At 44.1% G+C, this 72,089-nt stretch overlaps 2 protein-coding genes across 2 annotated transcripts in view; one reads left to right on the forward strand and one right to left on the reverse strand.

Annotated features, from left to right (window-relative positions):
• The first annotated feature begins 13,370 nt into the window (after window positions 1-13,370).
• On the forward strand, window positions 13,371-53,453 carry slc6a6b (solute carrier family 6 member 6b). Its single transcript, XM_055869845.1, has 14 exons — window positions 13,371-13,579; window positions 25,480-25,709; window positions 27,386-27,520; window positions 30,379-30,613; window positions 32,185-32,317; window positions 33,120-33,254; window positions 33,674-33,777; window positions 33,941-34,065; window positions 36,512-36,624; window positions 39,902-40,039; window positions 44,315-44,417; window positions 44,818-44,918; window positions 47,324-47,494; window positions 48,242-53,453. The coding sequence occupies exons 2-14, from the start codon at window positions 25,481-25,483 to the stop codon at window positions 48,398-48,400; spliced, it is 1,881 nt and encodes a 626-aa protein (XP_055725820.1). The 5' UTR covers window positions 13,371-13,579; window position 25,480; the 3' UTR covers window positions 48,401-53,453.
• A 12,581-nt stretch (window positions 53,454-66,034) lies between these two features.
• The window catches only part of grip2b (glutamate receptor interacting protein 2b), a gene marked incomplete at its 5' end in the record, with an annotated part of 71,129 nt that continues 65,074 nt past the window's right edge, over window positions 66,035-72,089 (reverse strand). The window contains one exon of the mRNA XM_055869846.1: window positions 66,035-67,705. Coding sequence (XP_055725821.1) covers window positions 67,481-67,705 — 225 coding nt within the window. The remainder of the gene's footprint in view (window positions 67,706-72,089) is intronic.

Consider the following 72,089-nt stretch of genomic DNA (forward strand, 5'->3'; position numbering starts at 1 on the left):
GATATACGCTGCACCGGCTAGACAGAACAGCACACTCCAGTAAGACGGGAGGGGGGTTCTGTGTATATTTGTAAACAACAGCTGGTACACAAAATCTAAGGAAGTCTCTAGATTTTGCTCGCCTGAAGTAGGGTATCTCATGATAAGCTGTAAACCACACTATTTGCCAAGAGAGGTTTCATAAAACAGTTTTGTGTCTGTTTATTTACCACCACAAATGGATACTGGCACTAAGACCGCACTCAGTCAGCTGTAAAAGGAAATAAGCAAACAGGAAACCGCTCACCCAGAGGCGGCGCTCCTAGTGGCTGGGGACTTTAATGCAGGGAAACTTAAATCAGGTTTACCTCATTTCTATCAGCATGTTAAATGCCCAACCAGAGGGAAAAAATATAGATCACCTTTACTCCACACACAGAGACGTGTACAAAGCTCTCCCTTGCCCACCATTTGGCACATTTGACCATTATTCTATCCTCCTGATTCCTGCTAACAAGCTAAAATTAAAGCAGGATGCACCAGTGGTCAGATGAAGCAGATGCTAAACTACAGGACTGCTTTGCTATCACAGACTGTAATATGTTCCGGGATTCTTCCGATGGCATTGAGGAGTACACCACATCAGTCACTGGCTTTATCAATAAGTGCATCGAGGACGTCGTCCCCACAGTGACTGTACATACATACCCCAACCAGAAGCCATGGATTACAGGCAACATTCGCCCTGAGCAAAAGGGTAGAGCTGCTTTCAAGGTGCGTGACTCTAACCTGGTAGCTTATAAGCAATCCTGCTATGCCCTCCGACGAACCATCAAACAGGCAAAGCTCCACTACAGGACTAAGATTGAATCGTATTACACCGGCTCCGACGCTCGTCGGATGTGGCAGGGCCTGTAAACTATTACAGACTACAAAAGGAAGCACAGCCGAAAGCTTCCCAGTGACACAAGCCTACCAGACAAGCTAAATCACTTCTATGCTCGCTTCGAGGCAAGCACCACTGAGGCATGCATGAGAGCATCAGCTGTTCTGGGCGACTGTGTGATCACACTATCCGTAGCCGACGTGAGTAAGACCATTAAACAGGTCAACATTCACAAGGCCGCCCGGCCAGACGGATTACTAGGACGTTTGCTCCGGGCATGTGCTGACCAAGTGGCAGGTGACTCACTGACATTTTCAACATGTCCCTGATTGAGTCTGTAATACCAACATACTTCAAGCAGACCACCATAGTCCCTGTGCCCAAGAACACTAACCTGCCTAAATGACTACAGACCCGTAGCACTCATGTCCGTAGCCATGAAGTGCTTTGAAAGGCTGGTAATGGCTCACATTAAGACCATTATCCCAGAAACTCGAGACCCACTCCAATTTGCATACCGCTCAAACAGATCCACAGATGATGTAATCTCTATTGCACTCCACACTGCCCTTTCACACCTAGACAAAAGGAACACCTCCCTGAGAATGCTATTCATTGACTACAGCTCAGCGTTCAACACCTTAGTGCCCTCAAAGCTCATCACTAAGCTAAGGATCCTGGGACTAAACACCTCCCTCTGTAACTGGATCCTGGACTTTCTGACGTGCCGCCCCCAGGTAGTGAGGGTAGGGAGCAACACATCTGCCACGCTGATCCTCAACACTGGAGCCCCTCAGGGGTGAGTGCTCAGTCCCCTCCTGTACTCCCTGTTCACCCACAACTGCATGGCCAGGCACGACTCCAACAACATCATTAAGTTTGCAGACGACACAACAGTGGTAGGCCTGATCACCGACAACTACAGGAAAAGGACTACAGGAAAAGGTGGACTGAGCACGCCCCCATTCTCATTGACGGGGAGCTTCAAGTTCCTTGGTGTCCACATCACCAACAAACTAGAATGGTCCAAACACACCAAGACAGTCGTGAAGAGGGCACAACAAAACATATTCCCCCTCAGGAGACTGAGAAGATTTGGCATGGGTCCTCAGATCCATGCCACAACAAATACCTAGGTGTCTGGCTAGACTGTAAACTCTCCTTCCAGACTCATATTAAGCATCTCCAATCCAAAATTAAATCTAGAATCGGCTTCCTATTTCGCAACAAAGCCTCCTTCACTCACGCTGCCAAACATACCTTGTAATACTCACTATCCTACCGATCCTCGACTTCAGCAATGTAATTTACAAAATAGCCTCCAACACTCTACTAAGCAAACTGGATGCAGTCTATCACAGTGCCATCCGTTTTGTCACCAAAGCCCTATATACTACCCACCACCATATACTACCCACATTTGTGGCCTGCTGGAGGTCATTTTGCAGGGCTCTGGCAGTGTTCCTCATTGCACAAAGGTGGAGGTAGCGGTCCTGCTGCTGGGTTGTTGCCCTCCTACGGCCTCCTCCACGTCTCCTGATGTACTGGCCTGTCTCCTGGTAGCACCTCCATGCTCTGGACACTACGCTGACAGACACAGCAAACCTTCTTGCCACAGCTCGCATTGATGTGCCATCCTGGATGAGCTGCACTACCTGAGCCACTTGTGTGGGTTGTAGACTCCGTCTCATGCTACCACTAGAGTGAAAGCACCGCCAGCATTCAAAAGTGACCAAAACATCAGCCAGGAAGCATAGGAACTGAGAAGTGGTCTGTGGTCACCACCTGCAGAATCACTCCTTTATTGGGGGTGTCTTGCTAATTGCCTATAATTTCCACCTTTTGTCTATTCCATTTGCACAAAAGCATGTGAAATGTATTGTCAATCAGTGTTGCTTCCTAAGTGGACAGTTTGATTTCACAGAAGTGTGATTGACTTGGAGTTACATTGTGTTGTTTAAGTGTTCCCTTTATTTTTTTGAGCAGTGTATTTACCTGTTCCGAAAGGCCCCAGAGTCTGCAACACCACAAAGCATGGGGTACCACCAAGCAAGCGGCACCATGAAGACCAAGGAGCTCTCCAAACAGGTCAGGGACAAAGTTGTGGAGAAGTACAGATCAGGGTTGGGTTATAAAAAATTATCAGAAACTTTGAACATCCCACGGAGCACCATTAAATCCATTATTAAAAAATGGAAAGAATATGGCACCACAACAAACCTGCCAAGAGATGGCCGCCCACCAAAACTCACGGACCAGGCAAGGAGGGCATTAATCAGAGAGGCAACAAAGAAGAGACCAAAAATAACCCTGAATGAGCTGCAAACCTCCACAGCGGAGATTGGAGTATTTTTTTCCCATAGGACCACTTTAAGCCATACACTACACAGAGCTGGGCTTTACAGAAGAGTGGCAAGAAAAAAGCCATTGCTTAAAGAAAAAAATAAGCAACCTCTCATCACGCCGAGAACACCATCCCCACAGTGAAGCATGGTGGTGGCAGCATCATGCTGTGGGAATGTTTTTCATCGGCAAGGACTGGGAAACTAGGCACAATTGAAGGAATGATGGTTGGCGCTAAATACAGGGAACTTCTTGAGGGAAACCTGTTTCAGTTTTCTAGAGATTTGAGACTAGGACAGAGATTCACCTTCCAGCAGGACAATGGCCCTAAGGATACTCCTAAAACAACACACAAGTGGTTTAAGGGGAAACATTTAAATGTCTTGGAATGGCCTAGTCAAAGCCCAGACCTCAATCCAATTGGAAATCTGTGGTATGACTTAAAGATTTCTGTACACCAGCGGAAACCTTCCAACTTGAAGGAGCTGAAGCAGTTTTGCCTTGAAGAATGGGCAAAAATCCCAGTGGCTAGATGTGCCAAGCTTATAGAGACATACCCCAAGAGACTTGCAGCTGTAATTGCTGCAAAAGGTGGGTCTACAAAGTATTGACTCGGGGGGGGGGGGGGGGGGGGGGGGGGGGGTGAATAGTTATGCACGCTCAAGTTTTCTGTTTTATTGTGTTATTTATTGTTTGTTTCACCCCCAAAAATATTTTCTATCTTCAAAGTGGTAGGCATGTTATGTAAATCAAATGATACAAACCCCCCAAAATCACAAAATCCAAGGGGGTGAATACTTTCACAAGCCACTGTATAGCTACTGTTATTTTAACTGTCATTTTACTTTTTATTTGTATTTCTTTACTTATCTATTGTTTGCCTAATACCTATTTTTTACTTAAAAATTGCACTGTTGGTTAGGGCTTGTACGTAAACATTTCACTGTAAGGTCTACTACACCTGTTGTATTTGGCGCACGTGACAAATAAACCCTAACCCTAACCCTTTGATTTGATTATAATCCTTTCTGCTCTGAGAACATGTTTGACTAAGTAAAACACCCATGAGACTACTGCTCACCAGAGCTCAATGAGCCCTATATAAGGAATAGGGTGCCATTTGGGATGCTTCCCAAGACTACATTTATAAATATGAGCACTCATATGATTTCACTTTTTGTCATCAAAAGTGTCCAGCAAGAACACAGTGGTTAGGGTGTGACAATGACAGGGCAGTTTTATGGTATGTTTAATGTTGTTACACAGTAGCAGTGGTCAGTGGGGTTAAAAGTTTAAACAACTCTCTCACGAGAAACAATAAAAACTTAAAGATGTGTTCCAGGAATGACACGCTATGTTATACTGAAGTGTGCATTATATGTTCGAGGTCCAGTCCTTTATTTGAAAAACAGGAAAACAGCAGCTCCAGCCACAAGCTTGGTTTGTTACATAACTGAGAGCTGTGGCTGGAGAAAAGTAAGCACTCTCAAATTCATATGAAACGCAAGGATTGCCAGTGGGGAGTGTTTAAAGATAGTCAACAACTTGTGACCAGACAGCCACAGTGTTGGGGCAGTGATCTGTTCCCTGCATCATTTGGTTTGATGCTAAATTGTCTGGAGTCAAAAACATCAACTACATCATGAAGTCATAAATTGCAAACAAATCCTGTCCTCTCCCTGGCACTACTGTTGGGGATTAAAGTCTTACGTAACCATATAAACAGATATAAAATGGATGCAAATTATCTGTCTGGAGTTTAGGAATTGAGATCCAGCGTCGCCGCTGACAGAGAGAGTAATGTGAATCATCGTTAATAGATACTAATTCTTAAAGGCCAAATCTATGTTGTTTACAGCCATTTCTGGGTAAAACTATACCTTTATAATCTAATGGACGGTCAGTCCTTGATCCATAGCTCCATTTAGGAATTTATAACAAACAGGGTTGCCGTTTCTTTTCTCTTTTTGTGAATAAGGAGTGGGCCTTTTAAGATAATAATTATTTTCTCCATCTCCACCTTTCAAACAGCCAGCAATCCATTGGCCTTATAACTCAATAACTTCGCAGTCTAGAGTGACTCCCAATGTGCTCATGAAGTGCTGTAATACTGCAATACCCAAGCCTACAGCCATATGCCCTGGTCTAGGTGTACAAAAGTGAATCTGATTTTAGTTTCTGCATTAGAGAGGGAACAAGCTATGACTTCTCACGTGATTTGATCAGTCTTTTTTTTTTTTTTGTCTTTCTCGATTACTGTACTGTACAGATGTATGATCTTAATTTGACCACCCTGTTGCAGGAGAACTTTCCTGAAATGCAGTACCTTTAAAACGTGTAGTGTGTTTGATGTTTAAAAATGGTTCTGAAGTTTGTAATTTCCACTTTGAAATGTCAGACATAATTTCCCCTTTACGAAACATGTATCAACCCTTTCAAAAATTAGCACACAAAAAAACTGGCTCAATTTAAGATTATACATCTGTATGCACTGACACAATCATGAAACGAGTAGCAAAAGAAAGATGTGTGAAATCAAGGAAGTTGTTGGTTGGTCTACACGGACATTATTGTTCTATTACACTGAACAAAAATAGAAACACAACATGCAACAATTTCATATAAGGAAATCAGTCAATTGAAATAAAGTCATTAGGCCCTAATCTATGGAATTCACATTACTGGGAATACAGATATGCATATGTTGGTCACAGATACCTTTAAAAAAAAGTTAGGGGCGTGGATCAGAAAACCAGTCAGTATCTGGTGTGACCACCATTTGCCTCATTCAGCGCGACACATCTCCTTCACATAGAGTTGATCAGGCTGTTGATCGTGACCTGTGGAATGTTGTCCCACACTATTGGGGGGGGAACTAGAACACGCTGTGGTACACGTCGATCCAGAGCATCCCAAACATGCTCAATGGGTGAACTGTCTGGTGAGCATGCAGGCCCTGGAAGACCTGGGTCATTTACAGCTTCCAGGAATTGTGTTCAGATCCTTGCGACTTGGGCCATTATCATGCTGAAACATGAGGTGATGGTGTTGGATTAATGGATTGACAATGGGCCTCAGAATCTCGTCACGGTATCTCTGTGCATTCAAGTTGCCATCAATAAAATGCATTTGTGTTCATTGTCCGTAGCTTATACTTGCTCATACCATAACCCCACCATGGGGCACTCTGTTCACAACGTTGACATCAGAAAACCACTCAACATTGGAGGTGGCTTATGTTAGAGAAATTAACATTAAATCCTCTGGCAACAGCTCTGGTGGACATTCCTGCAGTCAGCATGCCAATTGCACGCTCCTTCAAAAGTTGAGACATCTGTGGTATTGTGTTGTGTGACAAAATGGCACATTTTGGAGAGCCCTTTTATTATCCACAGATGTCTCAGCTGTCAGGTGGATGGATTATCTTGGCAAAGGAGAAATGCTCACTAACAGGGATGTAAACACATTTGTACAAAACATTGTTGAGAAATAAGCTTTTTGTGTGTATGAAAAATGTCTGGGATCTTTTATTTCAGCTCATGAAACATGGGACCAACACTTTACATGTTTCATTTATATTTTGGTTCAGTGTATATGGGGGAAAAGGCTGGACTTTACAAGCAATCCCAAATTATGTTTAATGCACTCAAGATATAGAAGAGTTATTCTATAAGGTAAGTGCATACTCTTATGGTGATTGCTACGGTAATAACATGCATTGGAGCAAAGCCCAATTGTATTTCTATACTTGTGATTGTTTGTTTGTATATACCATTCCCTTCATTTGAACCAATGCTTTTGTAGAACAACGTGACAAGGCCACCAATCAGAGGGCTTGGGGATACATTGTATCTAAAGAGATTCACAAGGCAAATTGTCCATAGATTCAAATCAATATTCAAATATCTTTTTGCCAGCTCTCACCAGCAAGCACACCTATTTTCCATACAGGCAACATCAGACATGCTCATTTGAATGATAAGCCAACAGAACAAACGATAGAGAACTGCAGGTAAAATTCACAAACTGCTCCACATAAACAGAAACAAACTCAGAATTTCAACGTTTCATTCTACCATTCTACTCTGTCGCTAGTGACTAGCTAAGGCCCTGAGTTTTTCTTTGTCTGGTTATGTGGTTAGGCCAGAAAAAAAACTCCTGGCCCAACAGATGATTTAGGCCTATAGAGCCATTTTACATACACATCAGCCATTGCCCGAGGTCCTTTCCCTGGAGAATAACTATAGTCCATCCCCATCAGTACTCCCAGCTGTTGAAGGAACAAAATCAGTCTACTTCCCTAAAGGCCGAAACATGACATAACAATGCTGCCTCGTCAATATGAAGATTAGGACCGCCATTAGAATCCATTAGAACTGATGCTGCCTCGTCAATATGAAGATTAGGACCGCCATTAGAATCCATTAGAACTGATGCTGCCTCGTCAATATGAAGATTAGGACCGCCATTAGAATCCATTAGAACTGGGACCGTGATCATGTTTTGCAAATCCAAGGTAAACCCACCATAACACCTCCTCAGGAATAAAGTGATTGCCAGTGATTGCCTTTATATACTTTAGCTATGGCAATGGTCATTCTAGAACTATTTACTTCTAGAATGTTCTACAGAACCCACCACACACCCACCTCGTACAAGTACCAGCATGTTGGTTCTATAATGAGGTTAAATCTAACGATGCAACAGTCACCTACAGGCCATGTGGTTTCAGCTGTGACAACCCATCATATCTTTATCTTTATCTCCAGCTAGCAGGTGGCAGGTGGTGGTGGTGGTGGTCTCTCATGTGATTATTCAACTTGAGAAATTTCGAATTAAAAACAAGTATCTTTTCTACACCGATTGGCTTCATGTAATTTGGAAATGCTTCTCAAGAAATTTCTAGAAAATAACAGAGTATCTAACTACTCCGATAGGGCTTCATATTATTTGTAAATTTAGTTTCAGTTGTGTTACAACGTTAACTTCAATGACACGTCTACCAGTTGTTTTGAAGAGATAAAAGCATCCGTTTTTGGCATAGAGTTTTTTGGCATAGAGTTTACAAATGTGCCATTTGTAAACTTCACGTTTGTTGATGAGTCATGATCTATGTGTAAGGTCGTGTGATCCATACTTTCACCAAATAAAAATGCAGAAAAACAAGTGGTTTCTATCCATCCATAAGCTTGATTGACAGAACAAGTCAGTGTTTCTGTAGAACGCCCCTCCTCTAACTGGACACACACATTGGCTCATATTATAGCTATGGTTGCGATAATATATTGTTCAGAATCTGATACAGTTATCTGACAGCATACTTATCATTCAACATGACCTTAAAATAACTTGAAAAGTGTACGTATTCTGTATAAATAAAATTAAATTAAATTTCTGTAACGGCGGTCCTCCTCCTCTTCAACCGAAAAGGAGGAGTAGTGAGGGAACCAAAATGCAGCGGAGTTTGAAGACATATTTATTAAAGAAAAAACACGAACTTGACTAAACTAACAAAACAACAAACGGTGTAGACAGATCTGGACGACGGACTCACATAACACACGAGAAGCACGAACAGGGAAAAAAGCCTACACATAAAAATGACGATAAACTAAACAAACCGAACAGTCCCGTATGGTGCGACAAACACAGACACAGGAGACAACCACCCACAACGAACACTGTGAGACAACCTACCTAAATATGACTCTTAATTAGAGGAACGCCAAACACCTGCCTCTAATTAAGAGCCATACCAGGCAACCCATAAACCAACATAGAAACAGAAAACATAGAATGCCCACCCAAACTCACGTCCTGACCACTAACACATACAACAAACTAACAGAAATAGGTCAGGAACGTGACAATTGTATTTGTCACATGCTTCCTAAACAACAGGTGTAGACTAACAGTGAAATGCTTACGGGCCCTTCTCAAAAATGCAGAGGGAAAAAAAGATACAAAATTATAACATGAGGAATAAATACACAGTAAGTAATGATAGCTGGACTATATACACGGGGTACCAATACCAAGTTGATGTGTAGGGGTACGAGGTATTGAGATAGATATGTACATATACTGTAAGTAGGGGTAAAGTGACTAGGCAACAGGATAGATAATGAACAGTAGTAACAGCGTGCCTGACGAGTCAAAAGATGTTCTGTAAAAAGGGTCAATGAAGAAAGCTATTTGGTTAACTATTTAGCATTCTTATGGCTTGGAGGTAGAAGTTGTTCAGGGTCCTGTTGGTTCCAGACTTGGTGCATGGGTACCACTTGCCGTGCGGTAGCAGAGAGAACAGTCTATGACTTGGTTGGCTAGAGTCTTTGACAATTGTTAGGGCCTTCCTCTGACACCACCTGGTATAGTGGTCCTGGATGGCAGGGAGCTCGGCCCAAGTGATGTACTGGGCCGTACTCACTACCTTCTGTAGCGCCTTCCGGTTGGATGCCAAGCAGTTTCCATACCAGGCGGGGATGCAACCAGTCAAGATGCTCTCAATGGTGCAGCAGTATAACTTTTTGAGGATCCGAAGGCCCATGCCAAATCTTTTCAGCCTCCTGAAGGGAGAGAGGCGTTGTTGTGCCTTCTTCACGACTGTGTTGGTGTGTGTGGACTATGATAATTCCTTAGTGATGTGGACACAGATGAACGTGAAGCTTTTGACCCACTCCACTACAGCTCTGCCGATGTCGATGGGGGCGTGCTTGGCCCTCCGTTTCCTGTAGTCCACAATCAGCTCCTTTGTCTCGCTGACATTGAGAGGTTGTTGTCCTGGAAACCACACTGCCAGGTCTCTGACCTCCTCCCCATAGGCTGTCTCATCGTTGTTGGTGAACAGGCCTACCACTGTCGTGTCGTCATAATGATGGTGTTGGAGTCATGTGCGGCCATGCAGTCGTGGGTGAACAAAGAGTACAGGAGGGGACTAAGCACGCATCCCTTAGGGGCTCCTTTTTTGAGGGTCAGTGTGGCGGATGGGTTGTTGTCTACCCTCACCGCCTGGGGCGGCCCGTCACGAGGTCCAGGATCCAATTACTTAATTTTTTTATTTATTCCATTTATTTAACTCAGTTGCCTAGATAAATAAATTGGGCATATGGCCCAATTACAGAGGGAGGTGTTCCATGTTCAGGGTCCTGAGTTTAGTGATGAGTTGGAGGATACTATGGTGTTGAATGCTGAGTGTAGTCAATGAACAGCATTCTCACATTGATGTTCCTCTTATCCGGGTGGGAGAGGGCAGTGTGGAGTGCAATAGAGATTGTGTCATCTGAGGATCTGAGCATCTGTTGGGGCAGTATGCGAATTGGAATGGGTCCAGGCTGTCTGGGATGATGGTATTGATGTGAGCCATAACCAGCCTTTCAAAGCATTTCATGGCTACAGATGTGAGTGCTACGGGGCGATTTTTATTTAGACAGGTTACCTTGGCATTCTTAGACACAGGGACAATGGTGGTCTACTTGAAACATGTAGCTCAGTTGGTAGAGTATGGCACTTGCAATGCCAGGGTGGTGGGTTCGATTCCCATTGGTGACCAGTACGAAAATGTATGCACTCACTACTGTAAGTTGCTCTGGATAAGAGTGTCTGCTAAATTAAAAATGTAAATGTATTACAGACTGGGTCAGGGAGAGGTTGAAAATGTTAGTGAAGACACTCTGAGTACGTGTCTTGGTAATCAGTCTGGCCCCGCGGCTTTGTGAATATTAACCTGTTCAAAAGTCTTATTCACATCGGCTACAGCGAGTGAGATTAGACGTCGTCCGGAACAGCTGGTGTTCTCATGCATGGTTCAGTCTTCCTTGCCTCGTTTAGCTCGTCTGGCAGGCTAGTGTCTCTGGGCAGCTCAAGGCTGGGTTTCCAGTCTGTGCTAGCAAAACAGTCCTGTAGCTTAGCATCCACTTCACTTCACTTCAGTATTGAGCAGGTCACTTGTACTTCCTCTTTGAGATTTTGCTTGTAAGCAGGAATCAGGAGGATTGAGTTATGGTCAGATTTGCCAAAACCTTGTATGCATTTCTGTGTGTGCCGTAAAGGTGGTCAAGAGTTTTATCTCCTCCAGTTGCATAGGTGACATGCTGTTAAGAATTTGGTAAATAGGATTTCAGTTTCCCTGCATTAAAATCCCCGGCCACTAGGACCGCAGCCTCTGGATATGCACTTTCTTGTTTCCTTATGGCCCTATACAGCTCGTTGAGGGCGGTCTTAGTCTGAGCATTGGTTTGTGGTGATAAATACACGGCTATGAAAGTATAGATGAAAATGATTTTGGTAAATAGTTTAGACTGCAGCTAATGATGAGGTATTTTTACTCAAACTTGAGACCTCCTTAATATTAGAGATCACACACCAGCTGTTGTTCCCTCAGTGAGATGTATGTTATCCATGTTCTTGTTCAGCCACGACTCTGAAAAATACAATATCACAGTTCTTCAGGTGATAGGATAGTCTCAAACGAAGCTCGTCCAGTTTGTTCTCTAGTGACTGTATGTTTGTCAATAGAACATAGGGTAGAGGTGGTTTATTTGCTTGCCAATGTAGTCTCGTCAGGATGCCGGCTAATCTGCCTCTCTTGCCCCGTCGCTTCCCCTTTCGAGTCCCGGGCATTAGGGTCTGGTCTGGAGTAAGCAGAACGTCCAGGACTGCCTACTCGTTGAAGTAGAAATTGCCATCGAAATCAAGGTTATTTATCACTGTTCTGATGTCCAGAAGCGTTTTTTGGTCATAGAAAATGACGGCGGAGACATTATGTACAAAATAAAGTTAAGATCAGCATTAAAAACAAATACACACAAAATGACAGAATTCGTCAGGAGCCCGTAAAACATCCTCTATCCATTGCCGCTCCATCCCTTCCCTTCACCTCACACACACATTTGATGCCTCATATAGTCACCTACATATAGGCACCTAGTTAAATTAAAAGTTAAATAAAAAAAATATAGACCTGCTGAAGATATAGTTCTTGACCATATAAAGTTCTGGCACTGTCCTTATCTAACAGCATACAAGATAATTCACAATGACCTTAAAAGAACTATCACATCCTGTATTACTCCCCTCCCCAACTCACACATTCTGATGCCTCATATGACTAGTTCCAGTACAGTACACACTGTTTATACCATTCTGAGACTGTTATCTCACAACATACAGTTAATTCTGCGGCCTCAAAAGAACTACGGAAATGTAATCTTGTTTTTAGTTTTAGTTTTTTTTTTATCTACAAAGAGATTTGAGTGTAGGCCAAGACAATGTCCCTGTTAAACCCTACACAAAGATCTACTCCTACTCTATAGTTACAGTTAGTCCATTTAGCAGACACTCTTTTACCTAGAGGGACTGTTCTTCCGCTTCTCTTCTTCTGTTGAAATGTTGGCTGAAGCACACTCCTCGTGTTCTACCTTGTTTCATACGTTTACACCGTGACAACATATGTGTAGTGGCTGGTTATTGAAATACAGCAGTTCCCTAGGGCCTATAACTCATTATTTCAGACGAATACAGTAGAGCATCCTGTGGAGTCCCAATAATAAAATGTCTAACTACTGAGTTTTGTTCAAGACGCTTGGTACGAATTGGCAGAGGAGAGCATAAGCCATGTTGTGTAGCCTATAAAATCGTGTTATAAATCATGTTAGGTTTATAACAAATAGCATTCCAGCCACTTTACTGCCACTTCACAAACGGACTACTTATGATTGGGCTGTCCTTATACGTAACTTACTCATAACACACTTTGCACGTTGAATGCATAGGCTGGTGTCTTTTCCAAAACACATTAGATGTTGATGTTGGTAATTGCAAGTAGGCTTTACTGTAAACAGCTATGCTTATGTCAACATATTATGCTACATGTCAATGTGTGAATCATGGCTGACAGTGCAGAATTATCTTAGAATGGAAAGTGTTTGTTTAAAAAATGCATAACAAGTATAAATGCAGAGAAAAAAAAGTTTATGAATTTAACTATACTTGAGTGGCAATTCTATTTGTTTTCAGGCACGCATGGCATGGTAGGCTATGTGTTGTTTCTGTGTGCTTTCCGTTGCCTCCGACCTCTTGGGCTCTCTCCGTGCGCGCGTGCGTACAGGCCAACGTGATGCTGCTGCGCGGAACAAGCGCCGAGCTGATTCTAGTGAAACCTGCCTCTTTAAGAAGACGCTCTCCTGTTGCACTGGGAGGTTGGCCGGTGTTTTTCCACACATGGTCACCCATTTTAAGAGACAAAGGTCAGAAAGAAAAGCTTATAAATAACATTTACCGCCGTAAGTCTCACTATTCAACACGCCGTCCACCGTACTACACTGAAGGGACTGATCAATTCTAAAGGAATAAAATAAATTCAAGCCAATACAGGTAGGCAAAGGAATCATCATCATCACCTAGGTTACAGCTATATGAGCTAGGCTATATGCAAATGATTCGAGTTCATATACTATTAGATTAATTATAGTATTTTATTTCCGATAGTGAATTTTATAATTTCTGTGTCACAATATGTTGTTCAATCTCATTTATGGCGTTTAATGCTGAAAAAGTAGCATTTGAGCATGAATCATTATTGCATGTTCATATAAAAAATATTATCTTACGTTATTGAAAACAGAACGTTCAGAACACATTTCCGCTTAAAGGTTGAGTCTTGTTATTTAGACCTCATGCAAATATCCTCGCATGAGAGAACGGATAAAGCCTACATTATCCTCGCATGAGAGAAGGGATGAAGTCTACATTATCCTCGCATGAGAGAAGGGATGAAGCCTACATTTTCCTCAAACTCAATCAAATTATACGCAAATGATATCTATATTATTTTGTGACAACCCTAGGCTACAGTGAATAACTTCATAGGTTTACACTTACACATTAATTCAATTTAAGGTTATTCCACTTGTAATGTGTTTTTTTTTTGGGGGGGGGGGGGGGGGGGGGGCTCTGAATTATTTCATTTTCTGCCACCACCGGGCGGTTAATGTCTGACTAACGGAACAGAGAGCAGGGAGGGAAACAGCTACTAAGTGTACGGTGCATGGTTGGCTCGCTCATGTTACATTTCATACATCAACTCTCTCACATCCTCCTTGAGGCTCCGCTACAAATGCTGCCTATTGTTTCCTCAGTCATATAGTAGGCTAGACGAAGCTGAAAATATTTTGAATAGGCGACACGTTGTGGTGATTGTCGCTCATTTTACAATAGTTTCATAGACATTCAACTCTACATTATCCTCGTGTAGTTTATTTTATGTGCGCAATTTATTGTTCTATTTTGTCATTGGCTAAAGTAGACCAGATTCTGTCATCATATAGCCTTGCCTACATTTCGATCCGTTCTGATGAATAGCATCTCCGAAAGACGAGCTGATCTTCAAGGCTGGCAGGGGACATAAATAATTGAGGTTGTGTGTGGGTGAACATAAAGAACAGTGTCTGCGGTCGTGTAGCCAGCCTGCAAATGGCTGGCATAATCCTTCAATCGATAGTGGGTGTCCATTGTGTGATCAAACGATTATGCCATAGATGGGTTATGGGTTGGCATGGTGTAACGGTGTAACAACGCCTGCTATTGTATGTCTGATGATGATTCAGAGTCTACCTCAGACAGTCACTTGGGTTTATAGGTTAAACAGCTTCGTTTTCTGGCTTTGCCATACAATCCTTTTACCACGAGAGACGGGGCTACTTTCTATTTCATTTCCTACATTCATTTCTGGCGTTCTCAGTATGCTCAGTATGCTCAGAAACGTAACTGAAGACACACCTCCATGAGTCTTAAATCCGTGTTTAGCCTACCAGCAATGTGTTACATTGCAGCCTATGATGAAAAAAAAACGATATTCCGTTAAATGCCGCCCGTGTCACCGAGCTTGTGCGTAGCTGGGAATGAGAGAAAAATCGGTAAATCGACGATTCCCAGTACCCAGTATAGCCTAATGCATAGGGTACAGGTAATCACTAGGCTACATTTAACCACTAGGCTACAGGTAATCACTAGGCTACAGGTAATCACTAGGCTACATTTAATCACTAGGCTACAGAAGCTACATTTGCATCTCTCTTTAACTTTGGTAAAAAATGGTTGAATATAGCGGGGTCAGTGAAGGCTACTTCTTCTTTCTATGGCTATAATTGGAACAGTTGTAGAACAAAGACAATTAATTATGTTGATTATGCCGGAGCTTGGAGGTTGAACGTGTGCCCTTGAGGAAGGAATGTAGCAGCGCGCAATATAAAGGGCGTTTGAAACGGATAGATAAGACCACATCCATACCTGATGATTGTAATAAAAATTGGAGTGAAACAATGTTGCCAATTTGTTTCCTTTGCTTTGACTTGGGTAATAATGTTACCATATCACATGTGCAAAAGCAAATATATCTTCGCTGCAGTTTACCTTATGTCCACTTTCCTGGCAGAAATAACGTTTTCTCGTGGTGAATGTGGTCTTTGAATATCTAGAATTGGTTTTAATGAATCAATAAGTCTTTGCTTACTTTGTTATTGAGTTTTGAGGTGGTTGTGGGTATTTCCAAAATGGTTGACATTATCAATAAAGTCTAATGAGGTTGAACAATTTCTAGGCTACTGTAATGATGATCCAGATGAAGCTGAGCTCTGTATGAATACTTATGAAATCCTCCTCTCCCCCCCCCCCCCCTCCTTTTTAAAGCAGCCGAGTCACTTGTCAACACACATAGATTGGTGAAACTAAGGGTTCCACTACTAACGTTCATCCACCCGGCTAAGATAACGCCGTTTACCCAGGGTGCCTTGAAGCTCTGTAAATCATTATTTCACCTCATAGTTACTTTGTGTAAATATCTATCTCGCTCGCTCACTCTTTCCCTCCTCGCCACCCTCTCTCTCTTCCTCCCTATCTCCCCCCTCTCTCTCTTCCTCCCGATCTCTCCACCCTCTCTCTCTTCCTCCCTATCTCCCCCCTCTCTCTCTTCCTCCCTATCTCCCCACCCTCTCTCTCTTCCTCCCTATCTCCCCCCCCTCTCTCTTACCCCCCTCTCTCTCTCTTCCTCCCTCCCCCCCCCCCTCTCTCTCTTCCTCCCTATCCCCGCCTCTCTCTCTGTCTAATTGAGGAGCTCAGCTGAGCATGGGAGCCAGGGGCCTTGTTGAAATACTTTGAAAGCATCCTTCCATCCTTCCTTTCTTCTCCTTGAATTAATCACAGAGATTTGAAAGCTCTAATAGAGATCATAGCAGGTTAACATGGACTCAGGGGAGGAATGGACATCTCAATGTGAGGGCCCGATGGAGATGCCCATGGTCTTAAAGTAGGGCCATTATGTAAGGTCCCTGAGACTGACTCTCTTTCTCTCTGTTCCTGCTCTCAATTCAATTCAAAAGGGCTTTATTGGCATGGGAAGTAGATAATAAATAATACAAAATTAACAATAAACATTACGCTCACAAAAGTTTTGAAGGAATAGAGACATTTCAAATATCATATTATGGCTATGTACAGTGTTACAACGATGTGAAAATAGTTCAAGTACAAAAGGGAAAATAAATCAACATAAATATGTCTTGCTTTCTCTGACTCCAGACCTGAAGTTTCAGTTGCCATGGAAGGCCTGGTTTCAAATAGTATTTGAAATAATTTCTGATACTTTACCTAGCGCTTGATTGAGTCTGGCTGGCACAATGCAATCAATACAGTTGTGACACAACTGCCAAACTCTGCCTCTCTGGCCACCAGGCAGGCTAAAGCCAACGCTGACTGATTTTAAATACTACTTGAACCCAGGTCTGCTGCAAGGCCCTGGCCCCGGACCACAGAATGTTACATGATGCATTTCAATAGCATGACAAAGTCCTCTGTGGTTTACAGTTAGAGAGGAGTGCATGCAATGTAGGTCCCATCCCCCCAACCCAAGACAATAATAACTAGAGCAGAGAGAGAGAGAGTGTCAGAGAGAGAGAGAGTGTCAGAGTCAGAGAGAGAGACAGTGTCAGAGAGAGAGAGAGAGTGTCAGAGTCAGAGAGAGAGTCAGCGAGAGAGTCAGAGAGAGTGAGGCAGAGATCAAAGAGAGAGGGAGAAAGTGCTCTGACTCAACTGTGTTTTTAGCAGTGTTCATATCTGGTGCTAACATGCACCCTTTGTCTTGATCTTTGTTACATTCTGATTAAGCCCACATTTTTTGACATTTGTAGACGAATAAAAGACACATTGTGATCTGAATGTGATGTTTCTGACCATGTCCTCCGGTAGTCAGACACGTATCGTGTCTGGATATCAATCAAGCGTAAACAGATGGAAACTCACATGTTATGGCAAGGTGTAAATAAGGATTTTGATATTAGAAATTGCACACACACACACACACACACACACACACACACACACACACACACACACACACACACACACACACACACACACACACACACACACACACACACACACACACACACACACACACACACACACATTCAACAGTTGTGTTTGAGTGTGAGCATTCCTTTCTATTTCCAACCTCTGAATCAGCTGTACAAGAAGGGAACTGCTTATGCAAACATGTGTGACTATTGTGTCTGTGTGTGTCGTTGTGGGCTGTGTTACGTCTAGTCGATGAGACCAGGCTGGTCTGTGTGTGGTGTTGTGGGCTGTGTTACGTCTAGTCGATGAGACCAGGCTGGTCTGTGTGTGGTGCTGTGGGCTGTGTTACGTCTAGTCGATGAGACCAGGCTGGTCTGTGTTTGGTGTTGTGGACTGTGTTACGTCTAGTCGATGAGGCCAGGCTGGTCTGTGTGTGGTGCTGTGGGCTATGTTACATCTAGTTGATGAGGCCAGGCTGGTCTGTGTTTGGTGCTGTGGGTTATGTTACGTCTAGTGTATGAGACCAGGCTGGTCTGTGTGTGGTGCTGTGGGCTATGTTACGTCTAGTGTATGAGACCAGGCTGGTCTGTGTGTGGCGCTGTGGGCTATGTTACGTCTAGTGTATGAGACCAGGCTGGTCTGTGTGTGGTGCTGTGGGCTATGTTACGTCTAGCCGATGAGACCAGGCTGGTCTGTGTGTGGTGCTGTGGGGCTATGTTACGTCTAGTCGATGAGACCAGTCTGGTCTGTGTGTGGTGCTGTGGGCTATGTTACGTCTAGTCGATGAGACCAGGCTGGTCTGTGTGTGGTGCTGTGGGCTATGTTACGTCTAGTCGATGAGACCAGGCTGGTCTGTGTTTGGTACTGTGGGCTATAGAGATAGAGAATACATTGGATACAGTGGAGCAAGTGCCTATTGTGCTGGGATAATACACGGTACCGGTGCCACTTAATGAGCCAATTCACTATTTACCAAGCCATTGGGTATGATGATTTGGGATTTTACCGAATTCAGATACAAACCTGCAAATAGGAAGCCAATCACAGCCTCTCTTTTGGTTTTTGAACTGAGATTCTATTAGTGTACTATTTCAGGAAATGGAAGTTTACAGTTATTTAAGTTTACTTTTAACGGAAAGGCGTTGACGTGCTGAATTAGACCCCAAGTACCTTGCTGTACCAATGGTGATGCACAGAGGTGTGGATCGCTGCCCAGGCCCGGTAAGGTTCTTGTCGAGTTCCATCAGTCTTTGCCTTGACTTACCAGTGTTCTTGATACATGTAAAGTGGATGATTCCAGGAAGGTGCACACACACGCACGCACGCACACACACACACACACACACACACACACACACACACACACACACACACACACACACACACACACACACACACACACACACACACACACACACACACACACACACATACACACATACACACATACACACATACACACATACACACAAACACATGCAGACACAGCCCACACCTCTCCTTTCTGGGTAGTGAGTGGAAATTTACAGCATCCCAGCCACAGCCTCACAGTCACAACCTTACAGTAACAGCCTCACAGTAACAGCCTCACAGTCACAGCCTCACAGTCGGTTGTGTCATCTTCGACTTGGGAGCGCTGTCCAATCTGCACATTGCGTTTAATTGTCTAAGGCTGCATTCCAATAGGAACACTATTCCATACTAAAGAAGCTGGCCAGGTCACGGTGACAGGCGAAACACTAATACAACTAAAGAAGCTGGCCAGGTCACGGTGACAGGTGAAACACTAATACAACTAATGAAGCTGGCCAGGGTCGCGGTGACAGGTGAAACACTAATACAAGTAAAGAAGCTGGCCAGGGTCACGGTGACAGGTGATATACTAATACAAATAAAGAAGCTGGCCAGGGTCACGGTGACAGGTGAAACACTAATACAACTAATGAAGCTGGCCAGGGTCGCGGTGACAGGTGAAACACTAATACAAGTAAAGAAGCTGGCCAGGGTCACGGTGACAGGTGAAACACAAATAAAAAAGCACATAACCTGGTTCAAGCATTCATGACATCACACGGAAGAAGGCACAGTGATGCTGAAACGTTGGTGTTTTACCCAATAAATTATTTGGTTTTGGTCGTTTTTTTCTATATACAGTTACAACAGTTGTTAAACAGTATATGTTGGTACATGTGTAACTTTACACACGATGTAGTTATTTGATATTTGAGAATAAAAAGTAGAATAGATATTTGGTTATTTTCTTTGACATTATTGATTTAGTTCAAATGTCTTTGTTAGTGTTAGGAATGTCTTGGTTTGGTCTGCCTCTCTACCTGTTATGTGGCTGTTTGAAGGTTAACAAAGTGGAGGTACTTACTCCATTTTTTAAATATCCTTGTAAAGCTTTATCGACAGATGTCTCTCAACGGCTATTTAGAGTGTGGAGAGAAGGTGGAGAAAGAAAGAGACAGACAGAGAGAGTGATGGAGAGGGAGAGAGAGTGGTTGATGTCTAGGGTCCGCTCACCAACCAAGCATTCACAAAATGGGAGAAAGACCTAATTGAAACTCTTCATGCAGAATTCTGCAAAAACATCCTCGGTGTACAACGTAAAACACCAAATAATGCATGCAGAGCAGAATTAGGCCGATACCCGCTAGTTATCAAAATCCAGAAAAGAGCCGTTAAATTCTACAACCACCTAAAAGGAAGCGATTCCCAAACCGTCCATAACAAAGCCATTACCTACAGAGAGATAAACCTGGAGAAGAGTCCCCTAAGCAAGCTGGTCCTGGAGCTCTGTTCACAAACACACAGAGACCCCACAGAGCCCCAGGACAACAGCACAATTAGACCCAACCAAATCATCAGAAAACAAAAAGATAATTACTTGACACATTGGAAAGAATTAACCAAAAACAAAGCAACCTAGAATGCTTGTTGGCCCTAAACAGAGAGTACACAGTGGCAGAATACCTGACCACTGTGACTGACCTAAAATTAAGGAAAGCTTTGACTATGTACAGACTCACTGAGCATAGCCTTGCTATTGAGAAAGGCCGCCGTAGGCAGACCTGGCCCTCAAGGCTATGTGCACACTGCCCACAAAATGAGGTGGAAACTGAGCTACTGTACAGTTTAAATACTGTGTAGCCTACTGTACAGTTTAAATACTGTGTAGACTACTGTACAGTTTAAATACTGTGTAGACTACTGTACAGTTTAAATACTGTGTAGACTACTGTACAGTTTAAATACTGTGTAGCCTACTGTACAGTTTAAATACTGTGTAGCCTAATGTACAGTTTAAATACTGTGTAGCCTAATGTACAGTTTAAATACTGTGTAGGCTACTGTACAGTTTAAATACTGTGTAGCCTACTGTACAGTTTAAATACTGTGTAGCCTGTACAGTGTGTACAGTGTAAATACTGTGTATGTTTCCTTTTGGACGGAGATTCAATATCTGTTTACATTTCAACATACACTAGTCCTATTAGGAAGTACATAGAGGACACAGAGAGAGTAGAGAGAGACATTGACAAATGGAAAGTGCTTTAGAGAGCATGGTTCAGGGCTGAGGGCTCAGGGTATCAAGTGTACACCACTGTGGATCGAGTGTTACATCTTGGCTTTTCACCTCTGTGAGTCTTCCAGGACTCATAACCCTCGGCTCGTAATGGCCACAGTAGTATTTGTGATGTGTGTAAAGTTTACTTTTGACTTGGCTGGCCTAACCAGTTGTACATAGTGACAGAGCAATTTTATGATTTTTGAAACATTTCTATTTTAACAGACAGATCAAATTAGGAACAAATTCTTACTTACAATGACTGTCTAGCAAGAGGCAAGAGGCAATACAGTTCAATTCTGATGTGCTAAATATCACGGAGGCTTATATGATATCATACATACTTCAATGCTTTATTAAACAAACCATTTCCCATCATATTTATTTTGTGAATTACAAAAAACATTAGTAAAGTACTATAGACATGGGATAATTGATTGATGCATCTACTGTAAGTTCAGTTACTCTATACCAGGGTTGGAAAATGAGAACAGGATATCCAAGCCATCAATTATATGCCCCTCTAGGAATATGTGTTGACATGACTGTATGAAATGTGTATGTGAATTATAGCCATGGGGTTTGACAGGTTAAATTTACACCCGCACCACGCACGCACGCACGCACACACACACACACACACACACACACACACACACACACACACACACACACACACACACACACACACACACACACACACACACACACACACACACACACACACACACACACACACACACACACACACACACACACATAGGGTTGCCGTTGATAATGTTTGACCCTGGCCATGATCCCACTCTCCCAGGGTGTCTCGGGGGAGTTGGGATATGCAGGAAGTCAATTTCCAATTAACACGTGTACGTGTGTTATAGGACAAATATAAGCATGCACCAAATTATTTTACCACACATACACACAGAAATGATGGGTTAATCAATAATTGATAATTGACTAGATATATATTTACACCCACCCACACCTGCTTCATACACACCTTCCTCTGCCTCATCCACACTTTCCTCTGCCTCCATCACAACTTCCTCTGCCTCATCCACACTTTCCTCTGCCTCATACACCCACACCTTCCTCTGCCTCATCCACACCTCCCTCTGCCTCATCCACACCTTCTTCTGCCTAATCCACACCTCCCTCTGCCTCATACACACCTCCCTCTGCCTAATCCACACCTCCCTCTGCCTCATCCACACTTTCCTCTGCCTCATCCACACCTCCCTCTGCCTCATACACACCTCCCTCTGCCTCATACACACCTCCCTCTGCCTCATCCACAAATTCCTCTGCCTCATCCACACCTTCCTCTGCCTCATACACACCTCCCTTTGCCTCATCCTCACCTCCCTCTGCCTCATCCACACCTTCCTCTGCCTCATTCACACCTTCCTCTGCCTCATACACACCTCCCTCTGCCTCATCCACACTTTCCTCTGCCTCCATCACACCTTCCTCTGCCTCATCCACACTTTCCTCTGCCTCACACACCCACACCTTCCTCTGACTCATCCACACCTTTCTCATCCACACCTCCCTCTGCCTCATCCACCCCTCCCTCTGCCTCGTACACACCTTCCTCTGCCTCATACAGACCTTCCTCTGCATCATACACAGCTTCCTCTGCCTCATCCACACCTCCCTCTGCCTCATCCACACCCCCCTCTGCCTCATCCACACCTTCCTCTGCCTCATCCACACCTTCCTCTGCCTCATACACACCTCCCTCTGCCTCATACACACCTCCCTCTGCCTCATCCACACCTTCCTCTGCCTCATCCACACCTCCCTCTGCCTCATCCACACCTTCCTCTGCCTAATCCACACCTTACTCTGCCTCATACACACCTTCCTCTGCCTCATACACACCTTCCTCTGCCTCATACACACCTCCCTCTGCCTCATCCACACCTTCCTCTGCCTCATCCACACCTTCCTCTGCCTCATACACACCTGACTCATTGACACATTCCTCTGCCTCATACACTCCTTCCTCTGCCTCATACACACCTTCCTCTGCCTAATCCACACCTTCCTCTGCCTCATACACACCTTCCTCTGCCTCTTACACACCTTCCTCTGCCTCATACACACCTTCCTCTGCCTCATACACACCTTCCTCTGCCTCATACACACCTCCCTCTGCCTCATCCACAAATTCCTCTGCCTCATCCACACCTTCCTCTGCCTCATACACACCTCCCTCTGCCTCATCCACACCTCCCTCTGCCTCATCCACACCTTCCTCTGCCTCATTCACACCTTCCTCTGCCTCATACACACCTCCCTCTGCCTCATCCACACTTTCCTCTGCCTCCATCACACGTTCCTCTGCCTCATCCACACTTTCCTCTGCCTCACACACCCACACCTTCCTCTGACTCATCCACACCTTTCTCATCCACACCTCCCTCTGCCTCATCCACCCCTCCCTCTGCCTCGTACACACCTTCCTCTGCCTCATACAGACCTTCCTCTGCATCATACACAGCTCCCTCTGCCTCATCCACACCTTCCTCTGCCTCATCCACACCTTCCTCTGCCTAATCCACACCTTCCTCTGCCTCATACACACCTTCCTCTGCCTCATACACACCTTCCTCTGCCTCATACACACCTTCCTCTGCCTCATACACACCTCCCTCTGCCTCATCCACACCTTCCTCTGCCTCGTCCACACCTTCCTCTGCCTCATACACACCTGACTCATTGACACATTCCTCTGCCTCATACACTCCTTCCTCTGCCTCATACACACCTTCCTCTGCCTAATCCACACCTTCCTCTGCCTCATACACACCTTCCTCTGCCTCTTACACACCTTCCTCTGCCTCATACACACCTTCCTCTGCCTCATACACACCTTCCTCTGCCTCATACACACCTCCCTCTGCCTCATCCACACCTTCCTCTGCCTCATCCACACCTTCCTCTGCCTCATACACACCTCCCTCTGCCTCATCCACACCTCCCTCTGCCTCATCCACACCTTCCTCTGCCTCATTCACACCTTCCTCTGCCTCATACACACTTCCCTCTGCCTCATCCACACTTTCCTCTACCTCCATCACACCTTCCTCTGCCTCATCCACACTTTCCTCTGCCTCACACACCCACACCTTCCTCTGACTCATCCACACCTTTCTCATCCACACCTCCCTCTGCCTCATCCACCCCTCCCTCTGCCTCGTACACACCTTCCTCTGCCTCATACAGACCTTCCTCTGCATCATCCACACCTCCCTCTGCCTCATCCACACCCCCTCTGCCTCATACACACCTCCCTCTGCCTCATCCACACCTTCCTCTGCCTCATCCACACCTCCCTCTGCCTCATCCACACCTTCCTCTGCCTAATCCACACCTTCCTCTGCCTCATACACACCTTCCTCTGCCTCATACACACCTTCCTCTGCCTCATACACACCTCCCTCTGCCTCATTCACACCTTCCTCTGCCTCGTCCACACCTCCCTCTGCCTCATACACACCTGACTCATTGACACATTCCTCTGCCTCATACACTCCTTCCTCTGCCTCATACACACCTTCCTCTGCCTAATCCACACCTTCCTCTGCCTCATACACACCTTCTTCTGCCTCTTACACACCTTCCTCTGCCTCATACACACCTTCCTCTGCCTCATACACACCTTCCTCTGCCTCATACACACCTCCCTCTGCCTCATCCACACCTTCCTCTGCCTCATACACACCTCCCTCTGCCTCATACACACCTTTCTCTGTCTCATCCACACCTTCCTCTGCCTAATCCACACCTTCCTCTGCCTCATACACACCTTCCTCTGCCTCATACACACCTTCCTCTGCCTCATACACACCTTCCTCTGCCTCATCCACACCTTCCTCTGCCTCATACACACCTTTCACTGCCTCTTCCACACCTGACTCATCCATACCTTCCTCTGCCTCATACACACCTCCCTCTGCCTCAGAGAGTTTCTCATTGGACAAGTTGAGTTAGTCCCTCCTTTTATCAGTCTGTTTTCTTCTGTTTGGTGCCTAATGAATAAGACCCTCATGTCCGTGACTGTGTGAAGAATTTGTTCAGGCATCTATTAGGTCAGTCATTTATACAGGTGGACCCCCGTTCACCATGAAGTGTGGTGGTTTTTTTGTGTGTTTAAAAAAAGTATTGCAGCGAATTTGGAGGGGGAATAAACCCAGGAACCCATAAATCCAATTGACGAGGATGCAAAGGAGTTGTGTTAAGGTCATTACGATATCAACTCACCTCAGATGAACTCTATCTAATCATTTATTTCCCCCATTCCTTCTCTCTCTCCCTCCCTCCTTCTCTCTCTCCCTCCCTCCCGCAGCATGGCTCAGAAAGAGAAGCTCCAGTGTCTGAAGGACTTCCATAAGGACACGCTGAAGCCTTCCCCAGGGAAAAGCCCGGGCACCCGGCCCGAGGACGAGGCAGAGGGGAAGCCCGTCCAGAGGGAGAAGTGGAACTCCAAGCTTGACTTTATCCTGTCCGTCGCTGGCGGCTTCGTGGGTTTGGGGAACGTCTGGCGTTTCCCATACCTCTGCTATAAGAATGGCGGAGGTGAGTTTCTGTCTCCTATACAGCTACTGACTAGGACATGAAGGGTGAAAGGGAAGGAAGCCATTACAACTCTGTATTCTAAGATGTTCGGGGTCAATGACGCTATTTCACTGTGACATATTCATGTAAACAGAAGATGCAGAGTGCTGTGTTCAATGGGGTTATTAATTCAAGTCATGAGAGTGGGTTAGTACAGGTCAACAGCTAGCACCCAGCTAGCACATAACGTTCTGAGAACCATATGTTTCTTAGAGTTTGGTGAGAGCGTGGTTCTATGGTTATTTTGCATTCAACCTTCCCCCATCTTTCTGGGAATGGTGCAGGATAGTTGCTTGGCTTTGGAACATTCTCAGATCATTTGGAACTTGACAAAAAAAAAAAAAAACTTGGTATTTCATTACTTTAACAGAATGTTCCTAAAAGTTCAAACATGTTTAGATTTAATAAAACATTTTGGTAATGTTCTAGGAACATTCTCCAACTGGTTTGACATTGGGAATGTTCTCACATAGTTCCAAGAACGTTAAGAAACAACGTTCTTCTGTGGGAATTTCAGACCTTCAGCATAACATTTCTACATGTTTCCTCATGATTCTATATAAAGTCATGTTCTCAGTACATTACGAAAACTTTCCATGAAAAAAACACAAGAAAACATTAACAACATTCTAAGAATGTTATTTAAAAACATATATATTCCGTTCTTAGCGGCAACAAAACACTCTCTATCCTCTATCTTGTTAAGTGTGTTCAGCTGTGATGGCCACGCCCAGTAATTGGCCACACCTGATCTTATTGAGTGCTTGTTTCCTTTGAAATGGGGTCTGATCGAATAGAGATAAATGAACAGCTTTGTATGAGTAAAAAAAGCATCCTAGAGCCATCCAACAGAAGATCATAGGTTCGAATCTCACTGATGCCGTGCCACAATAAAAAAATATGTGTGTTTCCATGATAAAAAATACATGTGTTTCCATGATTAAAAATACATGTGTTTCCATGATTTAAAAAATACATGTGTTTGCATGTGTCCTATCTGTGCTTGTAGTTAAAAACAGTTAACATTAGCTAGCAGTGTTATTAAAAGTCTTATTCAAACATTCAGTGAAAGTTTTAAGGAAGTTATTCAAAAACCTTAAAATAACCTATAATTTCCTTCCTCAGAACGTATAATAAAACCTCCCAGGAAAACTTTCAGGGAACCATAGTAAAATGTTCCCGGAACTTCCCTGCAAGCTAAAAATGTACATTCCCAGAACAGGCGAAATGTTCACTTCCTTTCTCAGAACATAAAAAAAAGTTCAGTTTTACCGGTCAGGAAACGTAAGGCTTCGTTCCCAGAACCAATGGGAAACCAAAAACGTACGTTCCCACAACTTCAAAGGAATCAAATGTGCTAGCTGGGCAGTCTCTCTGCATGCAACCATGGTTCCTTTACAGCTGCTATCTAAGTCTAGAACATGAAGGTTTTACAGCTTAAAGCCATTCCAATTGACTAACCATGCCATGGTTGACTTACTTGACTAACAAATGAATGTCCTCCATCTCACTCCCTTCTAACATTACTGACGTAAAATGATTTACCGTAGTTACTCTCTTGATTCACGGTTTTGACCACATTTGTTTTTCTTGAACCTGACCACATTTGTTTATATATTCGTCTTCTCCTCCTCCAGGTGCATTTCTCATCCCGTACTTCATCTTCCTCTTCGGCGGAGGTCTACCTGTGTTTTTCCTGGAGGTGGCCCTCGGACAGTACACCTCCGAGGGTGGAATCACCTGCTGGGAAAAACTTTGCCCCATCTTTACTGGTGAGTACATTTTTTGTTATTATTTAAGGTTTCCCTCACAATATAAGTTTCTACCCTCAAGGTTATTTCCTAGTTAAATAAATATTAAATCAATAAAACCTTTATTTATACAGGTCAGCTAATGAAAAAACAGAATCTTATTTGCAATGACGACCTGGCAAGAGTAGCTAGAAGAGAGGGACGTGCTTGGTCAAATCGGGTCAATGACCTTCAGCCGAAATCAAATAAATAGTAAATAATTGATGCACAGATCAATCATCTTATTCATACCAGCCCAGGCCAGGAAAGATACCACACATTTCATTACACTGGCTCTGCCCCGCCCACACAGACTCCATGGTAGTCCAACCAAAAACTAGCCTTATTTTGATACTGCCTGGTTGCTAGGCGCCCTATACTGCAGTTGCATCCTGTTCCCTTTGGACTCCCCTCCTCTCCTAACTGCCAACTAACTGCATATCACTGCCAGCTGATATGCCCTGGCTTCATTAGACATTACACACTCTGTACTGAGAGTTGAGGGAAACTGAAAGTGCACTTTGCTCATGCCACTCAAACAATGTGCTTTGTCTTACTACCCAGCTATCTTCTGATATTTTCTTAGGGAATGTCGCCCCCCCCCCCCCCCCCCCCCCACACACACACAGACACACTGAGCCCTTGAGACTCAGCCGTGCCGTGTACATAGTGTGTTGAATTAGAGGTTGCTATGGCACCAGCGCTGGAAAACATCAGAGAGATGCCTATCAATGAGGTCTGACCCAAGTAGGAGAGAGACAAACAGACATCTTATAAACAGAAAAGAAGACAGCGCTAGTAAGCTGTGTATGTATCAGTCTAGATGGCACGCTATAGGCTGACATGCTCTGTCTGTAGACATAGGCTGAGTCTTAATGGCACCCTATAGGCTGAGTCTTAATGGCACCCTATAGGCTGAGTCTTAATGGCACCCTATAGGCTGAGTCTTAATGGCACCCTATAGGCTGAGTCTTAATGGCACCCTATAGGCTGAGTCTTAATGGCACCCTATAGGCTGAGTCTTAATGGCACCCTATAGGCTGAGTCTTAATGGCACCCTATAGGCTGAGTCTTAATGGCACCCTATAGGCTGAGTCTTAATGGCACCCTATAGGCTGAGTCTTAATGGCACCCTATAGGCTGAGTCTTAATGGCACCCTATTCTCTACATAGTGCACTACTCGACCAGGGCCTGTAGGGTAGTGCACTACTTGACCAGGGCCCTATGGGAATAGAGGAACTGTTTGGGACGCAGACAGGCACTCACCTCCAGTCAAACCAAACCAGGCCAAGCCTCACTCTAACTCTCTCTATTTGTATAATACATTCAGATAAGATGAGACTGGTTGTCAGAAAAACAAGCTGTTACTTTTCAGCCCTGGTGGCTGCCTGCCTGAATGGATTGGTGGGGGCGGCCCAGTTTCATTTTCATTAAAGGGAAGTGACAGAGGCTGACAGTGGGAGAAGAGGAGGGAGGGAGGCAGGGAGAGACAGTTGGAGGAGGGAGGGTAAGTAACAGTGGGACGAGGGAGACAGGGAGAGACAGTTGGAGGGAGGGGAAGTAACAGAGGGTGACAATGGGGGGAGGGAGGGAGGCAGGGAGAGATAGTTGGAGAGAGGGGAATTAACAGATGGTGACAATGGGACGAGGGAGGGAGGGAGGCAGGGAGAGACAGTTGGAGGGAGGGGAAGTAACAGATGGTGACGAGGGAGGGAGGGAGGCAGGGAGAGACAGTTGGAGAAGGAATGAGGAAGTAACAGAGGGTGACAATGGGACGAGGGAGGGAGGGAGGCAGGGAGAGACAGTTGGAGAAGGAATGAGGAAGTAACAGAGGGTGACAATGGGACGAGGGAGGGAGGCAGGGAGAGACAGTTGGAGAAGGAATGAGGAAGTAACAGAGGGTGACAATGGGACGAGGGAGGGAGGCAGGGAGAGACAGTTGGAGAAGGAATGAGGAAGTAACAGAGGGTGACAATGGGACGAGGGAGGGAGGCAGGGAGAGACAGTTGGAGAAGGAATGAGGAAGTAACAGAGGGTGACAATGGGACGAGGGAGGGAGGGAGGGAGGGGAAGTAACAGAGGGTGACAATGGGACGAGGGAGGGAGGCAGGGAGAGGATGGAGGGAGAGATAAAGGGAGGGAGGGATGGAGAGACAGTTGGAGGGAGGGGAAGTAACAGAGGGTGACAATGGGGGGAGGGAGGGAGGCAGGGAGAGACAGTTGGAGAAGGAATGAGGAAGTAACAGAGGGTTGACAATGGGACGAGGGAGGGAGGGAGGCAGGGAGAGACAGTTGGAGAAGGAATGAGGAAGTAACAGAGGGTGACAATGGGACGAGGGAGGGAGGCAGGGAGAGACAGTTGGAGAAGGAATGAGGAAGTAACAGAGGGTGACAATGGGACGAGGGTGGGAGGGAGGGAGGGAGGGGAAGTAACAGAGGGTGACAGTGGGACGAGGGAGGGAGGCAGGGAGAGGATGGAGGGAGAGATAAAGGGAGGGAGGGATGGAGGGAGACATAGTGAGGGAGGGAGAGGATGGAGGGTAGAACAGAGGAGTGGAGGGAAGGGGGAGGTGGAGGAGAGGAGAGGAGATTTTCATGTCCTACAGCCAAACGATTACAACAGCATTCAAAACAAACACATGTTCACATGTTCACGCAATATTAAGCTGATCCACCCCCCAAAAAAAATAAAAAAAATAAAAAAAATAAACACATGTTCATTGAAAAATATAGCTACATTGGATTCCTTTATATCAAATCTCCCTTTGTAAGTGTTTTTGTACAGTATATATTTGTCTCTGGCATGCAAGATTAACATTTATGTGACCTTTCCCCCTAGGTATCGGCTATGCTTCGATTGTGATCGTGTCACTCCTGAACATCTACTACATAGTGATCCTGGCCTGGGGTTTGTACTACCTGTTCCAGTGCTTCCAGCCGGAGCTGCCCTGGGCCAAGTGTAAGAACTCCTGGAACACAGACCGCTGTGTGGAGGACACCGTACGTAAGAACAAGACCCTGATGCTGGCCGCTAACATCACCAACTTCACCTCGCCCGTCACCGAGTTCTGGGAGTGAGTACAGTAACTTTTCAAATGTATTTAACTTTTATCGACTGTATACAAGTGACATATATTCATTTGACCCAGTTTAACCACAGCAGGAACATATTCCTGTAGCAACAAGAAATGTGAATAATTATGTGGATTATAATTAATGGACATATATTGTAAGGGGGTTAATACATTTTTTTGTTAGGGCAAATCAAGTCTTACATTTTAAAGTGGAAATTACAAACTTTAGAAGCCTTTTTTTAAACCTTGAATACACTACAAGTTTGCATTTTCTGCTGTGCAGGACGATTCTTGCAACAACAGAATTGTCCAATTAAGATACGGCATCTGTACAGGATAGTCTCAATGAGTTCTGGGAGTTAGGACAGCACTGGAATATAGTATAATAATATATAATCATTATTAATATTATTTATCAACCAATCCCATACTATAGTTCGGCGCGGCTATAGTATGGGATTGGTTGAAGCTAAATTCAGTTTAAATTCAGATATCCCCCTAGAGTCGCGTCAATCTAAGTTACAGAAAGAAACCCTTATCTAAAAATGTTGGTTTAAACTAGAGATATCTGTTGTTTTTTTTGTATCGGGTGCATTTCAATCCATTCGTACTTCTGCATCTGCAGTGAAAGGTGACAGAAAATCTGTCTTCTTACGTAAACGTCTGAACGGTTTGACCTATAAACTATTATGCTCTACGACCCCCCACAAGCGTCACAGGACTCGTCTGAAGGTAACCGGTACTGGTTTTAAAAAAACAAACGCAAGTATGAAGGTAGTTTTGTGACTACACCCAAAAAAAGGGTTAAATATGTGTAAAAAAAGATATATATGTTATTTAAAAAAAAAGAAGGTATAATTTTAATAATTTGGAGTGTTTTTATATCTCCTAGATTAAGGACAGACACTCAAAACCTTGTTTCTTAGGATTTTCTTTTTTTAATGTTCTTTTTGCCATTTATGAATGTGTTATTCAATGCATTTCTATGGGCTTTAGTAGTAAATGCCAAAATCTATATTTTATCATACATTTTTTTTTATACCTGAGGGGGTCCTAAAATTCAAAATCAAATAGCTAAATGATCCATAGTATGACCACCTTAAAACAATTAGTATGAACCCCCCCCCACCCCCCCACCCCCCACCCCCATCACAACCGGCTGTGATTGGGAGTCCCATAGGGCCTAGGGCCTAGCATCGTCCGGGTTAGGGGAGGGTTTGGCCGCTTTTGTTTTTCTTGGCTCATTGCGTTCTAGCAACTCCTTGTGGTGAGCCGGGCACCTGCAGGCTGACCACTGTCGTCAGGTGAATGGTGTTTCCTCTGACACTTTGGTCCGGCTGGCTTCCTGGTTAAGCGGGCATTTGTTAAGAAGCGCAGTTTGGCGGGTCATGTTTCAGAGGACGCATGACTCGACCATCGCCTCCCGAGCCCATTGGGGAGAGACAATAGACAAGATAGAAAAAGGGGGTAGAAATCACTACTTGAACTGACCTGGTAAAACTCTGGGCCCCAGTTATAGGACAACTGACCCTCTCTTTCCCCAACATGACTCTTTGTCTTCTCTCCAACAGACGTAACGTCCTTAGCATCTCCAGTGGCATCGATGAAATCGGGGAGGTCAAGTGGGACCTTGCTCTGTGTCTGCTGGGAGTCTGGGTCATCTGTTTCTTCTGCATCTGGAAGGGAGTCAAATCCACTGGGAAGGTGAGCTTAGCTAGGAAGTACTTTATATTTTCCATATATAAATAGATTTAATGTAATGGACATTTTCTGTCAGACCACGTACCATTTGGCGTTTACGCAAACACACCCTGAAGAAGGGACTTAAGCCAAATTGTTGGTCAAATATATCCACAACAAGGAGAAATGAAAGTGAAACAAATGTTAATTTGTACACCAAAAGGCCAACATTGTATTTACGATAATTGAATGGGGTGAGAATGTCCTTTCTAGAGATTCTAATTCTATGGATTCCCCTCTGCCACTGCCTGCACGGATTCATACATCTTAATGAGACACACCTCAAAGTGCAACGATGCCATGTTGAACAGGCTACTACTATATGACAGACTATCGGGAAATAAATCAAGAGCAGTGTTCCAGAGTGCAATTAAATCTCTGCGTAACGAGTGTAAACAAGAGCCAGACCAGGCACAGCAACACCCCCGGGACCAGTCAGGGAGCTGGATCGATCCCAGAAACCTTGTTTAATTGAGCCAATTGATTGGTTTAGCCTGATTTATGTTTCCTTGTCCCTCTAAGCTATAAATCATTCGGTATCTGCAGTCTTCGCTTCCTGGAAAGGGAAGCTTGGTGTCAGCCTTCACAAAACAAAAGGAAAGAGAGGATTGGATTCTGATACAAGATAGGGTTACGATTCTGACAGACAACTGAGAATGTGTCAAATCTGTCTCTTTAGACAAAGAAATGTATGTGGATGAGATCGACACTATCGATGTGTAAATCTGCTGATACATCGACGGTTTTGTCCTCTGTTTTCCTACAGGTTGTGTACGTCACTGCTACCTTCCCCTTCGTCATGCTGATCATTCTGTTGATCCGCGGCGTCACTCTGCCAGGAGCATCTGAAGGAATCAAGTTCTACCTGTATCCAGACCTGCAACGTCTCAAAGACCCTGAGGTAGAACCACCACCCGTCCTGTCTTGGAACTTTTTTAATCTATTCATTAAGCAACTGTGACTGGGATTCAAACAAACCACACAGAATCCTGGCCTAAATCTTGAATTTCGAATCCTTTGAGTTTAATATTTTATCTTATCTTTAGAATAAAATATTGAAATCGCCATAATGAACAGAATGGGGAATAAAGGACATCCTTGTCTTACGCCCCAAGATAATGTTAATGTGGTGTAGTTGGCTGTAAAGCAAATTTTCATTAGTAGTCCTTGGGTAAACGTGATTGTTCTGGGATAAGGAAAAATGTGTAGACAAATCAAAATATTGCCCAATGTAATAACACACCAAATAGTCTAAATACTACTCATTGTTTCCCAATGCTTGTGTCTCAGCCTTCATGTCTTCTCCCCTCCTACCTCCAGGTTTGGATCGATGCAGGCACTCAGATCTTCTTCTCCTATGCCATCTGTCTGGGAGCTATGACGTCACTGGGGAGCTACAACAAATACAAATACAACTGCTATAGGTGAGCGTCCACGCCGGGGGGGTGGGAGGGGGGAGGGAGGTGATGGTGGTGGTGGGACCTAATCCAGTGGTTAAAGAAAAATGGGTAGAAAAAAAAGAAAAAAAGTGGGGAACTTAGGTTCCTTTTGTGTTCATTAACAACCTCCATGACATGTGTGATATAGGGACTGTTTGCTGCTGGGAGGCCTCAACAGCGGTACCAGTTTTGTGTCTGGCTTCGCAATATTTTCCGTCCTGGGCTTCATGGCACAAGAGCAAGGGGTGGACATTGCCGATGTGGCAGAGTCAGGTACGAGGTGGTCAAAGTGGCAGTGATGGTGGGCGCTGCTACTTAAAATAAACAAACAATAAACAACAGCCAAAACAACAGTGTTGCTGGTTCTATCCAACAGAAAAAAAGACAAAATCCGAAAGACACTAGATAAAGTTAAATGTAAAGAATGAAATGGATTTATTTTCATGAAAGACGGCATCGAAATATGGAAGTTTCGGGCAATCAAACACTGCTTGACAGAAAATTAAAAAAAACTACCAAGTTACAGTATAAAAAAACTGCTTACTGTGGTAAAACCTTTCAGTGCACCTCTATAACATGGATGTCGCATATTTGGATCTGGTTGGATTCTTCAAGCAATCGAGTATCAAGGAACATGCTGGTGGAAAGAAAGGGTTACTGTTAACTTGGATCTTATCCAGAACACTAGGGAGCGAAGAGTCAAGCCATGCATGAGAGATCCCATCATGACCTTTTCTTCTCACGATCAACCAGTAGATTTAAGAGTCCTGCTCCAGCCTGTTCCAACAGATACTGTATCTACTGTATGAGAGTGAAGTATATAATGTCAGTAATCCAGGACATCTTGTGCCAAGTTAAAATAAACAAGTATGACTTAAGTCTCACTTATGACACTTACCTCTGGGCTGTTTTAGATGGGTCTAGCATATGTATCCGTCTTTTACAATGTGATCAGTTCAATGGTTGATGCCCATGGCGGATTCTATTTGTTCCGTAAGTTTTTAATTATAAGCATGTTTCTAACTATTGCACTTGTTATGTCATTCTCCTTCTACTGCTGTGTATACTACAAGGAGGCATCAATGTGGTGATGTTTTTAGGTGATTTTTCTGTAATTGAGAAAAAACACCCTTAATTTCTACTTTTATTATAGCAGATATACTATACTGTACATTCTGATATGAAAGATGGGTCTTTTGATGGTATTAACTGAGATCCTGCATCACTGGCTCCCTCTTGCAGTGTGTAGTCAGTCTGCTCTAGCCTTGATATCTCTATCCCTATCCTTCTGAGGAGACTGTGCAGGGTGTTCCTGCCGGAATACAGAGATACAGTGAATGCATGAGAAATGATGACTGTAGAAAATAAATAATTTAAATACTGAGCTATCTCAGTAATCTATCTCAGTATCTCAGCTGTCTGAGCGATCTCTTTCTCTGAGAAATTGTATTAGTATAAAATTATATCATTTCCCCCATATTTTTGTATATAAAATATAGCTCAGTATTTGACATTTTTATTTTATTCAGTCATTATTGCTCATCTTTATCAAGGGTGTCAATAATTTCAGACCCCACTGTATATATTACATCATATGATGAAACAAATTTAGTTGATAAGTATACTGATCTAGATGAATGCTATTTACTGTAAGCAGTTTAATAGAATAAGACATTCAATGAGTTTCGACGGGAGAGTTTTGGTACAAAGTACTGTAGATGGTCTGTGATACCATGTTCTAATTTACACCTTGTGCTGTAAGCAGTGAAATAAGGTGCAATGGTGCACTGAGAAAGAGACAACTTGGTCTTTGCCTTAAACTGCAGCAACTTGATTCTGAGGAGAGAGGTTTTATTTTTGGGGTAGAAATGCAGAGTAGATCCAGATGTGCGCCCACGCTGAGGATGATACATGTGTGCTGAAGGCGACGGCATTACCTGCTAGACCAGCCTCAAGCACGACAGAGGATTGTATTTTATTATTATTATTGACGTTTCAAAGCCAGCTCACTAGGCAGTCTGCTAGCTAGTCATGTCGTGTTTGGTTGGATGCCTTGTCATATATTTCACAGCTAAACCAACTTTATGCTATGTGTTTGCTGTTTTTCCTGTTTTGTTTTTTAACTTCTGTTGTAACAGGTTATCCCATTGTTATAACGCCACGTTATCGAGACGTTGCTATAGTTACAATCGAGAAGAGGCGACGTATGTTGCCTCTGATCCTGTCGTTGTTATTATATACTATATATTCTACTATATACTATACTAGTTATGTTCTATACTAGCCTATATATTATACTATATACTATACTAGATATGTTATATACTAGCCTATATATTCTTCTAGTTTAGTATAGTTCTTATATACACATATTGATAGGAGATTAACATTTTGAGCTGTTCTGTTGTAAGGCTACGTTGACCTTCTTTGATAGTTCTTGTCATAACATGAATACCTAGTCTTACCAGGAACCATAAGTTAAAAGGGCATTGCCAATGCATTACACTTACATGGCCTACAATATACGATCGTAAGGATAAGACGAGATGAGATAGATCTACACTTTGAGGATTTTGTATTTCCTATTAACATTAGTTTGGTTTGTGCTATATTTGGACGCACCAAGATGGCATCAGACCAGATCAAACAATAGAACCCTGGTTTCTAATTGTGTTTTCTCCACTTCCCCATCCCCCTCTCTCTTCTTGTTCCTCTCTAGGTCCTGGCTTGGCCTTCATTGCCTATCCTAAAGCTGTGTCTATGATGCCGCTGCCAACCTTTTGGGCTATCCTCTTCTTCATCATGCTTCTGCTACTGGGTCTCGACAGTCAGGTCAGTAGTCTACTCCGTATCAATTGAGAATCAAGTATCTGAATCTGAGACAGTCAGGTCAGTATATTCAGTATGAATTGAGAATCAAGTATCTAAATCTGAGTCTGAATCTGAGACAGTCAGGTCAGTATATTCAGTATGAATTGAGAATCAAGTATCTGAGTCTGAATCTGAGACAGTCAGGTCAGTATATTCAGTATGAATTGAGAATCAAGTATCTGAGTCTGAATCTGAGACAGTCAGGTCAGTATATTCAGTATTAATTGAGAATCAAGTATCTGAGTCTGAATCTGAGACAGTCAGGTCAGTATATTCAGTATGAATTGAGAATCAAGTATCTGAGTCTGAATCTGAGACAGTCAGGTCAGTATATTCAGTATGAATTGAGAATCAAGTATCTGAGTCTTAATCTGAGACAGTCAGGTCAGTATATTCAGTATGAATTGAGAATCAAGTATCTGAGTCTGAATCTGAGACAGTCAGGTCAGTATATTCAGTATGAATTGAGAATCAAGTATCTGAGTCTGAATCTGAGACAGTCAGGTCAGTATATTCAGTATGAATTGAGAATCAAGTATCTGAGTCTGAATCTGAGAGAGTCAGGTCAGTATATTCAGTATGAATTGAGAATCAAGTATCTGAGTCTGAATCTGAGACAGTCAGGTCAGTATATTCAGTATGAATTGAGAATCAAGTATCTGAATCTGACTCTGATTCTGAAACAGTCAGTAGTATACTCATTATGAATCAAGGATCTGACTCTGAATTTGATAAAGTCACGTCAGTTGCACCTTCAGCGGGGACGTAAGGAAGCCGGAAGCGTACGGGTTTATGGGAAAAGCTTAGAGGAAGAGGAGAAGCCTGAAAACCGGATGTTTCTGGTTTCTGACGACCCCGTTCAGGCGTTTCTTGTACGACTGCTACGTTAGGATAGGTCAGTAGTATCGCCATTATGAATAAAGAATCTGGATCTGAGAAAGTCAGGTCAGGTGGTAAGGAGGTTCATTGATATCAGTCATATGAGCACTAAGATGATGAAATTATACACATTTCATTGTCTTGTTAATGGAAGTTGGTTGTTTTATTATGAGACAGTAAGTCGGTTTATTGATATGAGTGATACGATTGCTGAGATGGTGAAAAATATACACTTTGTAGGGTAAGTGTACAGGGAAGTTGTAAGCATGTTAAGAGACAGAGGTGGTTCTGTTCCAATTTTCAATATCCAATGGCATTAGAACGTGGCCACGGTCATTATATTACTATAGGGAAGTTGTAACTTAACAAGTTCCTGAATGTCACATGGTCAGCTTTATTAACCTGCATGGGGAAATTCATGGTCACATGGCCAGGAAAAACTTGTGGCCCATATACATGTGATCAGGAGGAAAAACTCCTGCCCCCATACACATGTGATCAATACAGGCCTAAACAGGACTAAACAGTCAGTCAATAAAAACTATCAATCCACAGAGGCAAGCCACGACACGGACACATCACCCCAGGTTCTAATGCTGGATGTTAACTGCTTATGAAAAAACAACTACATGTTGACCTAGTCAGTCAGTTTATTATTTTTTTTACCATTATTTAACTAGGCAAGTCAGTTAAGAACAAATTCTTATTTACAATGACAGCCTGGGAACAGTGGGTTAACTGCCTTGTTCAGGGGCAGAGCGACAGATTTGTACCTTGTCAGCTCAGGGATTCAATCTTGCAACCTTTCGGTTACTAGTCCAACGCTCTAACCACTAGGCTACGCTGCCGCCCCTATTAGTCAATACAGCTAAATGCTAGCATCCACAGACAGTCGTATCATTACTACAGCTAAATGCTATCATCCACAGACAGTCGTATCATTACTACAGCTAAATGCTAGCATCCACAGACAGTCGTACCATTACAACAGCTAAATGCTAGCATCCATAGACAGTTGTAACATTACTACAGCTAAATGCTAGCATCCATAGACAGTCGTTCCATTACTACAGCTCAATACTAGCATCCATAGACAGTCGTATCATTACTACAGCTAAATGCTAGACAGTCGTATCATTACTACAGCTAAATGCTAGACAGTCGTATCATTACTACAGCTAAATGCTAGCAACCATAGACAGTCATACCATTACTACAGCTAAATGCTAGCAACCATAGACAGTCGTACCATTACTACAGCTCAATGCTAGACAGTCGTATCATTACTACAGCTAAATGCTAGCAACTATAGACAGTCATACCATTACTACAGCTAAATGCTAGCAACCATAGACAGTCATACCATTACTACAGCTCAATGCTAGACAGTTGTATCATTACTACAGCTCAATGCTAGCATCCATAGACAGTCATACCATTACTACAGCTCAATGCTAGCATCCATAGACAGTTGAATCATTACTACAGCTAAATGCTAGACAGTTGTATCATTACTACAGCTCAATGCTAGCATCCATAGACAGTCATACCATTACTACAGCTCAATGCTAGCATCCATAGACAGTTGAATCATTACTACAGCTCAATGCTAGACAGTTGTATCATTACTACAGCTCAATGCTAGCATCCATAGACAGTCATACCATTACTACAGCTCAATGCTAGCATCCATAGACAGTTGAATCATTACTACAGCTCAATGCTAGACAGTTGTATCATTACTACAGCTCAATGCTAGCATCCATAGACAGTCATACCATTACTACAGCTCAATGCTAGCATCCATAGACAGTTGAATCATTACTACAGCTCAATGCTAGACAGTTGTATCATTACTACAGCTCAATGCTAGCATCCATAGACAGTCATACCATTACTACAGCTCAATGCTAGCATCCATAGACAGTCATACCATTACTATGACCTAGCTAGATACAGCATCTCCATTTCCAGGATTTCTCACTGCCAAGCAAGTGAGAAAACAAGGATTGGAAGTAATATGAGACTAGATCGCACATGCGATGGTATAATTTAACTGGCTGATTGAATGACTGGCTGGCTGATTGGTTGGTTGACTGGCTGGCTGCCACTCTGGATAAATGCCTCTATATAAGTAATTTAGCAGACGCTTTTATCCCAAGTGACGTAGTCATGTGTGCATACATTTTACATATGCGTTATCCCAGCGGGAATCAAACCCACAACCCTTGTCGTTGCAAGAGTCATGGTTTACGGACTGAGCCACACAGGACTACATCCATACAACAATGTTAGCCTATCTGGCCTACTGTATGCATCACTACTCCCATCTCTTGTCTCTGTGTCTTTCTGTCCCCAGTTTGTGGAAGTGGAAGGACAGATCACCTCCTTGGTGGATCTGTATCCCTCCTTCCTAAGGAAGGGTTACCGTCGGGAACTTTTTATAGCTACAGTGTGCTTCATAAGCTATCTTCTGGGACTTACCATGGTTACTAGGGTAAGTACTATCTTCTGGGACTTACCATTGTTACTAGGGTAAGTACTATCTTCTGGGACTTACCATGGTTACTAGGTTAAGTACTTACCTCCTGGACTTACCATGGTTACTAGGTTAAGTACTATCTTCTGGGACTTACCATGGTTACTAGGTTAAGTACTATCTTCTGGGACTTACCATGGTTACTAGGTTAAGTACTATCTTCTGGGACTTACCATGGTTACTAGGTTAAGTACTATCTTCTGGGAGTAAACTTGAACTTTTTACACTGATATCATATGGCCGTAATGTTACTTAAATAAGTTCTAGTTAATGTACTTTCCTATGTAAGATACAGTATCACAAGTGTCCAGCCCAGTCCTGAACCTTAGTGACATCCTAATGAATATAACATTATCTTACTAAAATTAATCGACACCCTAATGAATATAACATTATCTTACTAAAATTAAGCGACACCCTAATGAGTATGATGTACAGTGCATTCGGAAAGTATTCAGACCCCTTGACTTTTTCCACATTTTGTTACGTTACAGCCTTATTCTAAAATTGATTAAATAAAATAAATCCTCAGCAATCTACACACAATACCCCCATAATAACAAATTGAAAACATGTTTTTAAACATTTTTATAAATGTATAAATGTATAAAAAATTAAAAACAAAAATATCTTATTTACATAAGTATTCAGACACTTTGCTATGAGAGTTGAAATTGAGCTCAGATGCATCCTGTTTCTATTGATCAACCTTGAGATGTCTCTACAACTTGATTGGAGTCCACCTGTAGTAAATTCAATTGATTGGACATGATTTGCAAAGGCACACACCTGTCTATATAAGGTCCAACAGTTGACAGTACAAAAACCAATCCATGAGGTCGAAGGAATTATCCGTAGAGCTCCGAGACAGGATTGTGTCGAGGCACAGTTCTGGGGAAGGGTACCAAAATATTTCTGCAGCATTGAAGATCCCCAAGATCCTCCATCATTCTTAAATGGAAGAAGTTTGGAAACACCAAGACTCTTCCTAGAGCTGGCCGCCCGGCCAAACTGAGCAATCGGGGGAGAAGGGCCTTGGTCAGGGAGGTGACCAAGAACCTGATGGTTAGTCTGACAGAGCACCAGAGTTCGTCTGTGGAGATGGGAGAACCTTCAAGAAGGACAAATATCTCTGCAGCATTCCACCAATCAGGCCTTTATAGTGAGTGGCCAGACGGAAGTCATTCCTCAGTAAAAGGCACACGACAACCTGCTTAGAGTTTGACAAAAGGCACCTAAAGACTCTCAGTCTGATGAAACCAAGATTGAACTCTTTGGCCTGAATGCCAAGCGTCACTTCTAGAGGAAACCTGGTACCATCCCTCCCCAGTCCTTAATGATTACAATCATACCCATAACATGATGCAGCCACCACTATGCTTGAAAATATGAAGAATGGTACTCAGTGATGTGTTGTGTTGGATTTACCCCAAACATAAAGTTAATTTCTTTGCCACATATTATGCAGTATTACTTTAGTGCCTTATTGCAAACAAGATCAATTAGTTTAGTATTGTGGAGTAACTACAATGTTGTTGATCCATCCTCAGTTTTCTCATGTCACAGCCAATGAACTGTACCTGTTTTAAAGTCACCATTGGCCTCATGGTGAAATCCCTGAGCGGTTTCCTTCTTCTCCGACAACTGAGTTAGGAAGGATGCCTGTATCTTTGTAGTGACTGGGTGTATTGATACACCATCCAACGTGTAATTAATAACTTCACCATGTTCAAAGGAATATTCAAAGTCTGCTTTTAAATTTTTTCCAATCTACCAACAGGTAGATCTTTGCGATGCGTTGGAAAACCTCCCCGGTCTTTGTGGTTGAATCTGTGTTTGAAATTCACTGCTCGACTGAGAGAACTTACAGATAATTGTATGTTAGGGGTACAGAGATGAGGTAGTCATTAAAAAAACATGTTAAACACAATAATTTGCACACAGAGTGAGTCCATGCAACTTATTATGTGACTTGTTAAGCACATGTTTTACTCCTGAACTTATTTAGACTTGCCATAAGAAAGTGGTTGAATACTTATTGACTCAAGACATTTCATCTGTTCATTTTTAATGAATTAGTACACATTTTGAAGAACATAATTCCACTTTGACAGTATGGGGTATTGTATGTAGGCCAGTGACCAAAAAAAATAAATGTAATCCATTTTAAATTCATGTTGTAACACAACAGAATGTGGAAAAAAGTAAAGGGAAGTGAATGCTTTCTGAAGGCAATGTAGACAATATAGCTTCACTTTATAGCAGTGGTTCCCACCACCCTTGAATAGAAAAAGGTCTTGTGGAGCTTTTAAACCTCAAATTCCCCCAGAAACAAGAGTCCCATACATACAGTTCCACTTTCTATTTTTCTATCTTCTCATGCCAGTACCTCACAATAGCACCACTCCAAATATGCTGGTGTGGACCGAGCTTCCCAGTAGCCTACTGTATGGTCTATTTAGAGAAATATTTGGCTCACACATACACCTCGCTCTCTTTTATCTCCACTCTGAGAAACCCTACGGAACTGTCAGTCACTTTTTGGGAAGCTCATCTCAAACCAGGGCATCATGAGCTGTAAAAAATAAATAAAAATAAATATTGCTAGCTAGCTATACTGTGCTGTGTCCCTGCCTCTCAGCCTCATAATATAGAAAGAAGCATGGGATGACCCTCAGAAAGCCCAAACCCACCTCAGTCCCTACTCCCTAATCCTACCCCACTAAGCCCCCTAGACAGCCAGGGAGTCATGGACTTAATGCTTTATGTAATTTCGACCACAGTAGCCTGTTCTTTTTCCATGACATCACAATCTCATGTTGCCTCTCTGACTGAGTGCTCTGTTGAGAGTCATGACATCACAATCTCATGTTGCCTCTGACTGAGTGCTCTGTTGAGAGTCATGACATCACAATCTCATGTTGCCTCTGACTGAGTGCTCTGTTGAGAGTCATGACATCACAATCTCATGTTGCCTCTGACTGAGTGCTCTGTTGAGAGTCATGACATCACAATCTCATGTTGCCTCTGACTGAGTGCTCTGTTGAGAGTCATGACATCACAATCTCATGTTGCCTCTCTGAGTGCTCTGTTGAGAGTCATGACATCACAATCTCATGTTGCCTCTCTTACTGAGTGCTCTGTTGAGAGTCATGACATCACAATCTCATGTTGCCTCTCTGACTGAGTGCTCTGTTGAGAGTCATGACATCACAATCTCATGTTGCCTCTCTGACTGAGTGCTCTGTTGAGAGTCATGACATCACAATCTCATGTTGCCTCTGACTGAGTGCTCTGTTGAGAGTCATGACATCACAATCTCATGTTGCCTCTCTGACTGAGTGCTCTGTTGAGAGTCATGACATCACAATCTCATGTTGCCTCTCTGACTGAGTGCTCTGTTGAGAGTCATGACATCACAATCTCATGTTGCCTCTCTGACTGAGTGCTCTGTTGAGAGTCATGACATCACAATCTCATGTTGCCTCTCTGACTGAGTGCTCTGTTGAGAGTCATGACATCACAATCTCATGTTGCCTCTCTGACTGAGTGCTCTGTTGAGAGTCATGACATCACAATCTCATGTTGCCTCTCTGACTGAGTGCTCTGTTGAGAGTCATGACATCACAATCTCATGTTGCCTCTCTGACTGAGTGCTCTGTTGAGAGTCATGACATCACAATCTCATGTTGCCTCTCTGACTGAGTGCTCTGTTGAGAGTCATGACATCACAATCTCATGTTGCCTCTCTGACTGAGTGCTCTGTTGAGAGTTGGAACTCGGGACGGCTCAAGGTTCCGTTGGGCTACTGTGTCGGAACATGTCTGCATCACAAACGGGACCCTATTCCTTATTATATAAAGTGCACTACTTTTGACCAGGGCCCATAGGGCTATGGTAAAAAGTACTGCACTATGTAGGGAACAGGGTGCTATTTGGGATGCTAAAGGTTATTCTTCCACTACTACACTCTTAGAAAAATTAGGTGCTATGTAGAACCTAAAATGGTTCTTCAGCTGTCCACATAGGAGAAACCTTTTGAAGAACCCGTTTTGGTTCCAAGGAGAACCCTTTTGTGTTCAATGTGGAACCCTTTACACAGAAGGGTTCTCCTATGGGGACAGCCGAAGAACCCTTTTGGAACCCTTTTTTTGTTGTTGTAAATCTATGCATTGAATCCTACATTCACACATGAGCCAAGCACTAAATCCTGCCTGTTTCTCTCTCCCACAGGGTGGCATGTATGTGTTTCAACTCTTTGACTACTATGCAGCCAGCGGTGTGTGCCTTTTGTGGGTTGCATTCTTTGAATGTATTGCTGTAGCCTGGGTATATGGTACGTCTACTCTGGAATATAATGCTCTGTGTGTGAATGTGTGTATAGGAGCTGTGGTCCTTAAATGTCCTCGGGCTCCGTTAGTGAAATACATTCACAGCTACTCCAGCTGTATAGAGATGGTACAGTTCTGTCGCCAGTTATTGTTGCATTATGTCGCCGGACACCGCCCAAAATACATCTAGACCTAGACAGGCCGTGTCCCAGTATAAAGAGAAACACGAGATAGAATACTGTTTACATCAGAAATGGTACCCTATAGTCCCTATAGTGGACGTCTTTTTGACCACAGCCCTACTATAGGCCCTGGTCTAAAAGTAGTGCACTATAAAAGGAATATAGGGCCCCATTTACATCAATCTGACAAAATCCTCCATTTTTTTTTCTCTCCTCCTATCAGGCGTTGATAATTTCTATGATGCGATTGAAGACATGATTGGCTACAGACCAAACCCCTGGATGAAATGGAGCTGGTCTTTTATCACACCTCTTCTTTGTGTGGTGAGTCTATGTTCATTCATATTCACTTCGTCTCAAATGGTACCCTTGCTGTATTTTTATTCTGTATAACGTAACCTATAGGCCCTAGTCAAAAAGAAGTGCACTACATAGGGAATAGGGTGCCAATTTGGGATGCAACCTCCTACAGAAAAGGATAGAGAGTGATATAAACATCTGTCATCCCTTCCTCCCCCCAACTCAAACATTATACTACTACAACAGCAATGTGTGTGTATGTGTGTTTGCGTGTCCGTACGTCCATCCGCTGGATTTGCTGTGAAAATCCACAATTGACTCAGTAAGTTCAACAACGCTGAACCCAAGATTGAATGGCCATCTGCCTGCTAAAAGAGAGGAGAGAGAGAGGAGAGACAGACAGACAGACAGACAGACAGACAGACAGACAGACAGACAGACAGACATATAGATAGATAGATAGATAGATAGATAGATAGATAGATAGATAGATAGACAGACAGTGGATTCATTCCCATCGGAGCTAGGGGTAGGGTCCTAGATTTGGGAGGTAGGGTCCTAGATTTGGGAGGTAGGGTCCTAGATTTGAGAGGTAGGGTCGATCCTAGATTTTGAGGTGTGGGGGGTCCTAGATTTTGAGGTGGGGGGGTCCTAGATTTTGAGGTGGGGGGATCCTAGATTTTGAGGTGGGGGGGTCCTAGATTTTGAGGTGGGGGGGGGTCCTAGATTTTGAGGTGGGGGGATCCTAGATTTTGAGGTGGGGGGGTCCCAGATTTTGAGGTGGGGGGGATCCTAGATTTTGAAGTGGGGGGATCCTAGATTTTGAGGTGGGGGGATCCTAGATTTTGAGGTGGGGGGGTCCTAGATTTTGAGGTAGGGGGGTCCTAGATTTTGAGGTAGGGGGGTCCTAGATTTTGAGGTGGGGGGGTCCTAGATTTCGAGGTGGGGGGTCCTAGATTTTGAGGTGGGGGGGTCCTAGATTTTGAGGTAGGGGGGATCCTAGATTTTGAGGTGGGGGGGTCCTAGATTTTGAGGTGGGGGAGGGGTCCTATGATAGTTTGCTTCACAAAAGTGGCCAGGCTCTATAAGATCACATCCCCTCCTGTTTGGCCCTGGTGGTTAAGGTTAACCGGTGGCCCTGCCTCCCTGCTGGTTAAAGATTAACCGGTGGCCCTGCCTCCCTGGTGGTTAAAGGTTAACCGGTTGCCCTGCCTCCCTGGTGGTTAAAGGTTAAAGGGTAACAGGTAGCCCTACATCCCTGGAGGTTAAAGGTTAACCGTTGGCCCAGCGTCCCCGGAGGTTAAAGGGTAACCGTTGGCCCAGAGTCCCTAGAGGTTAAGGTTAACCGTTGGCCCAGCATCCCTGGAGGTTAAAGGTTAAGCGTTGGCACAGTGCTCCTGGAGGTTAAAGGTTAACCGTTGGCCCGGTGTCCCTGGAGGTTAAAGGTTAACCGTTGGCCCGGCATCCCTGGAGGTTAAAGGGTAACCGTTGGCCCTCTGTCCATGGAGGTTAAAGGGTAACCGTTGGCCCTGCCTCCCTGGATGTTAAAGGGTAACCGTTGGCCCTGCCTCCCTGGAGGTTAAAGGGTAACCGTTGGCCCTGCCTCCCTGGTAGTTAAAGGGTAACCGTTGGCCCTGCCTCCCTGGAGGTTAAAGGGTAACCGTTGGCCCTGCCTCCCTGGAGGTTAAAGGGTAACCGTTGGCCCTGCCTCCCTGGTAGTTAAAGGGTAAACGTTGGCCCTGCCTCCCTGGAGGTTAAAGGGTAACCGTTGGCCCTGCCTCCCTGGTAGTTAAAGGGTAACCGTTGGCCCGGCGTCCCATGCTGTGTGTGCTTGCTGGATTAAAACTGTTGAGGCATTTGGGAAATGTGGTGCTTTGCTCCATCCGGAGGCTAATCCTGTTTAATCTTGTTGAATCTCCTGTGTCTTAACAGCCAAGAAACATAGTGCTATTTGTTCTCTTGAGACGGACTAAGGAGAGATTGAGGAGATCTCAAGGAGAATGAGAGGGACTAAGGAGAATTTGAGGAGACTATGTGGATGTCAATTACTACCAGCTCTGATATTATTATAATTTTAGACGCCATAATCGTATATGGCTGTAACGCTATTATCAATTATGTCAATAATTGTTTTCATTTGAATTTGTTTTTCCAAAATGTTCATGAAACAATAGGTGTTTGTCTGAATGAATTGAAAGACTCGGTTTGCATCATTTAAAAAAGAAAAATTCAAGCATCAAGTATTGTATTACTGAGAACATGGAAGTTTTCAGGTAGATCCCTTGTTTTGAAACCGATAGTTAGCTAGTGCAAGTTGGCACTGCAAATGTACAAGAACGCCAAAACGTTTCCTTCATTGTCAGACATTGAAGAATGTGAGTTAGCATTAATACATTTACCCTCCATTGGTGTTTTCTCTCTGCCTCCAGGGTTGCTTCGTCTTCTCCTTGGTCAAATACAAACCTTTGACGTACAACAAGGTTTACGAGTACCCCGACTGGTCCATCGGTGTGGGCTGGACTCTGGCCCTGGCTTCTATGATCTGTATTCCTATGGTGGTGGTCATCAAGATCATCCAGTCCGATGGACCACTCATAGAGGTTAGTACACAACTCTGATAACCCTAGCCCCCAAGCCCCTTGGTTCTAGACACTACACCCTAAGCCCTAGCCCCTCCCCCTAGGTTCTAGACCCTACACCCTAAGCCCTAGCCCCCAAGCCCCTTGGTTCTAGACTGTACACCCTAAGCCCTAGCCACCAAGCCCCTTGGTTCTAGACACTACACCCTAAGCCCTAGCCCCCAAGCCCCTTGGTTCTAGACACTACACCCTAAGCCCTAGCCCCCAAGCCCCTAAGTTCTAGACCCTACACCCTAAGCCCTAGCCCCTACCCCTAGGTTCTAGACCCTACACCCTAAGCCCTAGCGCCTACTCCTACATTTACATTTAAGTCATTTAGCAGACGCTCTTATCCAGAGCGACTTACAAATTGGTGCATTCACCTAGGTTCTAGACCCTACACCCTAAGCCCTAGCTCCTACCCCTAGGTTCTAGACCCTACACCCTAAGCCCTAGCTCCTACCCCTAGGTTCTAGACCCTACACCCTAGCTCCTACCCCAAGGGACTTCATGTAGTTTAGAAGCTTCATCTTGACCTCTGACCTCTGACTGATATACTGGACCTCCCAACAAAGTTGTGATTAAGCCAGTAGAAGTCGGTGAGTCTAGAGGTCATTTTTCAAGTTGATCCATCTGTAACAGGTACACTTGCTGTCAAATACTCATACTTGTACAGTATATTGGTATTTAGTGGAATTAAACAGAGCTCTTCTTTTTGTCTCCACCCAGAGGATCAAGGCTGTGGCAGCTCCGCTGGGAGGTGCAAGCTCCCGTCCAGTCGACCACCGTCCCAAGGGCATGTCTGCCGAGCTGGCCTACCCCCTGGACCCTAACGGGAACAACGGCCTGATCAAGCCCACCCACACTATTGTAGAAACTATGATGTGAGCGCTCTCTGTGAGAGGAACGAATTGAAAAAAAAAAAAAATGACCCGCTTTCTATGTTATTATACTATATTATCACTAAACTAGTTATAGGACCAGGTTTACATTGCTATGTATCTGCACTAGGAGTTTTCTTTTTGTTTTGTTTTCTACAGAGGAAGTTACATTATTGGTTTCCTGTCTATGTTTTTAATATTTTTTATTAAACTATTGTTATTAATATTACTGTTATTACGATTAATGTAGTTAGAAGGAAATTTAGATTTCCAAGCCACTTGGAGCAAGCAGAATCAGTACATGGTCCATTTTACTTCTTCTTTCCTGTAGAACTATAGGCGGTCGTCTCTATTTTAGGAATCTTTTTTTTTTTTTTAAGAGAAGAAAATACATAATACAAAAGAAAGGGTTGTATAAAACCGTAAGAACTAAATGTGTGTCATGTTTTGAGCAGTAACATTTGACTACGTCATGTTTGTATCTAGATCAACCTAGCCCCTCTCTCTTCTCAGCTTAACTAATGTCTATAGTACGATAATATCGTGGAGGTGGTGCCCCTTGTATACAGTGAGATTAGTCGAGTGTGTTTGTCGTCGATGTTTGTTGTAAAATTACAACTGAACCTGAACGTAGCTCCACTACTAGGCTGCGTTCAGGGTCCAGAGCATCTCATCTACAGTTGCTAAAAAGTTAGAGTTTCAAAATCCTGCACCGGTCTGCAATACTGGTTTTTGACACAACTATTTGCTAGAAGGTACTTGAGCGCCTTGCAGCAATTGTTCTGTCTGTATAAATAACACAACCTAGCTTTTTAGTGCCGGCAACTGTACCTGGCTCTGACTGTGGAGGTACAAACCTGTCCTCCTTGTACAGTGTCTAGTGTACATACATACAGTCAGCCCAACTCCATTTTAAACTAGACTATACTATGCTGGTGAAGGACACTACTGCTACATGCCATCCATCCTAGTGCATACAGTAGCTACATCATACGTGTTTCAAGTCTGTGATTCATTATTTGCACTTAAGTAATGAAGTTAGTTTTTTCCTTTATTCTTAGTGTTTAAGTCTGTTGTTGTATCGCTGGCCATAGATAGAGGACATGACATAGTGGCAAGTACATAAGAAGCACAACATCACACTATATAATGCATATAGCGTCTCTTTAGTCTGTGTCTCTAATGAATTGACAGGAGCCTAAAGGACCTGCCATAATAACTTTACGCATTCATGTAAACTCCCCATACAGTAAATATTGATCATAAATCGTAAATATTGATCAAGGAACCATTCAAAATACAAGCAGACTGCTTCTCAATCAGATATTTCTATTGGATTTCTGCCGGCTAGGTCAGTGTACATTCTGATGTAATGATAATACATACGGTAATTGATTAATATACTGACTTCTACTATCTACTTCCTCCAGCCCTTTCACACTCCCTATCCATCGGTCATCATATCTTAGTTTAGTTTTAAATATTATATTATTACAGCTTTTCAGAGGCAGAAACAATTCAAACAAAAAGCCTGTTGGGGTTTGAAGCGCTATGATTCACAATGCAAAGATATTTCTTCTTAGAATGGAATGTCGAAATGTGAAACCCCATGTAGTGAAAACTGAAGCTTTGCTTAATTCTATTGATTCTATTACATAAAAATAAAAATAATCTTTTTTTTGTTGGGGGGGGTATAAAATCAGAACGTTTAGTTTATTGTACTTTGATTGTTTTCCAATCACGTTTTTGCCTTTTTGTATTCAAAATGTAAAATGACCACCCCGTCTCCAGCTACTAATACTTCCTGAGGATGAATCGTCATTTAACAACTTACTGTTAATCAACAAAACTGCAATTTGTAATGTGCAATACTTCGTAGAAAGATAAGTATTTTTTCACTCTGTTTTTCAAATAGGTGGTACTTTTAACTTTGTAGAGAGAAATTTAAAAAAAGAAATTTACTTAAACAATGCGAGAGACAAAATTACGACAACTTCAGGGGCCAATGAAAACCTACCACAAAATCTTATGCCATAATATCAACAAAGAAACAACGTTCAATGCAGTAGTATCACTTTCTGTCATAACACGCAGAATTTGATTCATCTTTATCAAAAATATTACACATTTTAAAATATCTGAATTTGCAATGAAAAGTTATCCTGCCATTTTATAATGACTATCTCAAATCTGATTTGGTAGTCTGAATTGGCCTGTGACATTCTGAAATGATGCTGCCGCCAAACATAGGCCTGTCTATCTACCGTAGTGCTGTTTGTTTGTACAGAAGATGTATTATGTCGCACAGAAACAAACCGCTAGTTGTTAGCTAGCTAGGTACCTGTAACAAACCACTAGTAGTTTTCTAGCTAGGTACCTGTAACAAACCGCTAGTAGTTTTCTAGCTAGGTACCTGTAACAAACCACTAGTAGTTTTCTAGCTAGGTACCTGTAACAAACCGCTAGTAGTTTTCTAGCTAGGTACCTGTAACAAACCACTAGTAGTTTTCTAGCTAGGTACCTGTAACAAATCGCTAGTAGTTTTCTAGCTAGGTACCTGTAACAAACCGCTAGTAGTTTTCTAGCTAGGTACCTGTAACAAACTGCTAGTAGTTAGCTAGCTAGGTACCTGTAACAAACCACTAGTAGTTTTCTAGCTAGGTACCTGTAACAAACTGCTTGTAGTTAGCTAGCTAGGTACCTGTAACAAACCGCTAGTAGTTTTCTAGCTAGGTACCTGTAACAAACCGCTAGTAGTTAGCTAGCTAGATACCTGTAACAACCGCTAGTAGTTAGCTGGCTATGTACCTCTAACAAACCGCTAGTAGTTTTCTAGCTAGGTACCCGTAACAAACCGCTAGTAGTTAGCTAGCTAGGTACCTGTAACGAACCGCTAGTAGTTAGCAAGCTAGATACCTGTAAAAAACAAATGCTAGTGGTTAGCGAGCTAGGTACCTTACAGGTGTTGTATCAAAGAAGCTTACTGAAAAACCAAATGAGAATACATTATTACAGTGAAGATATTGACACCCAGTCCCATCGCTGGAGATTGGAGAAATCTCATTGTATCCTAAATGGCACCCTATTCCCTACATAGTGAACAACTTTTGACATAGGTCTCTGGTCAAAAGTAGTGCACTATATAGGGAATAGGGTGCCATTTGGATCGTATGCTCCTTTTCCATTGAGATTAGCTGTCTATAATCAGACAGGCTACTGATCCCTACAGATGACATAATGTTAAAGTTATTTAACTCTCCTGCCTCATACATTACATGTCATTACATACCAGCCCATCCTTTTTAAGAATGTACAAGGGGAAATGTTTTTAATCCATGAAGAAGAAACATTTTTCAAATACAATTTGAAAGATTTTATTTTTTATTTCTATGGCGCTAAATAACCTGTAAAGCAAAAATGTGTGTTTAAAACAGGGTTTTACTGAGAAAAACATTAAACCTTTTTATTTCTTAATAAAACAAAAACATTTTTGGAAAAAAGCTTTTTGCTTTTCTCATGTGTAGTGTCCTTTAGTGAGTCTATAGACCACAGAATAAAGCAGGGATCTTGCACTTTAGTCACTCGACATTCATGACCCCAATAATAATAATTGATTGGATTTACAGAGCGCTTTACATAGTAAGGGGGAAGCTCACCTCATCCACCACCAATGTGTAGCCATGGCAGCCATTTTGAAAAATAAATCCCACCACACAACAGCTCTCATGGTGGAGAGGTGAGGAAGACCCATTGCTGGGAGTATGAACCCAGTGCTCCCTCCCAAACCCCCACACTAGGGGGCTAAAGCAGCTATATCACAGGCTTATCCAGGGCAGTTTAGCCTCTTGTCCCCTATGACCCCACAACAATGTTGGTTCCAAGGCAGACTATTTCAATTCTGCACATAGGCTACTGTATGACTTAAGACATATAGTTAGAAGTACACATTCAACATTATGATGTAGTGTCACAAGAGGGTTTATGCATATTTAAAAGGGCCTTTTGAATCAAGGTAAATCCCGTTGAAATATACCTTTATCATCAAATTGACTGTAACCATGAAAATGAAGGATGCCTATAGATTTGTTAGCTTTTAAAGTTTAAAATGGACCTCTCCCACATTTTATATAAAGATACATACAATTTGGTAGGCCATAACTGTCATACTAGAGCAGAGGGTATGTTAAAATTGGGATGACAGAAGTGATTAGCTAGTTATTTTCCAACCATGAAACAAAATCATGGTTACAAACTAAATCTTAATTTGGATAAATGTTACATATTTGTTACACAATAGTGTATCTGCTGAAATACTAAATGGTATTTCAGAATGACTGAGAAGATGAAACCAAGAAAAATACATCTTCCCATTACTTTAATGCCACCTTAGTTCATTGTCATAATTCATAAACACATCAGGTATTCAAACCACACATTACTTTTGAAATTGAACACTTAGAAAATAAAGATAAGCCTAATGCTTTGTATCTGTCTTGGAATAAGCATGGAGGCATCAGGGAGGCCTTGGAGAAAATCCATAGCCTAGTCCCAGATCATGTTTGTGCTGTCTTGTCAACCCCTATGGTTCCGACTCTCCATAGGCGTTAACAAAAAACACAAACAGATCTGGGACCATGCTAGAGAAACCATGCCTCAACAATCAGATTAAAATACAGCAGCACCACCATATTCTGCCTTTGATCCTGCCAATGCTGTGGTGAACATCCAATGGACTTGATGGTGAACATCCAATGGACTTGATGGTGAACATCCAATGGACTTGATGGTGAACATCCAATGGACTTGATGGGTTGACTATAGCTTCTAACAGCTTCTCTCTCCCACATACCTTATAAGGACCAAACTGATTTATGTGGAGATATATGACATCTATTGTACTACTGTTCTTCATACCATTGCTTTGTGCAGTTATTTACTGGTTTTTACATTTGTAGTGATGAAAAAAAGCATATTTTTAGTAAGTGTCCTTCGCTTTGATAGGTGACATTCGTAATTTGACAACTTTGTGAGGGGAAAATAAAAATATGTTTAAAAAAATGTATTGTTAATCATTTATTTGATATATACTGTATATACAGTATATTAAAAAAAACACAGAAATACCTTCTTTGCTATGAGACTCGAAATTGAGCTCAGGTTCATCCTGTTTCCATTGATCATCCTTGAGATGTCTGGACAACTTGATTGGAGTCCACCTGTGGTAAATTCAATTGACTGGACATGATTTGGAAAGCCACATACCTCTCTATATAAGGTCCCACAGTTGACAGTGCATGTCAGAGAAAAAAACCAAGCCATGAGGTTGAAGGAGCTCTGTGGAGATGAGAGAACCTTCACAAAGGACAACCATCTCTGTAGCACTCCACCAATCAGGCCTGTATAGTAGAGTGGCCAGACAGAAGCCACATTTCAGTAAAAGGCCCATGGCAGCCCACTTGGAGTTTGCCAAAAGAAACAAGATACTTACGGGTCTGATGAAACCAAGATTGAACTCTTTGGCCTGAATGCCAAGCATCATATCTGGAGGAAACCTGGCACCATCCGGTGAAGCATGGTGGTGGCAGCATCATGCTGGTAGGATGTTTTTCAGTGGCAGGGACTGGAAGACTAGTCAGGATCGAGGGAAAGATGAATGGAGCAAAGTACAGAGAGGTCCTTGATGAAAGCCTGCTCCAGAGCACTCAGGACCTCGAACTGGGGCGAAGGTTCACCTTCCATCAGGACAACGACCCTAAGCACAAAGCCAAGACAACACAGCAGTGGCTTCGGGAGAAGTATCTTTATGTCCTTGAGTGGCCCAGCCAAAGCCCGGACTTGAACCTGATCAAACATCTCTGGAGAGACCTGAAAATAGCTGTGCAGCGACACTCCCCATCCAACCGGACAGAGCTTGAGAGGATCTGCAGAGAAGAATGGGAGAAACTCCCCAAATACAGGTGTGCCAAGCTTGTAGCGTCATACAAAAAAAGACTCAAGGCTGTAATCGCTGCCAAAAGGTGCTTCAACAAAGTACTGAGTAAAGGGTCTGAATACTTATGTAAATGTTATATTTCAGGTTTTATTTATTTATACATTTGTTTTTGCTTTGTCATTATGGGGTATTGTGTGTAGATTGATGAGGGAAAAAACAATTCAATCAATTTTAAAGTAAGGCTGTAACGTAACTAAATGTGGAGAAAGTCAAGTGGTCTGAATACTTTCCGAATGCACTGTACAATTGGCTTGAATTCTGTTTCAGCCAATCAGCACCCAGGACCCAAACTACCCGGTTTAAATTAGTATTTCATATAAGAGAAGCCTGATGATCTTACACATTGAAACAAATGTCTTAATAACACACGGAGACAAAAGTTGATCAAACTCCTTTACACCATGAACCCCTTTACACCATGTACACTATGAACGACCAGCTTTACTGACACATAAAAACCCAACTCTCAAACACTCATATGAGATTCCATTTGCCATAATACACCTTTTTTTGCCTCAGTATGTTAAATACAGGTGATATTTCTTTAGCAGACTATGGGGGAGGGGGATCGATGAACGCTGTTTATTTTGGTTGCTAGTGGATATGTGTTGTAATAATAACAATAATACCTTTTATTTGCACCTTTCATGGTATTTGCACCTTTCACCTTTCATAGCCAAGGACACTTACACAGTAACACATAGCATGGTAAATATAAACATCAGAATACTAAAAGCAAACTGCATTACAACAGAGGTGCATGGTTCCCATTTTGTTGCTGTTACTAAATCAACAATACATAGGGACAAACAACAACAACGACAACTTCCAAGTACACCCTTACGTCCCTTCCACCAGCCAACAGCCCCTGACACTCTATTTCACTACGTGTAGCTTTACAGTTGCTGCAGACTTGGAAGTTGTTTTTCTGCAGACAGAGGAGGTTAGGGGCAGAGAGGCAGCAGTAGATCAGTGAAAACAAGAATATGGGCAGATGAAGCCTCTTGATAAAAGATGTCACACACTGATCTGGGCTCGTATTCACCAGGAGTCTCGGAGCAGGAGTCTTGATCAAGGACCAGGTCCCCTGTCCATAATCTTATTTATTAGAACCTAGAATGTGAAACTGATCCTATATCAACAGTCCTACTCTGTGTGAACACAAGCACTGATGCCTGGCTGGCGAGAACTGTTAGCCCTGGGGAAGACAGTCCATCCTTAAAATAACTGCAAGTTATTTCTTTAAGTAAGGTTAAGTTAAGTTTTCCATTCTGTGTCTGCCAGAATTCTCCAGATATAGCTTTTTATGGCAGAGAATATCTTCTTGGAAAGATTTGGCATTTGTGATCTTGTCTTAATACAACTCAGATGTTCGAACTTCCTCTCTCTCTCTCTCTCTCTCTCTCTCTCTCTCCTCTCTCTCTCTCTCTCCTCTCTCTCTCTCTCTCTCTCTCTCTCTCTTCTCTCTCTCTCTCTCTCTCTCTCTCTCTCTCTCTCTCTCTCTCTCTCTCTCTCTCTCTCTCTCTCTCTCTCTCTCTCTCTCTCTCTCTCTCTCTCTCTCTCTCTCTCTCTCTCTCTCTCTCTCTCTCTCTCTCTCTCTCTCTCTCTCTCTCTCTCTCTCTCTCTCTCTCTCCTTTTCCCTCCCCTCAAAATGTGGTCTCTAGCTCATGTGACTGGGTTGGCTGGTTGCTTTCCTATGACTGGGTGAAAAACAGGAAGTGTGTGACAGTCTACTCTGCTCTGTCCAGACCTGCTTCTGCCGAAGACACAGAACTGCTGTGTGCACCGTATAAGACCAGCTAGCATGCCAGGCAGAGAGCTGTTCATTAGGCACCAAATGTTAGAAAACAGACTGAAAAAGGGAGGGACTACCTTTACTTGTCCAATAAGAAACAATTTGTGTGTTGAAAAGCATTTTGCTACCTTTTGGACTAAGGACTAGGACCCTGCAGTTTGCATCACGCAGGCCGGCCAGAAGGCTAGGACAGCAGGCTAGACAGAAGGCTAGACAGAAGGCTAGGACAGAAGGTTAGGACAGAAGATTAGGACAGAACGCTAGGACAGCAGGCTAGGACAGAAGGCTAGGACAGAAGGCTAGGACAGAAGGCTAGGACAGAAGGTTAGGACAGAAGGCTAGGACAGAAGGCTAGGACAGAAGGCTAGGACAGAAGGCTAGGACAGAAGGCTAGGACAGAAGGTTAGGACAGAAGGTTAGGACAGCAGGCTAGGACAGCAGGCTAGACAGAAAGCTAGACAGAAGGCTAGGACAGAAGGCTAGGACAGAAGGTTAGGACAGAAGGTTAGGACAGCATTCAAGCAGTTGAGAACATAGTTTACCTCTGCACAACTTGGACAGGTTTCAAGCCATTAAGCAAAGAGGGATAAACAAATAATGAAATTTCCTTCCTCCCCCACTTAAACATACTAGTACAATAGCAGAGTGTGTGTGTGTGTGTGTGTGTGTGTGTGTGTGTGTGTGTGTGTGTGTGTGTGTGTGTGTGTGTGTGTGTGTGTGTGTGTGTGTGTGTGTGTGTGTGTGTGCGTGCGTGCGTGCGTGCGTGCGTTAGGGATAATGTAAATTCCTTATCAACAACAACATTTCATGTTAATAAATCTGGAGCTTCATCTTTTGGTTGCAATAAACACATTTAAAGAACTACATGAATCACCTATGACACAAACATGTAGCAAAAACATGTCCTTGTTTATTATTCACTCTTTTTCTCTTCAAGGTGTAGCAGTACAGTATTTTCCTCATAAAAAATCTCAATAACCATAGGCCTCTTTTTTTATTGTGCTCTGATCCATCGAGGGAGAAAATATAATATAAACATACTATAGAGAGAATAGAACATTAACATTACATATTAAAAAAATGAAGAGTTTCATTCCAAAACACTATATATCCATTTTCAGAAATATTGGTAAATAAGCGTTTATTCTTTAAATAAATATTGAAAGAGATTGGTGTGTTTTTCTCACTACCTAATCGTGGCATGGCGTTGTTTAGTGACAGACATGTATTTGTTTATAGTCTATCACTTGATGGTTTCATTTTCAGAGAGACGTAATCATGATTTTTGTTGCAAAATGCTACATATCCAGTTTCACACGGTCAAATGTAACAAATGACACACATTTTTTATGAAGAAATGTATAAATTATGCATTTGTTGACATCAATACACAGTATAAATATATTTTTTAAACAAATAATTGAACACAGTAATATGAGATATTTATGTAAAACATTTACATTTGTCATTTAGCAGCTGCTCTCATCCAGTGCATTTATCTTACGATAGCTAGGTGAGACGACCACATATCACAGTCAAATATACAGGAATGGGAACAGTCTATTCAGGCTAAACAATGGATATATAATGTTTGGCAATGAAACGAATAATACAAATCATATACATCTAAAAACGTTTAATAAAAAAAAATTGAGAACAGTAATATTTTACAAACACATGAAGGTACCCACAAGCAATCACTTCTGATGAAAAACACCATTTCTTGGGGGTGGATATTGGATTTTGGAAATAAACTCTTCAAATACACATTGTCATTGCATACATCAATTTGACCTTTGAAATGCATAGGGATGATCACATGTAAAATGCCTCAAAAGCTTATTAAACTCTAACCTTAAGAAACCCTTTTTTTCTTTGCCACTTCATATTGCGTTGTCTTCAATCTCAACATTTTATAATTTGGACATGAAGATACCTAAGATACATGTAACACTCGTTGCTATGCGATTGAAATTAATTGAGAATTTCCCCCCGTTTACAAAACGGTCTTCTTGATTTATGAATACAGGCCCAGAATTATGAAACTGCCTTTAACATTGGCCTTCCATTACCAGGGATAGATTTTTGTGGAGTTACATAAAAGCTACAGAGAGAGAGAGGAGAGTGGGAGAGAAATACAGAAATAAATAGAGAGAGAGAGAGAGAGAGAGAGAGAGAGAGAGAGAGAGAGAGAGAGAAAGAGAGAGAGAGAGTGGAAGAGAGAGAGAGTGGAAGAGAGAGAGAGAGAGAGAGAGGAGAGTGGGAGAGAGAGAGAGGAGAGTGGGAGAGAGAGTGGGAGAGAGAGAGCGAGAGAGAGGAGAGGAGAGTGGGAGAGAGAGAGAGAGAGAGTGGGAGAGAGAGAGAGGAGAGCGGGAGAGGGAGAGGAGAGTTGGAGAGAGAGAGAGACAGAGAGAGAGAAAGAGGGAGAGAGAGAGAAATGAGAGTGGGAGAGAAAGAACCTATGACATTTCAAATGTGAGTGTAACATTTAATGTTTTTTTTATTGTTTATTTCACATTTGTTTACTTTCTATTTCACTTGCTTTGGCAATGTAAACATATGTTTCCCATGTCAATAAAACCCCTTAATTTGAATTGAGTTGAATTGAGAGAGAGAGAAAAAGAGAAGGTGAGAGACGGAGAGAAAGAGAGAAAGAGAGAGAGGGTGTGTGAAATTATGAGAAAGGAAAGAGACACATAAGAAAGGGAAGGAGAGAGAGAGAGAAAGGAGAAAAAGAAACGGTCTATAATTCTGTGGTCAGGGCCAGTTCCGTGGGCAATAATACAAGCCTGAACAGAGACGGTGATTGTTCTTGTGAGAATTCTCTAAAAGTTTGTGGAACAATGAGTGCTTTCTACTTCATAGACCCAACTGGTGCTTTCCAACACAGGGTATAAACGGGACTCTGGACATGTGTCCCAAATGGCACCCTATGGGCCCTGGTCAACAGTAGTGCACTACCCTATGGGCCCTGGTCAACAGTAGTGCACTACCCTTTGGGCCCTGGTCAACAGTAGTGCACTACGTAGGGAAGGGTGCCATTTGGAACGTATCCTGGGGCAGGGAAAACATTTGGAGTAATCCTCAGATAATTACAAGTAAAAAGTGTTTTGGCAAGGGGTTTGCTGCTCTGGGGACCAAGAAAATAGCTTCAAAAATAGATTTTTAAAGAGAAGGCAGGAATTTTCTTGACCACATGAGAGATAAAGGGCTAATAATAGTCCTAAATATACTCTTTCTCAATAACAAGCTAGTGGAGGCAGACGTTTTCTCACTTGCAAACATGTTTTCTGAGAAATCTTAAAGAGACGGCCATGCTTGTTTACTTGTCGACTACTCATTGATACGTAATAGACTCCGATGAGATAATACAGCTTATTGTTTGCCTGGAAAGAAACTAAGTTGTGGCTTTTCTAATTTTTCCAAACATCTTTATGCTTGCCTGGCTTTAGTAACTGGCATTGGTAACTGGCATTGGTAACTGGCATTGGTAACTGGCATTGGTAACTGGCATAGGTAACTGGCATAGGTAACTGGCATAGGTAACTGGCATAGGTAACTGGCATTGCTAGCTAGACATGCTAGAAGGTGCATGTTATTTTATCTTTCTTGACCACATTGTAAGCAGTGTACTGAAACTGTTTTTTGAGAACCTAAAAAAGTAACGAAACACAGAGAGGAATGTTACTAATTTGTTCCAGGATCTATTTGTCCTTTCTTGATCCAACTCCTACAGTCATTGTTTGGCGTGACGACCACAGTTTATTTTTTTTTAAAGACATCACAAACAGAACTGGTACCAGGCTAGAACGTTACCGGTGAGAGGAACTGAAGGACGTTGCTGAGTTCCAGTCAAAGTCGAAACTCATTGTCAGCCAAGAAACCCAAAGACCTCGTCTTCAGTCCTTTATTTCTACCTAGTGGTTGACTAAACATGTCATATCAAGTTTGTACCAAAGTATATCTAATCTAGTTGCTGATATGATGCAGTACTGATAGGAACTCTTTTGGGACGGCCAAATGTTTTGGGAGACTGGATGAATACTGTGTAAAAGGGAGCATACCAGATCACCAATGTAAAGATTTGAGAATGGTAAATATCGTTGCAATCGAGAGTGTGTAAGACCTTGCATTCATTACCTTTCTACAGTATAATGACGACGGCACTGTACTGGAATTCATTTAAAAATCCTTAAATTCTCTGTTTATTTCTACCATTAAATGTTGTTGTTTTTTTACAGAGAGAGAGAGAGCTCTGATCTCTTGTCCCTGGTTAGTGATTAATGAGTGTTCACTGTCATTCGACCTTAATATCAAATCAAGCAGAAGGATTCCTCGCATACCAGATAGGGAAGGATTGTATGTGACCGATACGTTACCAGCCATGTTTCATAACCAATATTCATAGTAGTTATTGATTATATGGGTTAATAATAGGTGGACTAAGCAGATATGTTGTTATCCTCAGGTTCGTGGTCAGAAGAAAACTATCTGGACTTTTTTCGTTGTCTGTTGTAAAACGTTTTTGAAAATGTTTTCTGTTGTAAAAACATTTTTGAAAATGTTTTCTGTTGTAAAAACGTTTTGAAAATGTTTTCTGTTGTAAAAATGTTTTGAAATTGTTTTCTGTTGTAAAAACGTTTTTGAAAATGTTTTCTGTTGTAAAAACGTTTTGAAAATGTTTTCTGTTGTAAAACATTTTGAAAATGTTTTCTGTTGTGTGTCCTAATGAAAACCAAGACTTTGCTGCCATTGGTCATTAGTACATTAGTACAATGGCACATAGTTTATTAATACCAAGAACACTATTCAATCTGTATCGCAGAAATTCAGCGTTGTAGAAAGACTGGAATGTAAAGGCAATGTTCCCACAGTAGTAGTGTTCCCACATATGTCGGCTCAATCAGAAGAGGACTGGCCACCCCTCATAGCCTGGTTCCTCTCTAGGTTTCTTCCTAGGTTCTGGCCTTTCTAGGGAGTTTTTCCTAACCACCGTGCTTCTACACCTGCATTGCTTGCTGTTTGGGGTTTTAGGCTGGGTTTCTGTACAGCACTTTGTGACATCAGCTGATGTAAGAAGGGCTTTATAAATAAATTTGATTGATTAATTGAATCGGAAATCACCTTTAAATTACAAGCACAGAATCTGTAACGCTTCATGGATACAGCTTGAATAGAGCCCCAAATCTATTAACAGAGAGGTTGTTACTTCAGGTTGACCTGGGGGTCAACTGAAAGCAGGCATCAGTGACCTCTGTGCTTTAACATCTTAACAGCAAGGCTAAAAAGGCTGGGAGCTGGACACTGTGCTGGAAGAGGGTTTGGTGCTGCTATATTATGCCCAGGTTTAACTGTGAGTCTAAAATAGCCCCAGCCATTTTCCATCACGGGAAACATTTGCAATATTTGGCCGGTAGAGGTGGGGGAGTGGCAGCTTGGCTTTAGTTTAGTTCAGAGAGGATGATATGTGCCCTCCAATTCCAATATGGCACATGGGTTTAGATGCTACATGGTGCCAGGACAGAGGGGTAGAGGTATAGATGAATAGGGGGGTAGATGCATAGAGGGGTAGATGGATAGAGGGATAGAGGGGTAGATGAACAGAGGGATAGAGGGGTAGATGGATAGAGGGGTAGAGGGGTAGAGGGATAGAGGGGTAGATGAACAGAGGGATAGAGGGTTAGATGGATAGAGGGATAGAGGGGTAGATGGATAGAGGGATAGAGGGGTAGAGGGGTAGATGGATAGAGGGGTAGAGGGATAGATGGATAGAGGGATAGAGGGGTAGATGAACAGAGGGATAGAGGGGTAGATGAACAGAGGGGTAGAGGGGTAGATGGATAGAGGGATAGAGGGGTAGATGAACAGAGGGGTAGAGGGGTAGATGGATAGAGGGGTAGAGGGGTAGAGGGATAGAAGGGTAGATGAACAGAGGGGTAGAGGGGTAGATGGATAGAGGGGTAGAGGGGTAGAGGGATAGAGGGGTAGATGGATAGAGGGATAGAGGGGTAGATGAACAGAGGGGTAGAGGGGTAGATGGATAGAGGGGTAGAGGGGTAGAGGGATAGAGGGGTAGATGGATAGAGGGATAGAGGGGTAGATGAACAGAGGGGTAGAGGGGTAGATGAACAGAGGGATAGAGGGATAGAGGGGTAGATGGATAGAGGGGTAGAGGGGTAAATGGATAGAGGGGTAGAGGGATAGAGGGGTAGATGGATAGAGGGGTAGAGGGATAGAGGGGTAGATGAACAGAGGGGTAGAGGGGTAGAGGGATAGAGGGGTAGATGAACAGAGGGGTAGAGGGGTAGATGGATAGAGGGATAGAGGGATAGAGGGGTAGATGGATAGAGGGGTAGAGGGATAGAGGGGTAGATGAACAGAGGGGTAGAGGGGTAGATGGATAGAGGGATAGAGGGGTAGAGGGGTAGATGGATAGAGGGGTAGAGGGATAGAGGGGTAGATGGATAGAGGGGTAGAGGGGTAGAGGGATAGAGGGGTAGATGGATAGAGGGATAGAGGGGTAGATGAACAGAGGGGTAGAGGGGTAGATGGATAGAGGGGTAGAGGGGTAGAGGGATAGAGAGGTAGATGGATAGAGGGATAGAGGGGTAGATGAACAGAGGGATAGAGGGGTAGATGAACAGAGGGATAGAGGGATAGAGGGGTAGATGGATAGAGGGGTAGAGGGGTAGATGGATAGAGGGGTAGAGGGATAGAGGGGTAGATGGATAGAGGGGTAGAGGGATAGAGGGGTAGATGAACAGAGGGGTAGAGGGGTAGAGGGATAGAGGGGTAGATGGATAGAGGGGTAGAGGGATAGAGGGGTAGATGAACAGAGGGGTAGAGGGGTAGATGGATAGAGGGATAGAGGGGTAGAGGGGTAGAGGGATAGAGGGGTAGATGGATAGAGGGATAGAGGGGTAGATGAACAGAGGGGTAGAGGGGTAGATGAACAGAGGGATAGAGGGGTAGATGGATAGAGGGGTAGAGGGATAGAGGGGTAGATGGATAGAGGGATAGAGGGGTAGATGAACAGAGGGATAGAGGGGTAGATGAACAGAGGGGTAGAGGGGTAGATGGATAGAGGGGTAGAGGGGTAGATGGATAGAGGGGTAGAGGGGTAGAGGGATAGAGGGGTAGATGGATAGAGGGATAGAGGGGTAGATGAACAGAGGGATAGAGGGGTAGATGAACAGAGTGGTAGAGGGGTAGATGAACAGAGGGGTAGATGAACAGAGGGATAGAGGGGTAGATGGATAGAGGGGTAGAGGGGTAGATGAACAGAGGGATAGAGGGATAGATGGATACAGGGGTAGAGGGATAGAGGGATAGATGAACAGAGGGATAGAGGGATAGATGAACAGAGGGATAGAGGGGTAGATGGATAGAGGGGTAGAGGGATAGAGGGGTAGATGAACAGAGGGGTAGAGGGGTAGATGGATAGAGGGATAGAGGGGTAGATGGATAGAGGGGTAGAGGGATAGAGGGGTAGATGGATAGAGGGGTAGAGGGATAGAGGGGTAGATGAACAGAGGGGTAGAGGGGTAGATGGATAGAGGGATAGAGGGGTAGAGGGGTAGAGGGATAGAGGGGTAGATGGATAGAGGGATAGAGGGGTAGATGAACAGAGGGGTAGAGGGGTAGATGAACAGAGGGATAGAGGGGTAGATGGATAGAGGGGTAGAGGGATAGAGGGGTAGATGGATAGAGGGATAGAGGGGTAGATGAACAGAGGGATAGAGGGGTAGATGAACAGAGGGGTAGAGGGGTAGATGGATAGAGGGGTAGAGGGGTAGATGGATAGAGGGGTAGAGGGGTAGAGGGATAGAGGGGTAGATGGATAGAGGGATAGAGGGGTAGATGAACAGAGGGATAGAGGGGTAGATGAACAGAGTGGTAGAGGGGTAGATGAACAGAGGGGTAGATGAACAGAGGGATAGAGGGGTAGATGGATAGAGGGGTAGAGGGGTAGATGAACAGAGGGATAGAGGGATAGATGGATACAGGGGTAGAGGGATAGAGGGATAGATGAACAGAGGGATAGAGGGATAGAGGGATAGATGAACAGAGGGATAGAGGGGTAGATGAACAGAGGGATAGAGGGGTAGATGAACAGAGGGATAGAGGGATAGATGAACAGAGGGATAGAGGGGTAGATGAACAGAGGGGTAGATGAACAGAGGGGTAGAGGGGTAGATGAACAGAGGGATAGAGGGGTAGATGGATAGAGGGATAGAGGGATAGATGAACAGAGGGGTAGAGGGGTAGATGAACAGAGGGGTAGATGAACAGAGGGGTAGAGGGGTAGATGAACAGAGGGATAGAGGGGTAGATGGATAGAGGGGTAGAGGGATAGAGGGGTAGATGGATAGAGGGATCGAGGGGTAGATGAACAGAGGGATAGAGGGGTAGATGAACAGAGTGGTAGAGGGGTAGATGAACAGAGGGGTAGATGAACAGAGGGATAGAGGGATAGAGGGATAGAGGGGTAGATGAACAGAGGGATAGAGGGGTAGATGGATAGAGGGGTAGAGGGGTAGATGAACAGAGGGATAGAGGGGTAGATGGATAGAGGGGTAGAGGGTTAGATGAACAGAGGGATAGAGGGATAGATGGATACAGGGGTAGATGGATAGAGGGATAGATGAACAGAGGGATAGAGGGATAGAGGGATAGATGAACAGAGGGATAGAGGGGTAGATGAACAGAGGGATAGAGGGGTAGATGAACAGAGGGATAGAGGGGTAGATGAACAGAGGGGTAGAGGGGTAGAGGGGTAGAGGGGTAGAGGGATAGACGGATAGAGGGGTAGATGAACAGAGGGATAGAGGGGTAGAGGGGTAGAGGGATAGAGGGGTAGAGGGGTAGAGGGATAGAGGGGTAGATGAACAGAGGGATAGATGAACAGAGGCATAGAGGGATAGAGGGGTAGATGAACAGAGGGATAGAGGGGTAGAGGGGTAGATGAACAGAGGGATAGAGGGGTAGATGAACAGAGGGATAGAGGGGTAGATGAACAGAGTGGTAGAGGGGTAGATGAACAGTGGGATAGAGGGGTAGATGAACAGAGGGGTAGAGGGGTAGCGGGATAGAGGGGTAGATGAACAGAGGGATAGAGGGGTAGATGAACAGAGGGATAGAGGGGTAGAGGGGTAGATGAACAGAGGGGTAGAGGGGTAGATGAACAGAGGGATAGAGGGGTAGAGGGGTAGATGAACAGAGGGATAGATGAACAGAGGCATAGAGGGGTAGATGGATAGAGGGATAGAGGGGTAGATGGATAGAGGGGTAGATGAACAGAGGCATAGAGGGATAGAGGGGTAGATGAACAGAGGGAGTGGACAGAAAGGAGGACAAACTAAAGAATACATCAGCAGGATAAACAAAGACAACTCATTGGAATACTATTATGTCTCAGATTGTTGCTTGAGGGCATCCGTAAATCCGATTGGCCAAAACGTTGAAATATGAAAGCGCATCAATCAATACACACAAATAAAAAAGGATTGCAGTGTAAATACTCATCCGACCACTGACTGACCACAATATGTCCATATAAAAGTCTTTGCTGAAGGACCAAACACTTTAGTTTTATTATCCCCATCAGCCCCCCTATAGCAGCAGGCTTGCATTGTCCTCCTTCACCATTTGTCAACAGTGTGTGTGTGTGTGTGTGTGTGTGTGTGTGTGTGTGTGTGTGTGTGTGTGTGTGTGTGTGTGTGTGTGTGTGTGTGTGTGTGTGTGTGTGTGTGTGTGTGTGTGTGTGTGTGTGTGTGTGTGTGTGTATGTTCATAAGCTTCCTCTTTTTGAAGATTCAAACAAAAAAAAAGCAGTCTCAGAATAGGTCACAGGTCAACTGTTACTTCATTTTTTTATATATATATAAGGGGTTGACATAATGACAACACAGGAAACACGAGACTTGGGGTAAAAAGGAATCTGTAAAAACATCTTCACATTTTTTTTTTACTGTTTTTGATAGGGCTGAAGACAGAGTTCTGTGAGTCTGTACGGTGTAGCTGTTGGTACAAGTCCAGCCACCACGGGTAGTGTCTGTGGTTCCGTGTCAGTTGAACACCTGGTCACAGGTCCAGCGATGTACGTAGTAAACACGTCAACTTTGTATGTGCACCTTTAATTTTTATCTGTATAGTAGTGTCACAGGTCTGTGATGCTGGTCTGTGGTTCAGTCTCTGTGTGTCTCTAGTTACAGGTCTGTGGTTACAGGTCCTTGGTTACAGGTCTGTGGTTACAGGTCCTTAGTTACAGGTCTGTGGTTACAGGTCCTTAGTTACAGGTCTGTGGTTACAGGTCCTTAGTTACAGGTATGTGGTTACAGGTCCTTAGTTACAGGTCTGTGGTTACAGGTCCTTAGTTACAGGTCTGTAGTTACAGGTCTGTGGTTACAGGTCCTTAGTTACAGGTCTGTGGTTACAGGTCTGTGGTTACAGGTCTGTGGTTACAGGTCTATAGTTACAGGTCTGTGGTTACAGGTCTGTGGTTACAGGTCTGTGGTTACAGGTCCTTAGTTACAGGTCTGTGGTTACAGGTCTGGGGTTACAGGTCTATAGTTACAGGTCTGTGGTTACAGGTCTGTGGTTACAGGTCTGTGGTTACAGGTCTATAGTTACAGGTCTGTGGTCACAGGTCTGTGGTTACATGTCTATGGTTACATGTCTGTAGTCACAGGTCTTTGGTTACAGGTCTGTGGTTACAGGTCTGGGGTTACAGGTCTGTAGTTACATGTCTGTGGTTGCATGTCTGTGGTTGCATGTCTGTAGTTACATGTCTGTAGTTACATGTCTGTAGTTACATGTCTTTGGTTACATTTCTGTAGTTCCATGTCTGTAGTTACCGGTCTGTGGTTACAGGCCTGTAGTTACAGGTCTGTAGTTACATGTCTGTGGTTACAGGTCTGTGGTTACAGGTCTGTAGTTACCGGTCTGTAGTTACATGTCTGTGGTTAGAGGTCTGTAGTTACAGGTCTGTAGTTACATGTCTGTGGTTACAGGTCTGTGGTTACAGGTGTGTAGTTACAGGTCTGTAGTTACAGGTCTGTAGTTACAGGTCTATAGTTACAGGTCTGCAGTTATAGGTCTGTAGTTACCGGTCTGTAGTTACATGTCTGTGGTTAGAGGTCTGTAGTTACAGGTCTGTAGTTAGTCTGTACTGCGTGTCTGTAATCACAGGCCCATGGCTCGGGTTGTAATTGGTGGTCTCAGCTGTTGGACTGCAGTGCAGAAGTCAGTAGTCCTTAGTCATAGTCTGTGGTTCTGTGTGTCTGTATTGCGTGTCTGTAATCACAGGTCCATGGCTCGGGTTGTAGTGGTGGTATAGTGGTTTTGTTCCCTACTGTTGGACTGCAGTGCAGAGATGAGAAGGCCTTGGTCCTGGTCCAGACAGTCTTGGTGCAGTTGCTGGGCCAGAGGGTTCCTGCTGATCACCAGCTCCAGCTTGTCCCCAGCCTCAGTGATCAGGGGCACAGCCAAGCAGCAGTCAAAGTCTCTGGTACGCACATGGTTCACCTACAGCACCAGGGGGAGTGGATATTTATTAGACTCATATTCGGGTAAATCATTAGACTCATATTCGGGTAATTCATTAGACTCATATTCAGTAATTAATTAGCCTCATATTCAGTAATTAATTAGCCTCCTATTCAGTAATTAATTAGCCTCCTATTCAGTAATTCAGTAGACTTGTCATGTTCCTGACCTGTTGTCTGTTATTTTTGTATGTGTTTAGTTGGTCAGGGCGTGAGTTGGGGTGGGCATTCTATGTTTTGTGTTTCTATGTTTAGGCCATTGGTAATTAGCCTTATATGGTTCTCAATCAGAGACAGGTGTTTGTCGTTTCCTCTGATTGGGAACCATATAAAGGTAGGGTGTTCACACTGTTTGTTTGTGGGTGGTTGTCTTCCGTGTCTGTATGTATGTTTGTACCACACGGGACTGTAGCGTTTTGGTTTGTAGTCTATACCTGTTCGTACGTTCTTCGTGTTATAAGTTCTCTAGTTCAGGTCTGTCTTCGTTCGTTTTGTTATTTTGTAATTATTCCAAGTGTTGTTTCGTGTTCGTCTTCGTCGTTTAATAAATTCATTATGTTTTCTAAACACGCTGCATGTTGGTCTGATCTCTGCTCCTCCTCTTCGGACGAAGAGGAGGAGAACAGCCGTTACAGAACCACCCACCACCGAAGGATCAAGCAGCGGGTTAACGGACAGCAGCAGGTGTACAAGGAGGAATGGACATGGGAGGAAATCCTAGACGGAGAAGGACCCTGGGCAGAACCAGAGGAGTGTCGCCGCCCCAAAGCGGAGCTGGAGGCAGCGAAAGCGGAGAGGCGGCGATATGAGGAGGCAGCACGGAAACAAGGCTGGAAGCCCGCAAGTCAAACCCAAAAATTTCTTGGGGGGGGGGGGGGGGGGGCGCTCGGGGTAAATAGTTGGGTCAGTCAGGGGACTTGAGCCAACTCCTCCTGCTTTACATAAGGAGCCGGTGAGGGCGGATTTGGAGGTGAGTAACGCAGAGACAGTAAAGGAGTTAATGGAGAAATTGAAGGAGAAAGATATGAGGGATGTACTGGTTTGGTGCATGAGGCACGGCATCCGTCCGAATGAACGTATTGGTGAGTTAATGTCACTGGGAACAGCTCTCCATACTCGTCCTGAGGTGCGTGCTAGCCGTCTGGTTAAGACAGTGCCTACACCACGCACCAAGCCTCCTGTGCGTCTTCAGAGCCCTGGTTCTCCTCCATGCACTCTCCTTGGGGTGCGTGTCTCCAGCCTAGTACCACCAGTGCTGGCACCACGCACCAAGCCTCATGTGCGTCTCCAGAGCCCTGTACGCGCTGTTCCTTCTCCCCGTACTCGCCATGATGTGCGTGCCCTCAGCCCGGTACCACCAGTGCCGGTATCAGGCACCAGGCCTATAGTACGCCTTGAGAGTCCAGTGTGCCCTGTTGTTGTTCCCCGCACTAGCCTGAAGGTGCGTGTCCTTAGCCCGGTGCCTCCAGTTCCGGCACCACGCACCAGGCCTACAGTGTGTCTCAGCCGGCCAGAGTCTGCCGTCTGCCCAACGGCGCCTGAACTGCCCGTCTGCCCAACGGCGCCTGAACTGCCCGTCTGCCCAACGGCGCCTGAACTGCCCGTCTGCCCAACGGCGCCTGTACTGCCCGTCTGCCCAACGGCGCCTGAACTGCCCGTCTGCCCAACGGCGCCTGAACTGCCCGTCTGCCCAACGGCGCCTGAACTGCCCGTCTGCCCAACGGCGCCTGAACTGCCCGTCTGCCCAACGGCGCCTGAACTGCCCGTCTGCCCAACGGCGCCTGAACTGCCCGTCTCTCCAACGGCGCTTGAACTGCCCGTCTGCCCAACGTTGCCCGAACTGCCCGTCTCTCCAACGGCGCTTGAACTGCCCGTCTGCCCAACGATGCCTGAACTGCCCGTCGGCCCAACATTGCCTGAACTGCCCGTCTGCCCAACGCCGCCTGACCTGTTCGTCTGTACTGAGCCTTCAAAGCCGCCCGTCTGTACTGAGACTGCAAAGCCGCCCGTCTGCCATGAGCCTTCAGAGCCGTCCGCCAGACAGGAGCCGCTAGAGCCTTCCGCCAGACAGGAGCCGCTAGAGCCTTCCGCCAGACAGGAGCCGCCAAAGCCTTCCGCCAGAAAGGATCAGCCAGAGCCTTCCGCCAGACAGGATCAGCCAGAGCCTTCCGCCAGACAGGATCAGCCAGAGCCTTCCGCCAGACAGGATCAGCCAGAGTCTTCCGCCAGACAGGATCAGCCAGAGCCTTCCGCCAGACAGGATCAGCCAGAGCTTTCCGTCAGCCATGAGCAGCCAGATCAGTCAGCCAGCCATGAGCAGCCATATCCGTCAGCCAGCCATGAGCAGCCAGATCCGTCAGCCAGCCATGAGCAGCCAAATCCGTCAGCCAGCCATGAGCAGCCAGATCCGTCAGCCAGCCATGAGCAGCCAGATCCGTCAGCCAGCCATGAGCAGCCAGATCCGTCAGCCAGCCATGAGCAGCCATATCCGTCAGCCAGCCATGAGCAGCAAGATCCGTCAGCCAGCCATGAGCAGCAAGAGCCCGCCAGCCAGGATCCACCAGAGCCCGCCGGCCAGGATCCGCCAGAGCCCGCCAGCCAGGATCCGCCAGAGCCAGCCAACCAGGATTCGTCAGAGCCCGCCAGCCAGGATCCGCCAGAGCGCGGCAGCCAGGATCCGCCAGAGCCCGCCAGCCAGGATCCGCCAGAGCCCGCCAGCCAGGATCCGCCAGAGCCCGCCAGCCAGGATCCGCCAGAGCCCGCTAGCCAGGAGCCACCAGAGCCCGCCAGCCAGGATCCGCCAGAGCCCGCCAGCCAGGGTCCGCCAGAGCCCGCCAGCCAGAATCCGCCAGAGCCCGCCAGCCAGAATCCGCCAGAGCCCGCTAGCCAGGATCCGCCAGAGCCCGCCAGCCAGGATCCGCCAGAGCCCGCCAGCCAGGATCCGCCAGAGCCCGCCAGCCAGGATCCGCCAGAGTCGCCTTCCAGTCTTGAGCTGCCTTACAGTCATGAGCTGCCCTCCAGTCATGAGCTGCCTCCAGTCATGAGCTGCCCTCCAGTCATGAGCTGCCCTCCAGTCATGAGCTGCCCTCCAGTCATGAGCTGCCCTCCAGTCATGAGCTGCCCTCCAGTCATGAGCTGCCCTCCAGTCATGAGCTGTCTTCCAGTCATGAGCTGTCTTCCAGTCATGAGCTGCCCTACAGTCATGAGCTGCCCTACAGTCATGAGCTGCCACTCAGTCCGGAGCTGCCACTCAGTCCGGAGCTGCCACCTAGTCCGGAGCTGCCACCCAGCCCGGAGCTGCCACCCAGCCCGGAGCTGCCACCCAGCCCGGAGCTGCCCCTCTGTCCTGAGCTATCTCTCTGTCCTGAGCTATCTCTCTGTCCTGAGCTATCTCTCTGTCCTGAGCTACCTCTCTGTCCTGAGCTATCTAGGGGGGACCGGTGTGAAGGTTCCTAGACCAGGGTTGGGGGCGAGGATCGCCACTCGGAGGACGCTAAGGAGGGGGACAAAGACAATGGTGGAGTGGTGTCCTCGTCCTGCGCCGGAGCCGCCACCGCGGACAGATGCCCACCCAGACCCTCCCCTTGAGTTTTAGGGGTGCGCCCGGAGTTCGCACCTTGAGGGGGGGGTTCTGTCACGTTCCTGACCTGTTGTCTGTTATTTTTGTATGTGTTTAGTTGGTCAGGGCGTGAGTTGGGGTGGGCATTCTATGTTTTGTGTTTCTATGTTTAGGCCATTGGTAATTAGCCTTATATGGTTCTCAATCAGAGACAGGTGTTTGTCGTTTCCTCTGATTGGGAACCATATAAAGGTAGGGTGTTCACACTGTTTGTTTGCAGGTGGTTATCTTCCGTGTCTGTATGTATGTTTGTACCACAACGGGACTGTAGCGTTTTGGTTTGTAGTCTATACCTGTTCGTACGTTCTTCGTGTTATTTCTAAGTTCTCTAGTTCAGGTCTGTCTTCGTTCGTTTTGTTATTTTGTAATTATTCCAAGTGTTGTTTCGTGTTCGTCTTCGTCGTTTAATAAATTCATTATGCTTTCTAAACCCGCTGCATGTTGGTCTGATCTCTGCTCCTCCTCTTCGTCCGAAGAGGAGGAGAACAGCCATTACAAGACTCATATTCAGTAATTCATTAGCATCCTATTCAGTAATTCATTAGACTCATATTCAGTAATTCATTAGCATCCTATTCAGTAATTCATTAGACTCATATTCAGTAATTCATTAGCATCCTATTCAGTAATTCATTAGACTCTTATTCAGTAATTAATTAGCATACTATTCAGTAATTCATTAGACTCATATTCAGTAATTCATTAGCATCCTATTCAGCAATTCATTAGACTCATATTCAGTAAT

The sequence above is a fragment of the Salvelinus fontinalis genome, chromosome 18, assembly GCF_029448725.1.
Source record: "Salvelinus fontinalis isolate EN_2023a chromosome 18, ASM2944872v1, whole genome shotgun sequence".
NCBI lineage: Eukaryota > Metazoa > Chordata > Actinopteri > Salmoniformes > Salmonidae > Salvelinus > Salvelinus fontinalis.

What these genes read in the sequence shown, in the direction of transcription:
- slc6a6b (XM_055869845.1), top strand. Translation starts at nt 25,481, where the DNA reads ATGGCTCAGAAAGAGAAGCTCCAGTGTCTGAAGGACTTCCATAAGGAC. An exon ending in AACGTCTCAAAGACCCTGAG is followed by an intron (nt 33,255 to 33,673) that starts GTAGAACCACCA and finishes TCCTACCTCCAG; the next exon opens with GTTTGGATCGATGCAGGCAC. An exon ending in TGCCGATGTGGCAGAGTCAG is followed by an intron (nt 34,066 to 36,511) that starts GTACGAGGTGGT and finishes GTTCCTCTCTAG; the next exon opens with GTCCTGGCTTGGCCTTCATT.